General features: G+C 38.3%; 1 long non-coding RNA gene across 3 annotated transcripts; it reads right to left on the minus strand.

Moving 5' to 3' along the window:
• Window positions 1–19,979: 19,979 nt before the first annotated feature.
• Window positions 19,980–56,623, minus strand: LOC103348872 (uncharacterized). 3 transcript variants are annotated; one of them, XR_011387572.1, is made up of 8 exons: window positions 56,469–56,623; window positions 55,795–55,846; window positions 45,818–45,848; window positions 41,700–41,759; window positions 29,592–29,719; window positions 23,744–23,851; window positions 22,891–22,941; window positions 19,980–21,217 (listed from the first exon to the last, which is right to left on the minus strand). It is a non-coding gene; the product is annotated as an uncharacterized lncRNA (long non-coding RNA). The 3 variants fall into 3 exon arrangements; XR_007920581.2 differs by lacking the exon at window positions 45,818–45,848 and adding an exon at window positions 42,168–42,277 and having other exon boundaries at window positions 19,982–21,217; XR_011387571.1 differs by lacking the exon at window positions 45,818–45,848 and having other exon boundaries at window positions 19,982–21,217.
• Window positions 56,624–72,089: the final 15,466 nt, after the last annotated feature.

Consider the following 72,089-nt stretch of genomic DNA (forward strand, 5'->3'; position numbering starts at 1 on the left):
CCTTAAGACACATTTGTTTTCAAACTGACTCAACCACATACATGTAAATAAAGCAAGAGAATATTGTATATAAGGTAGCACCATTATTATTCAGTCCACCAGAAAACATTTAATAATTGTAGTAAACTAATAAAATGAATCAATAGTCCAAATCTTTGTTAATTGAAACAAATCAAAGAAGAACCAAATGAGCTTTATGTCAGATATAATTCCAACAATTTTTCTGCTAGGAAGTTTTTGCTAGGAAATTTCCATTTATAAATCTGAAAATATACTTTCTTTCCTTCTTCATCCATTTCATCTATCAACTACATTTCTTTACCTCTTCCTGTCAACAATTTCTGTGTGCATCTTCATGATGCTAAGTGAAGCAACAAAAAGTTTGAGCTCTATTTAAAAGCCTCTGACAAGTCGTTTAATACCCTAATATATTTCATATGTGGGAGATATTGCAGTCAAGCTGCCAAAAATATTGAAAGAAGGCAACACCTGACTTCAAAGTGACTTTCTAATGTGACCCTCCTCCAAAGAAACCAGACCATTTTCCACTATGAAATCATTACAACTGGAGCACAAGGTGTAATCAATCTATATCTTATTTATAAGAAATGAAAGGTTTTGACAAGAAGAAAAAAATTTTTCTCAATTAAATTTACTTCCACACCAAAAATACATGAAATCTAAAGTGTAACATTTTCCTACTTAAGAGTTGACCTTTGTTCATTGTTATATATAAGATCCTCCTCCCTCCTCGTATTTTAGAAATAATGAGTTTTGACAGGAAAGAAACAAAAGTTAATTAATGCCATGTAAAAGTATTGTCAATTGTGGGGAGCAACTCGGACTAGACTAAGTTACTGGAATTAAGACTTATTCTATGCATCTGCTCTCCCACAATATGGCACTGGGAGAGAAGAAAACAGCTTCTACACAGCTCCCTCCAGTTCAACCAATAAACAGCAGGACCTGCTCCTGATTGGAGGAGAGCAGCGTACTTGGCATGTGGGTAGCAGAGTTGGGATTGGTGGAAGAGGACTATAAAGGAGGAGAGAGACAACATGCACCAGGGAACATCTATCTGAAGGAACACCTGTGCAGCCCCCGAGAGAGCCGGCCGGCGGTGTGCCGCTCCCCCGCGGAAGTGGGGAAGGTGGCAGGGGGAACCGCCCTTCCACGGAGGTGGGAGGGACGGTAGCCAACCCGGGAAGAACCAGCAGCAAACCCGGGGAGGGCCGAGCAGACAAAGGAACAGCGCAGGGTCCTGTGTCGTTCCTCCACGAAAAGGGGGAGCGACATAATGGTGCCGTGACTCGGATATGAAGCCTAGGCAGGGTTTAGTGTCGTTCCTCCACGAAGAGGGGGAGCGACAGTCAATGAAATATTAAAGAATATATAATAAAATATTAAATCAAAATAATTCGATATATATTTAAGGGATAGCAAACCAGGAAATATTAGGAAATATTTCAGAAAACTAAATAATGTAAAACCCCAGCTATCTAGAACTCTGAATAATGTATAATTTTGGATAGTCAGATTTGACAGGCATAAGATATTTTACCTCTCAACATTGAAAAGTGAAACTTTGGTATGTGAATATTTCAGAAATGTATTTCACATTTCTCTGAATCCATTAATAGAGTTTTAGTGGGACTCTAAGTCTGCATCCAGATGACGGACAACATTAATTTCAACATATGTTATGTCACTATCCATCATTCAAAAGTATCTAAGATGGTTGGCCTTGTTCGAACGTCTCTGGAGCTTGTACTTTGTGATCATACTCATCTAGGGCTTTCAGGAAGAATGTGGTTTCCTCCATTGTAGATAAAGTGCTCTCTCTTGCATTTATGCCAGCTGTAATATCACTCTGGTTTATTTTGTTGCTTCTCGTCTGTAGGAACCCTGTTAGAATTGTGTGCAAAATAGTAACAAATATCTGTTGAAAGAAGACTAAATGAAATAAGGTGTCATTAAGGTAAATGGTATTGCTTTGGCAGGATTCTTCTTTGTGGCACAGGGAGGACTTCTATTCAGGGTAGATACTACTACTTTCCAGTGAATTCTAAAGGTGTAAAATGTGATGATTTGGGGTGTAATACAATTACCATCAGAAAAAAATAATATAATAATATATTTAGATTCATATTCTTTTTTTTTTCTTTTTTTTTATTTTTATTTTTTTGACAGGCAGAGTGGACAGTGAGAGAGAGAGACAGAGAGAAAGGTCTTCCCTTTTTGCCGTTGGTTCACCCTCCAATGGCCGCCGCGGCCGGCGCGCTGCGGCCGGCGCACCGCGCTGATCCGATGGCAGGAGCCAGGAGCCAGGTGCTTTTCCTGGTCTCCCATGGGGTGCAGGGCCCAAGCACCTGGGCCATCCTCCACTGCACTCCCTGGCCACAGCAGAGGGCTGGCCTGGAAGAGGGGCAACCGGGACAGAATCCGGCGCCCCGACCGGGACTAGAACCCGGTGTGCCGGCGCCGCTAGGCGGAGGATTAGCCTAGTGAGCCGCGGCGCCGGCTTAGATTCATATTCTTAATGAAAAACAATGTATATAACAAAAAGCGTTAATTTAAAGAACAAGTTATACTATGTATCAATGGCACTTAAAAGATTTACTGAAAGAAGAAATAACAGTAAAATGATCTTAGTTGCAATTGTCATATTTTGTTCACTTCCTACTGAGAGATCAAACACAAACAATAAAACTGTTCAAATAACTTTTTTAAACATATATTTGAAAACCTCAGAATCTTAGAATCATTTGGACCCATAAACCGTAAAGATGATCCTTTTGAATCCTTTCTTTTATAGACAGCAGCCTGGTGCATAGATCAATGTGTCAGTTCATGGCAGAGCAAAAAGAACTGGAAATCAATAAAATCCTATCTATGTCTTTGTTATTATTACTAATGTATGTATTTTTAATGCTCAAAGCAATAACTCTAATACATGCTAGCTGTCAGATTTTACAGAGAGATCTCCAAAAAGCTGTTGATCCCACAAAGCTGAGTACATTAAATTTACCTCATCAAAGGAGACTATCATGTTGACAGTCTCAGCATTAAAGCAAAGGGAGGGGCTAGAGAACATTTAGAGAGTTAGAGAGTCTCTTTTCCAGTGGCTTAAGAGGTCTTTCAAGAGATGAACTAGTTAGAATTGACACAGTTAATTTTCTAACATTAAAATGTGTGGAATAGAAGTTGTAAGTCTTGGTTTATTAATGCTCTGATAGGTGAGTTATTTGTTCACATGAACAAAATGTTACTCTGATTGGGGAAAGTTATTTTCACCAATGAGCAAATAGTTTTCCCAGAAAAATTGTTTTGCAAGAATTCTTTGAAGCAACCAAGGTGTTTATTGCTTTGGGGTCTGATTTAAAATGACCTGGCTGGAGGTAAAATAATGTTGACATAAATAGTCTCAGATTGTATTCTGATACTTGGTCTGACCTCAGAAAAATCACTTCATCAGTTAGTGTCTGGGTTTTCTCATTAGCAAAATGAAAGTAAAGTTCTTTCTAGCCAACAGAACATCTTGAACCCTTTATCACTCAGCTGTTACTACAAAAAGTGCTCTTACAAACCACTCCAAAACTCAGAGCAAGCAGGAAGATGCTCTTTCATGCATGTGAACAGATGAATCACTTAGGTTTAGCTGATCTGTCACACTCAGGGGGCCTTGACTCTCAAGTTTTGTACTCCAAGAGTTTTCCACGACTTTTATATTCCTTAGACAAGAGGCTACTCAAAGCACATTCTTCTTTGGCAAAAATCCAGACCACCATAGCTCAGCCAACCACTTAAGCTTGTTCTGTGCCTTTGCACAGGCCGTGTCTACGGATATGTCCATGGGCCTAACTAAAACGTAAAAGTCGCCACGGCGGCCATTGGAGGGTGAACCAACGGCAAAAAGGAAGACCTTTCTCTCTCTCTCACTATCCACTCTGCCTGTTAAAAAATAAAATAAAATAAAAAATTTTAAAAAACTCAAAAGTCAAGTCCAAAAGTCCACCTAAAATAAAGCCTTATAATCATGCCCAAACAGTCTCTGCCATGAGGCCATATAAAGGACTGAAGGACTGGGCCCAGTCATTCAATGTGTCGTTGTCTTTTGGAACATTCATTATTAAATTTAGGTTTCAGGGGCTGGCGCTGAGGCGCAGTAGGTTAATCCTCTGCCTGCAGTGCCGGCATCCCATATGGACACCAATTCTAGTCCTGGCTGCCCCTCTTCTAATCCAGCTCTCTGCTATGGCCTGGGAAAGCAGTAGAAGATGGCCCAAATCCTTGGGTCCCTGCACCCCCATGGGAGACTGGGAGGAAGCTCCTGGCTCCTGGCTTCAGATCTGCACAGCTCCGGCCGTTGCGGCCATTTGGGGAGTGAACCAACAGAGGGAAGACCTTTCTCTCTGTCTCTCCCTCTCACTGTCTGTAACTCTACCTCTAAAATAAATAAATAAAAATCTTTAAAAATAATAGGTTTCAACCAGCCTCATACAAAATATAAGATTGTCTAATGCAATATGTTTTGGCATGCGAGCACAGAAAAGCATTCAAATAACTAAAATGTACCATTTTCTCTCCACATCATTCATTATATCATTTCCCAATCAGTTTCTGGCCAGTTACAAGTAGAATATAATGAAAAGATTGGCATTGGTTCAGTCAAGAAAAACAGAAAATACTAAAATTCTGATTTCACATGAGATCATTTCTGTTCAATCACTTAATGTACCCAATAAATCTATCAGCTTCTAACATATAAGAATCTCACTATCTGTGAGATAAAACAACTCCAGTATCCCTTGATTATTAAAGCTGCCCACAAAGAGCTCTGACTGTTCACATTATATTGTTCCTTCTTTATCACCAAGCTTTCAATTGCTATTTCCAAAACTATGACCTTTTTCTCCCATGAGAACACACTATGTGTCTCATATAATTACCATGACAAATCCAATGTGTACAAGGAAAATTATAAATTGCAAACTAATTGCTTAAAATTCACTTTAAAGTAATTAGTAATTCAAGTCAAACTTATTGAAACAGTTATAATTTAATTTTTAAAAGAAAAATACTAAATCAAATTTGGCTGTAAGTCCAAATATCAGCCCCAAAATAATAAGTGTGTCAAATTATCATACTATAGCCTCCCTATAGACAAGGCACAGTACTAGTATAACTCATAACCTAGTGATAAGGTATGTTTCTGACTATTATGACAGTAATTTATTAACTTTATATAATGAATAAATAATAAGAATATATATAGGAATAAGGAATATTACTGAGGTGCAATCTCAGGAAATCATTCACAGGCTAGCATTGTCACATATGGGTTAAGCCCTGGCTGCTTCTGATGTAGCTTCCTGCTAATCCAGGAGGTAGCAGATGAGAGCCAAGTGCTTGGACTCCTTTCACGCATGTGGGAGGACCAGTTGGAATTCCTGGCTCTTGTCTTCAGCCTGACCCAGACCTATCAGCTCTGGCCATTTGGGAAGTAAATCAGAGGAGGGAAGATATCTCCCTCTTTTGCTCTACTTTTCCAGTAAATTATAAGTTTATAGATCAAAGATGGCTGAAGAGTGAAAAAATGCACCGACCCCTATAATTCTGACTACAGAATTATAGCTGAAAAACAAAGGAAGGACCACATTTCTAGGCTCTGGTTAAGAAAAAAATTTATGGACAACTGATAGAACAAAACAGAGATGCCAAGGGGCTGTAAAGAGAGAAGACAGATATGCCGACACCACCTGAGCAGCCAGCCACCCCTGCATCTACACAGCTTCCTCGTGACTGGGAAACACCATCATGCCAAGATAAGGTGAGAAGGAGCCATGCCCCTGCCACCAACAGCTTTAGCTGAGGAAGAATTCCATAGTCCCCACTGACTTCGAGTTCACCCTGGAGAGCTGGCGTAGGTCTGAGCGACTACTGTACTCTAGAGGGAAGCCACATTGCCTCTCCCTCCTCCTGTACCAAAGCACCAGACTCAGTTCCATGTGATATTTCTGCTGCTCAACTCTGTTCGCACTCAGAGCACAGCAAGTTAGTCCCACTGATACCAGAAGCCACAGGAGCCAGAGACAGGACAATTTACAGGACAGAAAGTGGACGCCCCGCACTCTGTGACTGGGAGTTCCAGGCTTTAGACTGAGAGCTAAGAAAATCCCAGATGGTGGCACTGTACCCATGTAGTCAGACAGACTGAGGAGACACAGAGCTCATTCACACTGGCAATGGATCTCACAGCGGTCAGGAGACAGACTAAGGAGTGTGGCAGTGCTCTGGATGGTGCACACACCTCTGTGAAGGAAGTACACTGGCACTGTGACCTCCCTGTAAGCTGTGAAACAGGTAGTACTCCCTGACACAGAGAAAAGCTGGGGCTTCAAACATACCACACTGCATCCACTGCCGGAAGTAACGAGAGCATTCCACCATGCCCATCTTGGGTGTTACTCTGGACTCTTGGTCCACGAACAAATGGTGACCAGAGATCCCAAGCCCCACCCAACACATATCCGTTAAGTTCAAATTTAACTCTTAGGCACTCCACCAAGCCCCAGAGGCACATTTCTAGGAATAAAGTCTTCAATCAAAAGAATCCATCATGAGAAAAGACATAAACAGCCGGCGCCGCGGCTCCCTAGGCTAATCCTCCGCCTTGCGCCGGCACACCGGGTTCTAGTCCTGGTCAGGGCGCCGGATTCTGTCCTGGTTGCCCCTCTTCCAGGCCAGCTCTCTGCTATGGCCCGGGAGTGCAGTGGAGGATGGCCCAAGTGCTTGGGCCCTGCATCCCATGGGAGACCAAGATAAGTACCTGGTTCCTGCCTTTGGATCAGCGTGGTATGCTGGCCACAGCACACTGGCCACAGCGGCCATTGGAGGGTGAACCAACAGCAAAGGAAGACCTTTCTCTCTGTCTCTCTCTCTCCCACTGTCCACTCTGCCTGTCAAAAAATAATAAAAAAAGAAAAGATATAAACAAGAAATTCCTCAGATGCACAAAAATCAATGTATAACATAGGAAACATGAACAAGGAAGGCAATGTGAATTCCCTAGAGGCACACAATAATACATTAATACCAGACAGTGAAGAAGGGGGGATTGACTAAATGCCTGACAAAGAATTCAGAACAATAGCTATAAGGAATCTAAAACAGGTAGTGAAAAAGTTAGATGAAATTAGGAAGTCAGTACATGACACAGAAACAAATGTAGCAACAAACAGTAATATTAGAAATGAGGTATTCAGTAAGTCAAATAAAAAACACAATGCAAAGCCTTAACAACAGACTTGGCAAGACAGAAGAAAGAATAGCCAACCTGGAAGACAGGTAATTTGAAATATCTGGGAAGGGAAAGGAAGGGAAGAGAAGAAAGGGAAGGAAAAAAGGGAAAGAAAAAGGAAGGAAGGAAGGAAGGAAGGAAGGAAGGAAGGAAGGAAGGAAGGAAGGAAGGAAGGAAGGGAGAGAGGGAGGGAGGGAGGGAGGGAAAGAAAAAGAAAAAGAAAAAGAAAAAGAAAAAGAAAAAGAAAAAGAAGGAAGGAAGGAAAAGAAAAAGAGAAAGAAGGAAGGAAGGAAGGAATAGAAAGAAGGAAAATAATGTTCAGGATCTATGGGATACCATCAAACAAGAAAATACATGAGTCTTGGGATTTCCTGAATTATGGAGGAAAAAAAGATTGGCTTAGAAAGTCTACTCAGTGAAATAATAGCAGAAAATTCCACTAATTTAGAAAAAGATATACTCATCCAATAGATATGATCAAAAAATATCCTCACCATGACACATAATAGGCAAACCTTCAAAATACTCTAAAATTTGCAAGATCGCAATGCCAGATTGCTTTTAAATGAACTCCCATCTGATTGACAGCAGATTTCTCAAGAGAAACCCTAGAGACAAGGAGATAATGGAGAGGTACAGTCCAAATTCTGAAAGAAGAGATTGCCAACCCAAAATCTTTATCCAGTGAAGTTCTTATTCATAAATGAAGGTGAAATAAAGGCCTTTCAAAGCTAGCAAAATTTGAAAACATGTCACACCTGACCAGGCTTATCAAAAAAATAAAGAGAGAGAGAAACACAATCAGAATCATGAAGAACATGAGGACAGAACCTCCTAGTAAGTGAAGAAAGAGATCCAAGACAAACAATTGGAATATTTATGGGAAAATGACAGGACCAAGTCATTACTTATCAATAATAACTGAGTATCAATGGATTAAATTCTCCAATTAAAAGATACAATCTGGCTGAATGGATAAAATAACAAGACCCATTTATATGCTACCTACAAGAAACACAATTCAAGACTAAAGAAAAAAAAACAGTCTGAAACTGAAAGGACAGAAAAAGATATTCTACACAAATGGAAATCAAAACTAAGCTGGAGTAGCTATACTCATATCAGACAAAATAGACTTTCATATATAAACTGTTAAAAAAGAAAAAGAAGACCAATATGTTAGGATTAAAGAACCAATTCAACAAGAAGATATGAATAGCATAAATATATATTCCCCAATACTAGGGCACACAGTTTTATAAAACAAATATTAATGGATCTAAATGGCGATATAAGTACATAAGCTCCATTACAATAATAATGAGGGAATTCAACAACCCATGCTTATCAATGGACAAATCAACCACACAAAAAATAGACAAAATACAACAGAGTTGATCTACAGTAAGGACCAAATGGATCAAATAGGTATTTACAGAAATTCCATCCCACAGCAACAGAATAAACATTCTTTTCATCATTGCATGGAGCAGTCTCTAGGGTAGACCATATACTAAGTTATAAAATAATTCTCAACAAAGTCAAAAGATTGAAATCTTATTATGTATCTTTCCTTACCATCATGGAATGAAGACAAAACACCAAAAGAGACTACAGAAAATGTAAAAACACAAGGAGTGTAAACAACATGCTCCTGAATGAACAGTGGATCATTGAAAAAAATCAAAAAGGAAAACAAAAAATTCCTATAAACGAATGAAAATGGAAATACAACATATAACACATATGGGATATAGCAAACACACTGTTAAGAGGAAACTCTATAACAGTGTGTTTATCAAAAAATGGAAAAGTATCAAATAAATGATCTTATAATGCAAAACAAGGACCTAGAAAAATAAGAATAAACCAAACCCAAAATTACAAAGAAAGAAACAACAAAAAAATCAGAGAAGATATAAACAAGATAAAAAATAAAACTATACAAAATATCAATGAAATGAAGAGTTGGTTTTTGAAAAAATAAACATAAATGATAAGCCATTGGCCCAACTAAGCAGAAAAAAGAAGCAAGACAACCCAAATTAATAAAATCAGAGATGAAAAGGGCAATGATACAACTGATACCATGGAGATAGAAAGAAACATTAGGAATTATTACAAACAGATATATGCCAAACAATTGGAAATTTTAGAAGAAATGGACAGATTTCTGTGCATATTTAATTTATCAAAATTAAGGCCAAAGACATAAAATCTGAACAGACCAACAACCAAGGCTGAGATTGAATCAGTAAAAACCTTGCCAACATAGAAAACATAGGACCAGATGGCTTCAGGACTGAATTACACCAAACTTTAGGAAGAACTAATCCCAGTATATCTTAAACTAGTCAAAACAATTGAAAGAGAGGGCACTCCTTCCAAACTCATTCTATGAACCCAGCATTACCTTAATTCCAAAAGCAGAGAAAGATATAACCAAAAAGAGAGCTATAAAACAATATTCATGATGAACACTGATGCAAAAATTCTCAGCAAAATACTAGCAAACTGAATCCAACAACACATCAAAAAGATCATCCACCCTGACCAAGTGAGATTTCTCCCAGGGATATGGGGCTAGCTCAGTGTATGCAAATTAATAAATGTGATACATCACATCAACAAAATGAAGGCTAAAAACCATGTGATTATCTCAATAGCTGTGGAGAACGCATTTGATAAAATACAACATCCTTTCATGACTAAGATGTTAAAAATGGATATAAAAGGAACATACTGCAACACAATCAAGAAATATATGACAGACTCAGAGCCAGCACCATACTGAGAAAAGCTGGAAGCACTGCCACTAATATCCAAATATCCAGAAACAGACAAGCATGCATACTCATAGCAGTATTATTCAATATAGTTCTGGAAGCTTTAGCCAGAGCCATTCAGCAAGAGAAAAAAATCAAAGGGATACAAATTGGGAAGGAGGAAGTCCAATTACCTCTGTAGATGACATGATCCGTTATATAGTGGAATGAACAGAGTACACTAAGAAACATAGTTTATAAGAGAATTTGGCAAAGTTGCAAGATATAAAATCAACACACAAAAATTAATAGCATTCCTACATTCCAACAAATTCTGGCTCAGAAAGAACTTAAAAGATCAATCAACAGCTTTAAAAAGAATTTAAACACCTTGGGGTAAATTTAACTAAGGGTATGAAAAATCTCTACAAGAAAAATTACAAAATGAAAGAAAAAGAAGAAGACACAAATATATGGAAAAATCTCCCATCTGAAAGGATTGGAAAAATTAATATCAGCAAAATGTCCATAGTATAAACAAACTTACAGATTCAGCATGATCCCAATCAACATTTCAAGGACATTATTTACAAATCTAAAAAAAATCCTGAAATTCATATGGAAAGACAAAAGAAGCCAACAGCCAAAGCAGTCTTAAACTATAAAAATGTGGGGCTGGCAGTGTGGCATAGCAGGTAAAGATGCCATCTGCAGTGCCAGTATCCCATATGAGTGCCAGTATGAGTCCTGGCTGCTCCACTTCTGATCCAACTTTCTGCTATGGCCTAGGAAAGCAGTAGAAGACTCCCAAAGTGCTTGGACCCCTGCATCTACATGGGATACCTGGAAGAAGATCCAGGCTCCTGGCTTCGGATAAGCCCGCTCCAGCTATTACAGCCATTTGGGGAGTGAACCAGTGGATGGGAGATATCTCTTTTTCTCTCTTCTGCTGCCATTCTGTTATTCTGCTTTTCAAATAATAAGTAAATAAATCTTTAAAAACCAGAAAAAAAAAAACAAAGCTGGAGGCATCCAATATGAGATTTCCAGAAGTACTGTAGGGCTGTTATAATCAAAACTGACAAAAAAAATTATATGTAGACAAATAGAACAGAATAGAAACCTCAAAAGTTAACACTCCCACCTGCAACCAACTAATCTTTGACAGACAAGCTGAAATCATTCACTGCAGAAACGACAGTCTGTTCAACAAATGATGTGGGAAAATTGGATTTCCACATGCAGAACTCCTTAACTTGCACCTTGTATACAAATCAACTCATAATGGATGAAGTTTCTAAACTTAAGGCCTGAAATCATCTAATTACTAGAGGAAAACATAGTGGAAACACTCGGAAGACATTGGTCTAGACAAAGACTTCTTGTGTAAGACCACAGAAGCATAGAAAATAAAACCAAAAATAGACAAATGAGATTAAATCAAGCTAAGAAGCTTCTGCACAGCAAAAGGAACAATTAACAAAATGAGACAACAGTCAAGAAGGGAGAAAATATTTGCAAATTACACATCTGAAAAAAATCCCAAATATATAAGGAGCTCAAGAAACTCAACAACAACAACAAAACTAAATACTCTGGTTAAGAAATGGATGAAGGATACAAATAGGCATTTTCCAAAGAATGAGATGCAAATGGCCAACTGACATATGAAAAAATGCTCAGTATCACCAGCCATCAGGGATATCCAAATAAAAGCCACACTAAAAAATCACCTCAATGATTCACCTAGAATGTCTATTATCCAAAAAATTAAAAAAAAAAACACATGCTGGCAAGGCTGTAGAGAAAAAGATACCCTAGTACATTGTTGGCACAAATGTAAATTGGTACAACCATTATGGATAACAGTATCTACAAAGTGGCATAGCCATATACAGAGAGATACTCCTGAATAACTGTCTTCCATGTGGAATCTATACAAAGTAACTTATTAAAAAATGAAAGGTTGAATGGTGACTGCCAGAGTTGGGAATATGAAAAATAGGGAGATGTGGTCCAAGAGCACACATTTTGAGTTGTAAGACCAGTAAGTTCTGGACCCAGAACATGCAGTATGGTGGCTCTACTTAATAATATTATATTTTATATCTGAAATTTACAAATAGAATGGATCTTAAGCACTCTCAACACACATAAGAAGAGATCACCTTCATTAATTTTTGGGGACAAGTTTGGCAAGATTGGAAGGATTATGACAGACATCTATGTGCACAACTCAGGGATGCTGCTGTAATTTGCAGACAGCTCTCTCACAAAGAAGCATCAAGTCCAAAACATAAACAGTGCCAGCGTTGAGAAATTCTGGCCCATAACTAAGAATACTGGAGAGAAGATAGAACTGCAATCATTGTATCAGCACTAATACAAGGAAGCAGCCATTCTGACATGGCTCAGTGGGAATCAAAATGAGCTGTGGACCACTCTAGACTGCAGAAGCAGGGTGATGGTGAGTAGCAGTTGGTCAGAATTAGGAAATCTATTTCCTTGGCATTTGTGGCTAAAATTTTCACAAACATTGTAGTGAGAAAAGAGCGATAGTTAATATTGAATTCACATCACCACCATGCCACTCAGTGAGTTGTTGTTGCTAGGTCTTAGTAATTCTAAATCCCTCCTGTATAAATGAAAACACTTCTTTGTGGAGTTATTATAAAGGTTTTAAACATTCTTACTGCCCATTTCTCATAGAGTTGCTTACCCTGTGTTAGAACTGGAGTGGCTAAGTGAGACATGACCTGAAGTGTCTCTTACTCCCACACCCATTGAAAGGCTAATGTGGCCACAGGAAGAGATGTCAATGGATAAAGGAGAACACCAGAACAAATTCTTAACTTCTAAGTAGTAAACAGCAAGTCTAGGTATAAAGTATTTAGAAGAATGAGGAAGGTATCTTCTTACGCTTTGCTTTTTGCTTTCCTGGTAGCTCAGAGATTTCAAGCAAGGAAGGGGGAAGAGAACCAAAAGGGAGGTGGTGAAAGAATGGCTCCTTTGAAAGGGAAGGTCTGGGTCTTGTTCTCTGTTAGGACAAGTGAGTGATGATTGAGCAAAAGTGATGATAGAGCATGAGGAGACTCCTCGGTAAGAGGCAAGAAGAATGACCACCTGTAGGTCTGGAAGTCCTACATACAGTGGCCTAACACAGGCTCCAGATGCCACAGAGCAGAATAGAGATGGATGCATGAGGTTCAGGGTAGAGTCAGACAACCTGAGTCAGCCCGAGAAACATTTCCATAGCCCCAGGATTTAAAATCAAATTCAAACAGAAGGAAAAGAGAGAAAAATCCCAAATTTAACTGAGTTCGAACCTTAAAGGCCTGAGAGAATTTTTAGTAAACACTAAAATGTCCTGAATGTAACAAGATCACATATTCTCAGGTTTAGTTTGATGTTTGCACACATGTATTTTTGCTTCTGAAAAATCACATATATTATATATATATATCTTTTCTATACTCTCAATATTTTATATTGTCTTGATGATGTCTCAAATTAAATTTAAATATAAGCCAGGCCGGCACCGTGGCTTGTTAGGCTAACCCTCCGCCTGTGGCACCAGCACTCCAGGTTCTAGTCCTGGTTGGGGCGCTGGTTCTGTCCTGTTTGCTCCTCTTCCAGTCCAGCTCTCTGCTGTGGCCTGGGAAGGCAGTGGAGGATGGCCCAAATCCTTGGGCCCTGCACCCACATGGGAGAACAGGAGGAGGCACCTGGCTCCTGGCTTCGGATAGGTGCACCTCTGGTCATTGCGGCCATCTGGGAAGTGAACCAGCAATTGAAAGACTTCTCTCTATATATATCTCTCTCTCTACCTCTCTCTGTAACTCTTTCAAATAAATAAAATAAATCTTTAAAAAAAAAGACAAACTGATTAGTTAGCCCCTGGCAGGTTAAACTTTGAAGAATGAATTGTCAGACTTATCAAGGGTCCAACTAACCTGTTTAAAGCTTTAATGAAATATTTGATGAGCCACACATAAACTTGGGTAGAACATGCAGCAATTCGTGGTGGGCAAAGATGCGGCTATTGTGGTGCAGCCAGTGAAGCTGTAGCTTGGGATACCCAAACCCCAAGTGGAGTGCCGAGCCCCCACTACTCTGCATTTCCCATCGAGCTTCCTGCTAATAAATCTGGGAGTCAGTGGATGATGGCCCCCAAGTACGTGGGTTCCTGCAACCCACGTAGGAAACCTCGGTGGAGTTCTTGGCTCCTGGCATAGCCCCACCTGTTGAGAACACTCAGGGAGTAACTGGAAGATGAAAGATTCTCTCTCTCTCTCTCTCTCTCTTTCTCTCTCTTTCTCTCTCTTTCTCTCTCCTTCTTTCTCCTTCCTTATAGATAAATGAATAAATCTCTATTAAAAATAACATTCCTTGACCCTGAGGAAAACACATAGGCCTATGTGATCTGACTTACAGTCAGACAGCTAACATTAAAACATTCACAGAGATAAGGTGTGCAATAGTTTTCTTTGTGCTTAGATTTTTGCATCCATATTAGCTCTTACATTTTAAGACTGTTGAAAATTAAAATTAATTATAAAGTATGGTACTGCAAAATATTTCAAGGTAATAGATCTGAAATCTACAAAAACAAACTGCCACCATTTTGTTTTATGTTACATCTGTTATTTCCCGAAACACTTTGTAATATTCACATGAAAATTGATGATAAACATTATGATTCATATGCAACATTACCAGAGAGAACAGTTAAACAAAGTAATGTTCAAAGTAATGTTTAAAATTTTCAGCAAGTAAAAGTTTTAAATTAACATACTTCCAAAAAAGGTCTTGTCTTACTTGGATTCTAATTTTAAAAAGAAAGAAAGAAAGAAAGAAAAGCCTTGAATCTGATTGACTCAAACCAAACAGAAACATAAATTAGAGATGATATGGTCTCAATAGCTATAATTAGCAATATGGCTGAAATATTCAGCACAAATTACAAGCTAATTGGCCTCTAAAACCAGTTGGACATTTGGTCCTGATTCAGCAATACCTACAGGGTAGTTGAGTCAAATGGTGACAGGCATATAAACAAAATGCACTGTTGGATTTCTTTGCTTTCATAAAATATGTTCCACCTGTATTTATACCATTACTGTCTAAATATGAAAATGGCAGATAGATCTATAATATTTAGCTTTTTCTCTTGGCTCTACTTGGTAGTACATAAGATACAATGAATAGAGGAGTTCTTTTTGTTTATTTGAGAGGCAGAAAGAGACAGGGAGAGACAGATAGAGACAGCAAGCTCACGTCTGCTGATTTTCACTCCAAATGCCTATATGGCCAGGGCTGGGCCAAGCTAAAGCTTGGAGCTGGGAACTCAATCCAGGTCTCCACGTTGTTGGCAGGAAGTCAATTACTTGAGTCATCACTATTGCCTTCCAGGGACTGCATTAGTGGGAAGCTGAAGTCAAAACCCAGAGTTGGAATAAAACCCAGGTACTCCAAGACGTGGGACATGGTAGTTCTAATTATTAGGCCAAAAGCCCACATAATGGTACACCATATATCCCTAAATTACTTGGAATAAATATCTTTGTAGCAAATGAATGAAACCCCAAGTATGCTGAAGAAAGTCACATAAGTATACACACAATCAAATATAATAATCAGCAATTTTCTGAGTTAGACAGAAGCATAACAGCAAACAAAACAGAAGAGATAATCTCCCGAGAGTTGTTTCCAAATTATATTTTATCAGTGCTTTACTTCACACCATCAATCACCTATGAAAATCCTAGGAAGGCAAACCAGATTCCTAAGACAAGCAAAATGAAAATTTTAAGCTGGCAAACCTTATCTTTTTGATTGGACCAAAATAAAAAAAAAAAATGGAAAGGATTGACAAGCTTCACTGCTCTTATGAAAGGAACATTAGCAAGTAGTTTTTTAGAAAAATGCTTAGAAATCCATTTGTGTCTTTCAATAACATCTACCTTTTCAAGCCACTAATCCATTAGTGACTAATGGCTGAATCTGTATTAAGTGGGACAATAGAAGTAGCACATCCTTTGCAGAGAAAAGTAATGAACCAAGGTTTACTTGTCCTTGCTAGTATTGTTTTGTTTGTTTTAGAATAACAGTACCAACAAGGGGATTTGGGACTGACAAAAGAGTTGATGAGAAGTAATTTAAACAATGTGTAGGAAAATATGAATACAGATCAGCTCCCCAAAGAAATTGGAGTTGACGCTAACCTTTATGATCAATCTCATGTTGCACATATAATGCTCTTGATGGATAATCAATATCAAACATGGACAGAGAGCCTTGTTACCCTTATCAGGAAGAGATACATTTTTCTCTGCTTCATTTATGTACGGAACAGACTTTGTTCTGTTGTACCAGCAGAAGCACTGAAATCATTTTACAACAGAACATTATACATGAAAGAATTCCAGACTCTTGGAAGATAGCAGTTAATAGCAAAGGTGGGAGAAACGTTTCTTCTTTTCAACCAAAGTGGGGGAAAAAAGCCTTGATGTCATTTCAAATTAATAAAGAGTTTCAAAATTGATTCTTGTGTGACAGTCCTTGTGTGATGGTCCTGCCTTGAATAAAACATGTGTACATCAACTGAGTTCAGCCCACTGACTCAGCACACCTGTAGAAAATGACAACAGTGACATCTACTGACGAAATGCGGTATCACTTATTTCAGAGTTCTAAATAGGTTTTCTTTTTCCAGTACTATGATAGAAATTTTAAAATTAGGTGATACGTATAATTGTATCTAAAATATTCAAGATGGAGAGACCCTACTTACTTAAGAAGTCCATCCTAAGCTTTTCTCACCACTTATTTTTGTGAGTACTTACCTATTATGCAAAGCACTATTGTAAAAAAAACACTATAAAAAATAAATTGAAAAGGCACCTTATATAATAGCAGTAAAGATTTCATGGATAATTTTGGGCTAATTGTCCCCTCTTCCTTCTTCCATTAGTTTCCAGACAGTTTTGTAAATCTAATTAGCAATGAATTTTTCCTTATTAAACTTGGAGAATTTGTTCTTGTAGACAACTGCACACAACAAGATAGTAAAAAATATATAGATGTGTTTGTAACCATACTGTATTGCTACTGAGCACTGCCAGTAATGACTTCCAAATGGTTATTGTGAATCTCTTAATATACTTTACATATTGACTGTCTTATAGAAGAGACAAAGTTTGAAGTCTCCTAATAAATACATTACACACACAGAATTATAATTCACAGGTATACAATTTAATTGCATTAGCTATGTAAATCATGAAGGCCTCATAGATGTGGATAAGAACAAAAATTAAATATGGTCTAGAAGGAAATAATAGGCTTTAGCCAAATGCCTCTTGAACATATACTAGGGTGGGTGTTAAGTGGATGCTTGTGATGCCCCCATGGGATCCAGCTTCCTGATGATGTACATCTGGGAGGCAGCAGGTGGTGGCCCAAATAATGGCTCCAGTTCCATGCTAATGCACGTGCAAGGGCAACAGAAGATGAACCAAGTGCTTAGGCCCCTGCCACTCATGTGGAGAACTTGATGGAGTTCCAGGCTCCTGGCTTTGGCCAGGCCAAACCCTGGCCATTGCATCTATTTGGGGAGAAAACCAGCAGATGGAAGATTTTTTCTCTCTTTCTTTCCCTCCCTCTCTGACATTCTGTCTTTTAAATACATAAAATAAATCTATTTTAAAAATCAAGTTGTATTAGTTCAAGACTGGATAATCAAGGTGGAGGACAGGTATTGTGTTGGTCTGGGAAGCATCCACACCCAACTGAGTGATTTCAAGTCAAGTTAAACAAGCATCCGTAGGACCCAATGAGCAGATGACAAAACAGGCTGGTGAAATCCGAGCACAGACTGCAAGACTCAGCTGTAAAGGGAAAGGGATCTAGGCACATAACCAAACTTATAGGACCCAAGAATGAGGGCAAGTGTCAGGCATTTGGCCTGATGTTAAAGACGCTAATTAGCATGCCTGTATCACACATTTGAGATCTGGCTCCAGCTCCTAATTCCAGCTTCCTGCTAAAACACTTCCTCCAGGGCAAGGGTGATGCTACCCACGTGGGAGAGCTGGACTGAATTCTTGCCTTGTGGTTTTGGCCCAGAATTTGTTGTAGGCATCTGGGGAGTGAACCAGCGGATGGGAGTTCTGTATCTCTTTCTTTTTTCTTCTGTGTCCCTCTGCTTCTCAGATAAATAAGCTGAAATGATAATAACGATGTTGATGAGATCAGGCAGCAAGAATCCGGAGCCTAGTTTAGGAGCCTGACAGTAGACTGAGCGACATTTATGCATCTAACTCTGCAAGAGGCAGAGGTCAGCAGCAGCCAGAAATTTCTGGTTTTATTACCAATTACATTCGGCCTCATCTCTGAAGCTTTTAACTATTTTTAATTTCTTGATCCACAGACCCATCTCAAAGTGAATGCAGCCTAGGTGTCATAAATAGAAATGCACATACATTTGTATGTGATAATAAATGGAAAACAATGAAATGGAGATGAATGGTACTACAAAGGATGCGTGCAGGGGAGGGTTTGAAGTCTCAGAGGCCTTTGAAGATCTTCCACGGGGAAGCAGTACCTCAGAGTTCTCTCTGATTCTGGTGCTCTGGACAACTGCAGGATTGAGGGATAGGAGGTTTTCCCAGGCTGAGCAGAAACTGTTCTTGGGATACTAAAAATCAAGGCTTCGTGGTTTGGCCCAAAGGCTTTGCTCTGCTCCTCTCACAATCACCTTTTACCAAAGAGCCAAATGTCCAGAAGGACCCGCATTAGAAACAAAACTCATGCTTGCTTTACAAACTTGCCTGTTGGGTAGAAATTCTGTTGCTCAGGCCAATACCGTGGCGTAATGGGTTAAGCCGTGGCCTGCAGCACCAGCATCCGTACGGGCAGCTGGTTCAAGTCCTGGCTGCTTCACTTCTGATTTAGCTCTCTGCAATGGTCTGGGAAAGCAGCGGAAGATGGCCCAAGTTCCTGGGCCCATGCACCTATGTGGGAGACCCAGAGGAGGCTCCTGGCTTCTGGATTCAGTCTGGCCTATTCCCGGTCATTGTGGCCATTGGGGAGTACACTAGGGGATAAAAGACCTCTCTCAGTCTCTCCTTCTCTCTCTGTAACTTCACCTTTCAAATAAATAAATATATTGATTTTAAAAGTCTGTTGCTCAAAAGGTAAGATGCTTTGACACTTTCCATATTGGAAAACCTTTCATCCTGTTAGATAAGAAGGAGGCACTGGGAGTAGGAAGAGCGAAGTAACAAGTCCCTTAATTTGCGCTGCAGCAATGCCTTTAAACTCACTAAATCTCGCGCTTCCTGCATAGGAATTATCCTTTCTTCACTATCTCTGATCTCCATTCCAGCTTCCTGCTAATGCACACCCTGGGAGGCAACAGGTGATGGTTCAGGTACTTGGGTCCCTGCTACCCATGTGAGAGGCCTGGATGCAGCTCCTTGTTCCCGCCTTGGCTTGGCCCAGCCCCAGCTGTGGCAGACAACTGAGGAGTGAACTAGCAGATTGAAGATCTCTCTTAGTCTCAGATTCTCTGTCTCTCTACCAATCAAATAAATAAATAATAAATAAGCAAAAGATACTCATAATGTTTATTTGGAGAAAATTCCAGATACTTTGTGTGTTTGTATTTTAGAATGCTCTTTCACTATAAAGTTAAAACTTCAAAAATGATTTACTATTTAAAATCCAAAACAAGTAAAGTGTTTTATCTCCTCAAATTTGGAAAGCCACCAAAAAATTTTAAATATTTTTTAACTCTGAGCATGTTTTGAGTTTCAGAAATTCAGGAAAAAAATGAATAAAATCATAATTCATAGTCACAGGAAAAATAAATTACTTTTTGATCTGGTGAAACTAATTTTTTATAGAAAATAAATTAGGCATTGAAAATTATTTTTATATTAGACATTGAAAAAATTATATCTACACAACTTATGATATGTTTAAATGATCAGTTTATGGCAACATTCAAGCACTTGAATTAGAAATTTTAAGTAACATATCCGCAAGAAAATATTTTCCAGAGAACTCCTAACTGTATTGTGGGCACACAGAAATTATTTTTAAGGCCTAGAAAGCAATCTATATTTCTGTCATTATAAAGTATAACCTTTTGTTTCTGGAGAAGAATTGCTGAAGCAAATTATTGCAACATGTACAAATATTTGATTGTCAATTTAATTTTTATTCTGAATTACACCACTTACATTCGCAGGTCATTAGCGCCGCCTTGTGGACATGTGTAAATATTTTTGATTTAAGGTGCTTGCATACCTGAAAGAGTACTTTTAGGATTTGAAGCATATTGTTTTAAACAGATTATCTTGGTTTTTTTAATTATTATTATTAATTTGAAAGACAGAGATACAGAGATAGACATACAGATAGTGGGCTCTCATCTGCTTGTTCATTCTCCATAATCCTGCAACAAACAGGGTTTGACCAGGCTGAAACCAAGAGGCCAGAACTCAATCTAGGTCTCACACTTGGGTGGCAGGGACCCAAGTACTTGAACTGTCATCTGCTGCCTCCCAAATGTGTGTGTTGTCAGGAATCTGGAACTGAAAGCAGTGCCAGGACTCCCACCCGGACAATGATACAGGATGCAGGCACCCCAAGCGGTGTCTTAACCACAGAGCAAACACCTGCCCTCTAAACAAATTATTTAAAACCAAATTGAAATAATAAATTTGTTTATATGTAAATAGAGGGTATAAATATGCATCCAAGGATGTGTGTATATATATAAAAACAAATATTTATATATATTACAGTTTATGTATATAAATAGATATCAAAGGATCATGTGATTCATAGGTTCATAAAATTCCTAGTCGTCTCAAGCACGGCTCCAGAGATATTTCCCCTCTCTTCCATCACCTGCAAAATTACGCAGTGGCATTTCCAGTCCCAACAGCTGTGATCTAGGAGTGCTTCTCAATCCCGACTGCATTTGGAATAGAGATATTAACAACAACAACAACACCACATCTGGGTGTGACCCAAAAGCATTGCATCACAATTCTGGGTATAGACCTGGGAATCTTAGAGTTTTGCAGTTGCATACAGTCTGGGCTTCACCTTTCCAGTCTAAAAGGTTTGCATCAGGATTCTTCAGGTGGAAGAGAATGCAAAAAATGGGGGGAAAAAATGAGGCCCCGTTATCTGCAAGTGTGAGAATGGCAAGATATAAATCGTATCATTCTGCATAGGAGCCATTATTGTAGACTTACAAGAAGGAAGACAAGTCTTTTCTTTTCTGGAGATTTCAAAATATTTTGCTAATTCACCAGGCTCACTCATAACAACATATTATGGCACAAAATAAAAAGAGTTGTAGAAGGACTAAGAGAGAAATCACTGTTTGATTTGTGCAAGATTTGTCATCATATTTTAATAATTCCCCGGGCATATATATGGACAGGATTTTTTTTTCTAAAGTAGTTAATCTGTAGTTTGAAACATTTGAAAGTAATCAACATTTATATCTTAGATGTTTAAAGGTGTTATGTGAACTTTTAGGCAATGGGTGTAAGCCAAGGCTTTTTAATGAAAAGACTGGTTTTACTGCCGGTAGACACCTAAAAACACTCTGTAGTTCATATTAATAAGACTGAAGGTAATTGAATGTCAGCAGATATGGTGATTTATAAAGTACTTCGTACCCTGTGTATAATGAAAACCCTTGGTTCTGAGTCCTAATATTTGATGAAACATGATGGTGGCTTTAATTCCAATGGCCAATTTGACTTAGAACCTTCCATCATTTTTATAGGGAACTACTTTACTCTGTTTCTACCTATGCCTCGGGTTTTCATCTTAAATTAAAGGGAAAATAGGAACAATTTGAATTTTAACTTTTTTCCTTCCTTCAGCTAACTGATACCCTTTAAGGTAATAAAATAAATATTTTAGCAAATATATTGAAATTAGAGATGTCAAAGTGAACATAAATTCGCTGGAAGCAGTCACCCGAGGAGACAGACGTTTACCTCGCTGATAAGGCTCTTGCCCCCAGTGTTTTTTGGAGTGCAATTTGGGAATTGCTTTCTGTGCTGGCAGAACATTCTTTGAATATCTGTTTCTATGACAAAAGTTTGCTTTAGAGGTGGATTTGAATTTTCTTGTTCAACATTAAAGCCATTTGCAACCAAGACTAATGAGTAATTGAGTTAAGTTGGATAATGAGTAAAATAAAATAAGATAAAATCAGGTATGTGTGATAGATGTAAAATAAATTTAAATTTCACCATTCAGGGGATGTGCATAAAGTCTCATATGATTTGTGTTCTAAGGGTTGTGGGTGTGCTCTGTTAATGTAAGTTTCTTCTGTAATTGAAATGCTTATTCAGGGGTTTATTAAGTGTTTTTATAATTGAATAAAAATTATAATTGAAATGTCTGATACATATGCACATAAACAAGTTTAGGGGTGTGTGTGTGTGTGTGTGTGTGTGTGTGTGTTTGTCCAGAGCATGCCACTCAATTAATTTTCAGAAACTGAAAATGCCCACATAACTAGTATGCACATCAAGAAAGGGCCAGCGCCAAGGCTCACTTGGCTAATCCTCTGCCTGCAGCGCCGGCACCCTGGGGTTCTAGTCCCGGTCGGGGCGCCGGATTCTGTCCAGGTTGTTCCTCTTCCAGTCCAGCTCTCTGCTGTGGCCCGGGGAAGGCAGTGGAGGATGGCCCAAGTGCTTGGACTGTACCCGCATGGGAGACCAGGAGAAGCACCTGGCTCCTGGCTTCAAAAAAAAAAAAGAAGAAGAAAAAAGAGAACATTACCCAGCTAGTAGGATTTTTAAAATCAATTCCAATGCTTTCTATTCACACATCCTGAAAAATAATGTGAAAGAAAACATGTCATCCAAAAACAAAACCTGAGAAGTAAGGCAATTACAATTTAAAAAGCAAGCTCATAGTTTATGTAAATACATTAAAAATTAAAACATTTTTGCATTACAATAAGACACTTAATGAGGTGCTTATACCTATTCATATTTCATAAATGCCTTGATAATTAAATATTTTACAAGAAGAAAATTGAGAGAGAACAAGTTTAAAAAAATTTGATAAGATTTTTAACAGGTTCCCATCATTTTAAACTGTAAAATTCAAACTTCAAGGGACATTCTCTAAGTAACTTTCATAATGTTTGTATATTTTATTCATGTTAATGTCAAGAAACAGTTTCCCTAAGTTTTTTTCCCCAAACATGATGGTGCACGCTACTTGGAGGGCAGTGGTGCAGATCTTACATCAGTCTGTCTAGGCTGGGGCCCAGGAGCCATTCCCCTGAGGATAATGGTAAGGTCTCAGTTCAGTATGTCTACACTGGGCCTCCGTAGTCTGCATTTCTAATAAAATCTCATTTGGTGCTGAGATTGCTAGTTCTAGAATCACATTCTTAGTAGCGAGGGTTTAGACTTCAACTTGGATACAGATAGCACTACATAATACTGTACACTTTTCTCTCTTGTTAGTTCAAATATTTTTTTTCCCAATTGTGGACATGACATGCATTTTATCCCCTGGGTGGTTAAAAACATATCAAAAAATTCCCATTACCATGCTTTGCCAGACTCCCTATTGACAGTGGTAGAAATTCACTCAAAAATTTCTCCCTGTTTCCGGTTACCTTGGCCTTTCTCCAAGTCCCCACACTTGCAGCCTCCTGTAGCCATGCTGATCTCAGCACTCAGTCTCTAGCTCCATTTAGTGTCCAGCTCACTTCTTCGGGGTGGTTCTGTGCAATACAACAAAACGGGAAATCAGTGTCCTGAGTCCATGAAGTCAAGAAAGCTCCATGAGTCAGCAGTTTAAAAAAGAATTCTGCATACAAACAAAATCCAGAGATACCCAAGGCAGCTGTGGTACAATAATGAATTCATTACTGAATACCAATATCCGATAAATTTCGTACAATTTTGAAATATTCCTTGCTTTTTTGTTTTGGTAACAGATTAGTTCATTTTATATCAACTGTGCAAGATTGAGATAAATAATTTCAAGGTAGACAAGAGGGGTTGATGCTAACTTTAAAGGTTATAAGGCTAAACCTAGAATATATAAACGCAATTATGACTAGATAGAATATTAATAACTTTGGATTCATGGTTAAATTTCAACTAATAGAAGAGATTATCCTGTATAAACTTTTAATTCAATACGTTTTAATTAAGGTATTGAAATAACAACAAAGTTTAAACCACTGCAAAGGAAATAAAAAAAAGAAAAAAATGAGTGGGTGCTATGGCACAGAGAATTCAGCCACCACCTCCCACGCCAGGCTCCCATCCATATCTGAGCACCCTTTTGAGTCTTGGCTCCCTAGCTCTGATCCAGTTTCCTGCTAATGCACTCTGGGAAGCAGTAGATGATGGCTCAAGTACTTGGGCCCCTGCCATGGATGTGGTGGCTCGGCTGGAGCTCTGGGTTGCTGACTTTGGCCTGGCCCAGGCCTGGCTGTTGCAAGTATTTGCATAACGAACCAGTGGATGGAATCTCTCTGTGTGTCTCCTTCTCTCTCGATCTCACTCTCACTGCCCTCTCTCCCTTCCTCTCTGCCTTTCAAATAAAATAAAAATACAGAAAAACATGTAAGTAAGATGGAAACATAGAAACATGTATTATTCAATAATATGCTTAGTGTGAAATTTTCTGATCAGAAAATACTATAATTGTTAATAACCCATAATGAATTCCTCTAAATCAACTCACAGAGATTATAAATAATAATCAGAAAAACCAATCAAGTTTGAGTCTTTCCAAGACAAATGTATGTATATTTTTACTAGATATGCCTATGAATTGCTTCAGTTTATTCCTCCAGTATTCTGACTCTTGTTATCAATTCTTTTCGTCATTATGAAGCCACAGTGGCAAATTAACATGTCAAAAACAATTAAGTCTATCTCTCTGCATTTCTGGTTCATTCGGACCATGGCATAAAGAGCCCTATTCTGAGAACTGAAATCCTGGGATCTAATTTTGGCCCCAGCACTAATTAGCTTGTGATCTTGAACAGGTCAACTAAATTCTGATTTCTGGCATCCAATTCTGGGACAAATCCTTGATGCCAGTCAGGAAGATTTTAAGAATCCCAGGAGAAAGCTCAGCACCAAGTCTCATCCTGACCTTACACCTCACTTCTAAAAACTAGGTTCTTGGCTTAACTCTTAAGATAGACGGCGGTGTGGCCGCTCTTGATCTCTGCCTTGCCTCTTGTGCTTCTGCTTGATTTTAGCACAGGCTCATAGCTGCTCTAGCCCTGAAAGACTTTCTGAGTTCCCCAACACTTTCCGAATACTCGAGTCTTTCTTCTAGACCCTGGCACCCATCTACCTTCCTGACTTCCACTCGCAGGCTGATCTAGGCTGCTCAGACTTCTGTCCCACGCTTCTTGCCCCAACCCTCTTGATTCTGAGATAGATCCTTCTGGCAAAGCAGCCCCTGCTGCAGGAACTCTGCTCCTCGTGGTGCCAAGCTTAGTTTTGCAGGGTTTCCAGGTCTCACCTAGGACCTAGCTTGTGAGAACAGGAAGGTGTTGAAGTAACACTGACCTGCTGTTTCAGGGGCTAGGCATGGTTGGCGGTCTGAGGGTGATAAACTGAAGACACGGTTGCAACAGGGCAAGCAGCTCAAGCGGAAAAGGAAAGGCAAGTGAGACTAGTGTGTTGCATCACTCGAGTAGAAGGTTTTCTTTATCAAATAGCATTGGCATAAAAGGTAGCAGATTAAGAAAACAAATACAGCTTGAGCAACTGCCTACTAATATCAGCCTTGAAATAGTGGGAAAGAGGAATTAATTTTTTAAGGGTCATTTAACATATGCTTCTCAGGGAAGGGGCAGTATTTGTAACCAATGTCTTTCTAAGAAGCTCTCACTTAGGGGCCAGAGCTGTGGCACAGTGGGTTAAAGCTCTGGCCCGCAGCACCTCCATTCCATATGGGTACCGGTTCAAGTCCTGGTTGCTCCACTTCTGATCCTGCTCCCTGCTAATGCACCTGGAAAAGCAGCAGAAGATGGTCCAAGTCCTTGGGCCCCTGAACCCGCAGGGGAGACCCAGAAGCAGCTCCTGGGTTTAGATCAGCTCAGTACTATAAATCCTAACGGTTAATAATTCCTCTGCTCAAATTACTTCTTTCATAGATCTCTGTTGTAAACTGTGTCCATATTTTACAAAAGCAAAAGCCAAAATGCAACACATATAAGAATAGAGCTAATATGAAAACAATAGGGCTGCCTCACATTGATACTCCTCATTTCAGCAAATCTACTTCTTTAGTTACTCACTGTTATTTCTGATGACTGATTTTTTAAAATACATACCTTATTATTTTAACACTAAGTTCCTAATAAATATGAACTTGTCTGTACATAAAAATATGGGTTCCTAAGTCCACAGAGTGAAAATTTCCAAGTGCAAACAGGAATTTGCATTCACAAAGTAACCAAGTCATTCTGGTGCTGCCTTTTTCACACTGGAGAATGACTGTTGTGTGTTCATTTTAATACAGGCCCCGTGCCTAAAATGTGAGGGAGACAAATGGTTTTGTTTGAAGAGCAAGATGTTTTTTTTTTTAATTTTTTTAATTTGACAGATAGAGTTAGACAGTGAGAGAGAGAACAGAGAGAAAGGTCTTCCTTCCGTTGGTTCACCCCCAAAATGGCCACCACAGCCGGCGCACTGCGCTGATCCGAAGCCAGGAGCCAGGTGCTTCCTCCTGGTCTCCCATACAGGTGCAGGTGCCCAAGCACTTGGGCCATCCTCCACTGACCTCCCAGGCCACAGCAGAGAGCTGAACTGGAAGAGAGCAACCGGGACTAGAACCTGACGCCCATGTGGGATGCCGGCACGACAGGCAGAGGATTAGCCAAGTGAGCCACCGCGCCGGCCAGAGCATGATGTTTTTAAAAATGAGGACAATTTAAATATGTGTATGAAGAGTGTGCTGACCTTGTTTCTCAAATCTACACCAACTCAGCAATGCCAGAGGTGACTTACATGCCTGGCCCCTGTTGCATTGGAATTTGCTACCCTTGACCTCAGTTATCGGAGGAAAATTCCCATTACCAATTGCAGAAACACATTAAACAAACAAGGTAGACAAGAAACTGTGCTAATTTATATTGCTTAGTCTAACTAAGCTTTCTTTTCCCTCTGTGCTGGAGAAATTAAAAAACTAGGAAGGACAACATCCAACATTATCTAAATCTAAGAACAAGACCACCTTTCAATTCAAGCGGTTTCTTTCTTTTTCTTTTTTTTTTCAAAGTCAGAGTTAGACAGTGAGAGAAAGAGACAGAGAGAAAGGTCTTCCTTCTGTTGGTTCACCCCCCAAATGGCCATTACTGCTGGCGAGCTGCACTGATCCGAAGCCAGGAGCCAGGTGCTTCCTCCTGGTCTCCCATGCAGGTGCAGGGCCCAAGCACTTGGGCCGTCCTCCACTGCCCTCCTGGGCCACAGCAGAGAGCTGGACTGGAAGAGGAGCAACCAGGACTAGAACCCGGGGTGCTGGCACAGCAGGCGGAGGATTAGCCAAGTGAGCCGGGGCACCGGTGGAAGTGGTTTCTTTTTAACTATAGATTGACTGAGCAACACTGTCACAATGGTTTTAAAATGAAGGTAACACAGAGAGCGGGTGTTGTGGCGTAGCCGGCTGCGCTGCTGCTTGGATCGTCAGCATCCTATATTCAAGTGTCTGAGATGGAGTTCCACCTCTGCTTCCAACGCAGCTTCCTGCTAATGCACCTGGGAGGCCGCAGAGGATGGCCCAAATACCTGGAGCCCTGCCACCCATGTGGGAAACTCAAACGGAGTTCCTGGTGCCTATGTTTAGCTTAGCCCAGCTCCAGCTGTTACAGGCATTTGGAGAGTGAACTAGTTGACTGGAGATATCTCTCTTTCACTCTCTGACACTCTGCCTTTCAAATAAATACATAAATAAATCTTTTGTTTTAAAGTATCCTGGTCTATGATATTTGAAAATAAATGAAATTACTCTCCAGTATTGGGCATTATTTTAAATATGTAATACTTAAGTAGTTTTGAAAATGCAACAAATTTTTATTGACTATTATTTTTAGATAATCAATAACAAAAATAGGGTAGCAACAAATTCAAATGAAAAACAGATATGATTTCTAATCTCACTTGGGTTAATGGGAGCATAAAATAAAAATGTGTGTGTACGTGTGTGTTTATAGAGATAGATATTCCCCTTTTAAATGACTTTTGCATGTCGGCCAACAAAAATTTTTCTAAGAGAAATATAAATGTTGGATAATGTCTTCACATTCTATGTGTGTATATAAGCAAGAGATTTACAAAAAAAAAATAAATAAATAAAGTAGAAATTCCCAAAAAGACACGGTTAGTGCTAAACCCTGCACTCTCAAAACAGAGAATGAGTTTTAGTTCTGAATACACAATTAAATTTTCAGTATTTTATAAAGATAAATGATGGCATTAAATCATAAAAATAGAGCCAACAACTAAGCATGGTTTTTAATTATCTCATTCTAAAACATTTAAATACTCCTGAATCAAGACTAAAGTACCACCAGTAACATGGTTCTGGTATACAAGTAAGCCTTCCTACATTTCCCAGTTTCTGAACATTTAGTATGGGAAATCCACCTTGCTTTGTTTTTGTTGTCTCTGAGGATTTGCATTTTTACAACTGTTTCTTTCATTTATTAGTCAAATGTATACTAGAAACATACGACTTTTTTTTTCCTCGATCTTTAAATGCATTTATTTTATTTCTTTAAAATTACGGAGACAGAGATCTTCCATCTCCTGGTTAATTCCCCAAATGCCTGCAGTAGCCAGGGCTGGCCCAGGCAGAAGTGAAGAGCTGGGATATCAGTCTGAGTCTCCCCTGTGGGTAGCAGACACTTAACTACTTGAGCCTATTGTTTCTCAGGGTACACATTAGAAAGAATTCTGGAATCCACAGCAAATGCATGAATCCACTCAAATGCATGTACTCCGATATGGGACATAGGCATCCTAATAGTGTCTTAACTGCTCCTTTGTTATCTGGAAAATTCTTTATAATTGGCAGCATAAAAATGACTGTCACATTTTGTCTCATGCCTTAATATTCTGAAATGCCTTTCATTTTTATAATGTGATTTATTTCAAGTTGTTCTTGTGTCAATATGAAAATCTTATTTTTAGAAAATAAGAAATGTTATTTTTAGAAAAATGGAAATTTGCAGTTTAAAATGGATCTGTCTCAGGAGAAGGAAAGGTTTGCCGCTTTTTTTGCAGCTCATGGGCACTGGATGTGGCTGAATCTGATAGCCCGGTCTTTTCATATTGTGCAGCTTACGCTTCACTCTCAGCATAGTTTTGGCAAGACCGAAAGCTCTAGTGCGAAGGGTGTTACACGTTTATGTGTTCGGATCCTAGGATGAGCAACAAAACTTCTTTTGTTCAAAGAATAACTAACAGATGAGTAATGAAGTCACTTACCCAAAGCCAGATTCCATTGTCAAGAAGAGGAGACTGGGATTGCACAGCTTCATCTAGCAACTATGTTGGAATTCGGCTTTTCCAGCACAACTCAGAAGGCAACTGTTGTTTCAGCCACGCTGTTTTTCCTAAGAACACACCAGCAATTCACGAAGTATTTTCATCTGTTCAGTGTTTTTTAGAAGGAGCCCTTGAGCTAGTGCTATTTTGTAAACTTAACTCCTGAAACAAATTGGGTGTTTTCCTGTTTGTCCTCAGTGGAAGCCTTTTGTTGTCCTTGTTGAGTAGAGATTTGGAAGCTGTGATAGCTTCTTGGTTTTTGTTTTACTTTCTCTCTAACTAGTGTGTAAGTGCTCATTTAGCAAGGGAGTCAAAGCAAACCTGGGAAGGCAATTCTTTAGAAAGCTTGTCTCATCTTAAGATTCCCGTTACCAATACTCTGATGTGTAAAGATTTTGCATGGTATGAATGGAATCAGGACACATCATCTGTCGAAGTGCAGAAATTAATCCTTATTGAGAAATAAGCCCCTATGGAGGTTTGCTGCCCAGGTACTCCATGTGTTTATTTATTTGTGTAATTTACAAGGCATCGTCACTCCTCAGGAATATGCCCGCTGCTTCAGAGGGGGACACTGATTTGAATTCCTGTGCAGCACCTTGAGCAGGTTCCTCCCAGTTCCACAAATGTAGTGCTTCTCCCAAATAGGAACAAGCTGTAAAATAAATGCATAAAATAGGTCTCTCCTTCTCTCATGGACACAGCTCCAACACTGCCCTTGTGCAAGCTGGCTGCAGACATACTTTTACTAGTTTTAGATTTGTGCAATTCTCAATCTGAGTTGTGACAGTGAATTAACAGCAGCCCAGCCATAAAATTATTTCCTTTCAGTAATGTCTTTTTGCAATTTTTAACAAAATCTTTGCCTAATTTTATCTGCATTTTTCTATTCTCTTTCCTGTCATTTTTATTTTTCTTTCCAGCAACCACTCTAATAAATTTTGACTCTCACATGATTATGTTAATTTTTGGTGTCATGTATCTATAAGGTCTCTTGTGTGTAAACTCCAGGATCCATGATAACCCACTGTATTCTCTCCAGTGCACACAGAATCATCTGCCAGCCTTGGTCTTAGATAAATGAACTTGAAGCGTAAATGGCCTTGTATTTTACATGTGTCTGTTCTGGACCATTTCTTTATAGTTCATACTCTATGATTGTTCCCAACTTTAGACCTTTTCCCATAACCCAGAGTCTGTCAAGAGATTATTTTTAGCTTTTAATGATGAAAGAACTCTAATGTCTTATTTACACAGTATGCAGTAATCAGGAAGCATTCAGAGCATGGCATTTTAGCACCAACGAGAAAATAATCCTATCTTAAATCTATAAACTTTTCCACGACCACTACAATAGAATAGTCACTAATAAAATTTATGTTGAGGGTCACAAATGGTGGATCAATGTATGAGTAAGAACATAGGCCTTTCTCTTTTTTCCTATAACCACGGCACAGTTAATCTAATAGTTTTTCACTTTTCTTTTAACCCTCAGGTAATGGCTATAGCTAAAGACAGGATATTAGCTCATCTAATTATCTGATTTATTGCTATATGTTCTACATGCTTATATTTTCAGACTTTTCACTATGATAGCAGAAAAATGTAAACCTGGAAGAGGCTGTAATAGAAGTTTTCTATAGCATTCATTAGATTTATCTAAGACCTAGACAAGATACTTTCTACGGTGGTCCCTCCGAAATTCATTGAAATTCAAGGTAATTAATTAAAGCCCTGTATTTGTGCATGGGTTCTGAGTAATTAGCTGAAGTGAAACACATGTATCTCTAATCTAGCATGCTGTGATTAAGATAGAAATGAAGACATCCATCAAACTAGATTACTTCATCATCAACAAGGCTCAGAAATATCTTTACAGCTGCTAGGCTCATTTTAATGATATCAGAGTGTCTCATATCATGGCGTTAAGTGAGGCACTATTTCTCTCCATTAAAAAAGAGAATATTAAACATGAGAGTATACTAATCAGCACGTGAAAGAAATCATAATGCCCTTAAAATTTCTTCACTTAGTAAAATTAGAATAGCTAAAGAAACAAAGGTATTTGTGTGTTTATGGATCGATTTTCACACTTAAATGCACAAAAACAGAGCTATGAAGACCAATCATTATTAAAGGAAACATTATCATATATCATATTTATCATTATTAAAGGAAACACATAAATCCCTCTGGTCATTGATAATGCATTTGAAAAAAGAACAAGGAATGGTGCTGTCTCTCCTACGTAAAATAATATATAAATACATACATATGTGTGTGTGTGTGTGTATATATATATGTATATAATTGATGGCCCACAAAAATGACACTTGTTACCTTTTCCTCCACTTAACATTCCTCTTTCCAAAAGGTTTTTGTTTTTACGGGCTTTGTAAGCACCTAATTATTCCAAAGATAAAAAGACTGACTGACTCTTCCAATTTTTCGTGAGTAATAATTGCCCCTAGTAATATAAACCTGGACTTTGGGGCACTCACCAGAACTGGGAAACAGCAGAATAAGACCAGAAGTTGTGTCGGGATAATGAATGATTTGACACAAAGTGATTTCTTAAAAGCCAAAGTTACCATTTCAGGAAATTCATTCTCCTGTGGTTCAGTGAGCCATGAGGGAGGTGAACAGAAGGGAATGAGGATAAATCAAAATTGGACATTGGGCAGATAGAGACCCTTTTCTCTGGATATCTCAAAATGCCGCAAGAAGTACCAATTCTCATCTCATGCGATTAATCTACTGAGGTTCACCATAAAAACTGGCTAAGTGACAAATGGGGAAGTTACACGATTTGAAGCTAAAAATATATCCATATTCATAGTAGCTTGAATCAGCAAAAATATAATCCTATTTATTTTTAATTACTTTAGCAATTGCTACACCAAAGAAATTTGTAGTTTTAATTAATATAATGTTTTACTCCATTTTGTTGTATATTTATGATTTTGTATGATTTGTATTCATTTTGATAGGACTTCACATTGAACATAAATAAAAGTGACTAAACTCTCAGACCTCAAAGGTCTATGGGTTGGACTGATTCACCTGAATGCAAAGAAAAACATGCAGATCTGTGGGGACAAAATTGCTGAATCCTACACTTCTCTTACGTTTATATTACAAGAAAGAAAGGAACTTGAGAAAGTATCAAATAGTGACATGAAAATGACATGTATTCAGTGAATAGAATTCCCATATGGAAGGAATATCTGTCTACATTACAACCTATGACTGCTAAATCAAATGGCAGTATTAATAATAGATGAATTGAAAAAGTATATGTATAGGAAGGAAAACTAAAAATAGTAAACTAGAGTGTCCTAACAAAACTAAAATAATGTTGTTAAAATACATTTTTGATGTAGAAAGATGCTTGTATAATACTAAATTTTAAAAGCAAGTTAAAATATTCTATATTCATATTATATAATATGTAAAAATAATCTATAAAATTAAAGTAATATCTATTTTTCTTTAACCTAAAAATCTTCCTAGAAGATTCTAGAAAATATGTAATAAACCTTAATCATAGCCATATAAAATATGCTCATGTACTTTAAAATATTTATATGTCTTCTAATTTTTCTAATATACACACATACTACTTGTGTCAAAAATTCTTTTTCATTCAATTCTAGAGTTTGGGTTCATTCAGGCGGTTGTTAACCATTTGTGACTCAGTATCCATGACTTTTCCTGTGAAATATTGTCTCCTCAAATATCCACGGAAACACAACAATGTAATTTCTCAACAGGATGGAACAAAAAAGAAACTATCAGCTAATGAACACCTGAAAACTCCAAATAACAAAGTCAGTGTTTTTAATTACAATTACCAAAGATAAAATGAGCCAAATGGCAACATCGATTACCAATAAATTGAAAGAAAAATATATTATTCATTCTGTTTATAGATTAATTGTTTCATTGTTTAACTAGTGGACTGATGTCTCTTGAATCAATGAAAGTGGCAAAATTGTTTTTATTACTTTTTTCCTAATCTCATTCATTTTTCAAGGTTTATGACTTATAATAATATTAGAATTTAGAAATAGAGCAAGAGCTAAATAAACAAAGTTAATAGCTAGCTAGAAGTACTTTCTCACCATGATCCTCCCTTCTTTTAGTAGCTATTTTGTAGCGGAATTTGATTTGTGTATACCACTAGTTTTTTTTTTTAAATACTTTAAAACTATAAAAGTAACTAGAAAAGTTTTCAATATCAAGTATTACATACAATGTGAACTTTAAAGTATTAATAGAAAATTAATTATTTCTAGTTGGTTTAAGGGTAAAAGCTGTGGGATCCCTTTTATTTATATGACTTTTGAGTTCTTCCTGAAATTCCTCCTATAAATAGTAATTCTACCTAAACTTTATTTGATAGAAAAATCAATGCTCTCAGCCAAGGACAACATCCTTTCAATTCATAGCAAATAGGAATTTAAGTGCTGCTAAATTCATTACCAGCTAAGGACAAGTATAGGTAAGGAAATGTTGACGTGAATCACTTTCCACTAACTAATGGAGAATATTTTTATTGAAAACAGGATAATCTTTTACTGATAATATAATATGCAAAGTCAGTATGCAATTATGTCATTATTATGTTTAACACCCTGTATCTTAGATTACTAAATATACCTCCTTATCTAGCAATCAGTGACCCATAAAGAAGATAAAATGCTTTTTCCATAAGACAGGTAGAAAAGCCAATTAGCCTAGGTTCTGCATCAAATAGCCTTTTATTTGATGCTTGATATTAATTGTTTTTAACTGTGTGAATGTTATGTTATTTAGTGTGTCGAAACCACAAATGGCTCCTGGCAAGACCTCATACCATTAACAATGAGACTAGCAGAGGAAAATTCAAAAACACTCACGGGGATTGTTTGTGCTGTTTTTGGTTGGGTACGTTTTTGCTCTGTGGGATAGAAGACAGTTTAAAACAGCACTGCATGAAAAAAGCAGCAACTGACCGCAGGTTGCAGTCTGCTTGCTTCAGTGAAGCCGAGGTTTCTACAGCTCCATCTCAGCAAAGGGAAGGTTTCTAACGGTCCCCTGCTGACTTCAAATGTGTTCACAGCCTGCACGCAGCAGCCACAGTGGAAACTTACCGGTGTGATAATAATCACTTAGAGTGAGGCTGTGGGGCAGACCCTCTTCCTCCAACCAGAAATCCCCTGAGTAAAAGCTTGATCCCCTGGAGAGACACAGAGCTACAAAGACATGAAAACAGGTGTGTTCCTTTCCCTGACATTCAGAGACACCGAGTGTGAACAGCTTTTCACCCTTGATATCCTCAGAGTCCAAAAATTAGCACAAGTTCCGTGGTGCCTCATTTTAGGCAACTAATTTAGAAGTGCCTGCAAACATTGGTTGAGATCATTTTTAATATGTAAAAGAGGATATTTTTTGTTAAAAAATATTAAGCTTCTGGTGAGGAAGAGACAGAGGCAGGGTGTGTTTGTGTATGTGTATCTCAGTGTTTATATACTATAAAAATATGGAATAACACACAATATGTTAATAATTATTGCCTCTGGTATGTGAGGTCCTGAATAGACTAGAAATCATTCCTTTTAGTTTTCACATTTCTGCGTTGCTTGCACTTGTCACAACATACTTTTATAATTATTTTCTAAACCTTTTTTATAGTTTGAATAATTTCCTCTGACGACCTATGTCTCTAATAAACCTGCTGTAACTTTTTGCAGAAGGTATGGTATGAGTTAATACACATAACCAAATGTTCTTGGAGAATCAATAATGTGCAGCTCATTAGGTTCAAGGTAATTTTTAATTAGATTAAACATTGGTATGCTTCTTTCTAAATTGCAAAGTGCTTTGTCCATTCATAACCACATTTTATACAACAATGGCTCCCCGAGGTAGATATTATGCTTGACATATTATAATACTTATATCAAGATATTACAGTAACATTATAGCTAGAGTAGAATAATAAAAGCAAACCTGAAAATAAAGTCAAAGAAAATATTCCATACAATAAAGATATTTGGCTACACTGAACTGAGATATTGTGGAATGCTGTCAAACCATTCTTCAGCAAGACTCCTAAATGCTAGTACTCTCCAGTACCAAACACTCACTCAGCAGTTGTAGAAATTCAGGGAGGGCTAGACCTGAGACAAGAGAACACTAAAGCAGCTCAAAGTTTGCCTTTGGATGGACTTGGGAATGGGCCCATGGAAATTTAGTTGTGTAATTCATTCTTTCATTCATCCTTATTTTCCACTTCAGCCAAACCAAATTTTTAACAAAACGTATGGGAAATCAATAGCCTGTTGGTTCTCCAGCTGTTCGCCAACGCCAGGGAAATTAACCTTACATTCAGATTTTGTCTGTGAAAGCAACCAGCTCAATCGGAGACATAACTTTGAACCACTCAAGGATATCTTAAAAATATAGCTACCAGGGTATGCTACACTGAACAGAATTTTTAGTGGTGAAACCATAACATGCATATGTACATTAAATATATGACTGTATTTAAACTTCCATCAGTAACTATGAAATACTTGTAGAACCACCCAGAAGAATACAAAGAAAGTAAGCGAATCTATTGGCAAAACAATTCAAAAGCTATTCCCCATTTATCTAATTCGAAAATTGAGAATTAATAGACCTGCCTTTGATAAATTTCGTGGAACAATCAATCTAATCTGTGTTCTTACACAATGTCAATCTAGCATCGTATCTACCTTAGCAGGGTGAAGCAAAGTGGGTATTTGCTAAATTTCTTCTGTCAGTGTGCAATGTTTTTTTTAAGATTTATTTATTTATTTGAAAGGCAGAGTTAGAGCGAGGCAGAGGCAGAGGCAGAGAGAGAGAAGTCTTCCATTCACTGGTTCACTCCCAGGATGCCTGCAATGGTCCAGAACTGTGCTGATCCAAAACCAGGATCCAGGCGCTTCTTCCAGGTCTCCCACGTGGGTGCAGGGGCCCAAGCACTTGGATCGTCTCCTGCTGGTTTCCCAGGCCAGAGCAGAGAGCTGCATTGGAAGTAGAGCAGCAGGGACTTGAATGGGGCCACATGTGGGATGTTGGTACTGCAGGCAGCAGCTTTTATCCACTACACTACAGTGCCGGCCCAATAATTTTAAATTTTATAAAAGTTAGTAATGGGGAAGGAGAAATGGGTAAAGGTTGATTAACAATACTAAAGTATAGTGAGACGAGAGAAAAAATTCTGCTGTTCTGTTGCACAAGAGGGTAACTTACAGATAATGAAAGTGTACTGTACATATATTGTTAAAGCTGGAAGAATGGATCTTGAATGTTTCACCATAACAAAATGATAAATGTTTGAGGAGACAGATGTGTTTACCCTGATTTGAACATTATGCAATGAATGTGTGTATGAAAACATCACATGGGAGCTCCCCAATTCTGTACAATTTCTTTGTATCAGTTACAAATAAATAAACCTCTAAATGGGAAAAAAGTTAAAACTCAGAAACTTTTTTCTCAAAAATTCAAAATTCATCAAGAATGTGAATTCCAACTAAATGAACACTGTTTCCCTTTTATAAGATGCATAGATAGAACTCCCCTTTGCCTGTCTCTAAACTGCTTTTTTAACCAAAGCAAATGTGACCTAACAGTGGAAGCCTCACTTGTACATATGGCTTCCGTCAAGAGAACAGGAGCGCATGGATGCCCAGTCGCCATCCCAAATTCCTGTCAGTGCAGAGGGAAGCATTTCATTCCATCGATATGTTGTATAAGAAATTGAGGCTTACACATATTAATAAGTTAACAGGAGTCTGTAGCTGGGCCAGGAATAGAATCCAGGTTACATATTTTTAGACTAGTGCCTCTTTGATTTTCACACGCAATCTGATACTTACCCATATGCTTTAAAAGGACACAGCTTTCAGCAAGGAGAGTAGCAGAAAAGAGAGAATCTGAACAACCCCAGGGCTGAACACAAATCTGCATGGCATGGGCTATGCGTGTTTGGCACCTTCTCTTTAACCCACTCAAGTTCTTTCCAATCTTTTTCTTCTCCCTCGAGTTCCCCACTTGTCCTTACTCTGAGGAAACCTAACTCTCAAGGCTGTAACCCCAATACTATTAGCAGCCACCTACCATATTGCAGGCACCATAGTTAGTACTTGACTCAAATTACTTAATTTAATGATCACAACAACCTCATGGAATAGGTGTTATTCCTGTTCTAAAGACAAGGAAATTGAGTCTCCACGATTTACCAGATAAAGACTTGAGTTCTTTGGACATATTGTTGGAGTAAAGAAAACCTAATAGTTCTGTTGATTTTTTTTTCCTGTTTGTCTTTAGGTTTATCTCAAGTTCCTTTAGGTTATCAGCCAGATAAAGAAATGGATGACTGGTGATTCTCGGTTACCTTGCTTATACACATGTTACAGAAAGAGCATGTTCAAGGATTTAGTAAGAGGCAATATAGTATACAAGTAAGTAATGTGGGATCACACTTTTAGGTTCAAATACTAGCTCTGCAATTTATTTTATGTTGGGCAAATTACTTGAAATTTTGTCACCATTTTCTATTCTTTAAAAATGAGGTCAGGTGCAGGTATTTGGTCTTGTGGTTAAGACACCCACATCTGGTATCAGAATGCCTGGATTCAAGGCCTGGCTCCACTTCTAATTCCATCTTTCTGCCAGTGCCAACCACGGAAGGCAGCAGGAAATGACTCAGGTAGCTGGGTCCCTGTCAGCCATACGGGAGATCTGGATTGAGTTCCCAGCTTTGGCCTGGCCTGTTGGAGGAATTTGGAGATTGAATAAGCAGATTGGGGACATTTCTCTCTACTCCCCCCATTCTCTCTCTTCCTCTCTCTCTCTCTCTCTCTGTGCCTTAAAATAAAAATATATTTTAAGTAATAATTATAGCAACTGTTCCTTTTTCACAGTAATGTTGTGAGGCTATAAAAAACATTCGTGCATGCTAATGCTTAGATTTTTGTATAGTGTGTAACCAGTGCTCAACACATACCAGCCATTGCTATTCCAGAAAGACTCACTGTCTGAGGCCTTGGTAAAGGGCCCAGTGCCATCGGTGTCAATTATTTTCTCTATTAGCTTCTCTAATCAGCTAATCACAGAATGGTCTCCAGTGTATCAAATTTCTTCAAACAGCATATAAACATTAAATGTTTTTGGGGAACTTTCTGCCATTTTGTTTAGGCCTAAATTGGTTGGAGTTGCTACAATACATAAAGTATGTTATGTTTATTGGTATTTATCATTATCCAGAGTCTAAATTTATTAATTTATTTAATTTTCAGAATAATACTATAAATAAATGTCATCATTAGAGATAGCAAATGGATAGACAGAGGATAATAAACTCACCATTTAATAAATAATAGATAAGAGGTAATGAGGCCACCAGATTCTGATAATCTGGCCATAGAGTGCATACTTTTAAGCATTTTATTATAGTGCTTCCCATTGTGCTGTGCATTTGATTATTTTATTCTCATCACTCTGATTCACTGAGGACATCAATAATGTCCTTTATTATTCCCCATTCTCAACGTTTTAAAGCCTTAGGTCCTTCTGTAATAGGGACAGGCATTGCCTAGGCTGAGTCATGGAAGAGGAGAAAGGAATATCTGATTTCTTATTAGCTGACAGGACCTTTGCTTTAGGATTATAGCTGTGCACTGCTCCACACCTGATCACACCATTTGCTGCTATGTGCTCCTTATGTCAAGTCAGCACATTACCAATGTCCTCTGAGTAGTAGAAATTGAAAAACAGTGCCCATAAAATTTGATACTGCTCATTAAATTAAATGTAAAATGAAAAATCTTACATAAATAAAATTTAGTGTTAACTCTTTTTAACATGAAAGGTAATATATTAAGAATAGTGTATTTTAACACAATAAAAGAATTTCAACATTAGAAGTCAGGCTCCTAGTTGGGTTCCATGCCAGCATCCTGATGATTTCATAGTGTAGATTCTTCATGAATGAGTTCTTCATATCTGTATGTTAATCCAAGTTTCCAGTCAATTACATTATGAAGAACAAGATTTGTTTCAAGACTCGCTATCTCATCTGCAGTTAGTTGATCACAGAAAATGAGGCTTTCTGTGAATAAAGATTAAAATAAGTGTGCTTCCTTCTAAAGCATACACATGCTTGCTCATACATGCACACCCAGAAAGAGAACTAGGGAAACTTACTTTCAGTGTATTCCTTATGTGACTATCTGGCCTTAGCCTATTTTTTTGTTCCTCAAGCTTAGAGATGTGTCTCAGCCCTGGCACAGCCAAGGGGAGCCTACAGTGACTAAAGGAGTCTCATCCATTCTCATCCATTTACTCCCCAGCACTGCATGTATATGGGCATTTTTAACATATGCTGTATATGTCAAGGTTGCGGAGTGTCAGCTAAGCTAGTATTCGTGATTCTAGTTTACTGTATAAACAGAGCCTACCTTATTCATGTGAGCACAGACATTTAATGAACAAATGGGATAGTTTATAATTAAGGTTTTACATGCACTATACATGTTGGTTTGTTGATGTAATTTCACCTTCTAAGTTATTCATTCTTGTTATCTGTCCATTATGGAGTCAGTGGGAAATGATCCTTTGACCTAGAGTAGGACTTGCTCCAGGTTACATCTGCCTCAATAAGTAGGAAGTTGAGTTTCTCTGGTCTCACACAGCGCTGCATTCTTCCTGTGTACTTATGTATATCAAAAGGGTCACACTTGATTTTATTCTCTCTGCACTCAAGCCACAGCTCAAATCTGTCCCTGTAAAGTTGGAGGAAACAAAGGTAACTTCTTGAAGGCAATCGCGCTAGAGTAGGCAGCCTCAATCCTGACAGGGTCACCAAATGCAAAGGGCTGGTATTTTGTATGAAATCTGGCTTATAAAAGACAGGTTTCCAAGGCCGGCGCCGCGGCTCACTAGGCTAATCCTCCACCTGTGGCACCGGTACTCCGGGTTCTAGTCCCGGTTGCTCCTCTTCCAGTCCAGCTCTTTGCTGTGGTCTGGGAAGGCAGTGGAGGATGGCCCAAGTGCTTGGGCCCCTTCAGCCACATGGGAGATCAGGAGGAAGCACCTGGCTCCTGGCTTCAGATCGGCGCAGAACACCGGCAGTAGCAGCCATTTGGGGAGTGAACCAACGGAAAAAGGAAGACCTTTCTCTCTGTCTCTCCCTCTCACTGTCTATGCCTATCTGCTGTAAAAAAAAAAAAAAAAAAAAAAAAAAAGACAGGTTTCCATTTGCTTCATGCAGCTAATGATAACACATTTTTTTTTTGCCTGTTGAAATGTTACCAGCCTTGCCGAAGATAAATGCCATTTCTGCCCATAATTTTGTGAAATCTTGACCATTAAAATTTTTTTCTCATTGTTCGCTGGCTTGCCAGTGTTTCAGTTACTGGCTTGCCTTACAGAGTCACCTTTACTCTTTCTTGGACCTTGGTCAAGGCCACCCCAGCTCACCTCAACAAATTTTAACAACTTTGAATCTCATGTAGAAGGAGTTTAGGATCTTGACCCCTTTTCTGCTAATAGCAACTGAGTTTGTCACCACTTCACCAGCAGGCTTCAAACTTTGCTCATTAATGGCCTTCATCAAAGAGTATGCTTCACATTTATTAATTCTGCTTCCCTTAAAACTCCTCTACATATTTTTAAATTTTTGTTAACCTTAACATTTTTCATAAATCACAGTTCATTTTAGACTGCAGCACCTCTGACATTATCCTGACAGTCAGATTCACCGAAATATTTAAGTATGTGGCCTTTCTTCTTATGTCTCACCAATTTAGAATCTGATCTTGCCAGCAGTGTCCTGGAAAGTTACACTGATTTCTTTCAATACTTTATTTGGTATTCTTTTCATCTAACCCATGTGCAACTGCATAGGTTGATAGGACCAATTTTCCTAATAACTTCCTTTACCTTTTACTGAATCAAACTATCACTGACAAAGACAAAAATCTATCAAATGCTCTATATTCAAAAAATGAGATTTTTCCATTGAATATGTACCTGAAGTATAGCTTTGTCATTTTTCCCACGGAGATACAATCTGCTCACTTTCACTCTCTCCTATGGTGATAATGAGAGTTAATATTTATTGAACACCTCCTTAATATTATGCTGGGAAATTAACGTTTAATCTTAGTTAATTCTCACAACAACCCTATGAGGTAGGTATTATCATCTTCTATATTCTACAGGTGACAAATTTGAATCCTAGAGAGATTAAATAAATTGTCTAAGGTCCCGAGACATAAGTGACACATTCGGGATAGGGGACCAGGCAATCCAACTTCAAACTTCAGCCTGATAAAGGATACACTGCCTAATTCTGTTTCTAACCTCATTTTAGCTTCACATGAATACTGTTCCCAATTCTACGGATTTTCCTATCTTTTTATCACACAGTTCTATTCCACCCTTCTTAATAACAACAGTTCTATTTCTTTTTAACCCAGCACTATCATATTTTCTCACAGTGCATTCCAGTAGTTTCTTCCCTCCTTGGTAGTCTCTCGATTTGTTTCCTTATATCACAAGTCTAGTTTCACTTTGATTATTAATCATGTTTTCAACTATTCTGGCCCCTAGATAATACAAATTAAACAGATGTTAGACTAGATTAATCTAAGGTACATCCCTCAAAAGTATGTAAGGTTTTGACACAAACAGGAACATGTTCCTATATTCTCATTACTTACCTTAGATAATTCTTTAAGTGAGAAATTAAAAGATGGATCATTTATAAGATTAAATAAATTTTGGAATCCATTTAATTCAATGCCTGTTTTTTCTTTGAAAAAAAATTATGCATGAATATGTTAAATGACCTCCCTATAGTGACAACAGCTAATTCCTTCAATTGTTTTTCTTCAGTAATTCTTTTGATAAGTACCCAGTAGTTAAAATGATATTTAGGTTTAAATGTTTTTATATCCACTTCATCATTATCCAACATCACTTGTTCCAATTTAATATGTAGTAAATTTTAAATATGTTCTTTTACTATGTTTTATGATGAGTTTCTAAGGCTATAGACAGTTCAGAAGGATTAAAAACACTAGGGATTTTGACATAAAGACTTACTTAAATTAGGCAACATATATTCTGGAAAATATGTGTGTTAGCAGTGTATACCAAAATATAAGGCATTTCTAATGAAGTTACTAAAAATATAAAGAGAAAGCAACAGGAGAGTAGTAAAAATAATGCACAGTTTCTAAAGTAACCTCAACAATAGGGAAACATTTTCTTGCTCGAAAAGCATACAGCCACTTTTTCCTCTTTGAGTATTAGTCTTGCATCCCTTCACACCCCCAGAAACATGACAGATTTCTTTTCTTGCTTTAGTAACACTGTACTTAATAAGAAAATGTACAGGTTACCTGTGATTGTTTGATTTATTATTTTCTCATAAGTGTTATTTATTGACACATTTTATTTTAAAATATTCTGGTTTTCAATGTAAAGATTAGCTTAATAAAAGAACAGAGCATTATGAAGAAAAGGTTTTTTCAAAATCTACAAAATTTGATGATAAAAATATGCCAAATGAGTCAAACTGAATATCCAGATGTCCAAGAAAATTAAAAATTGGAGGACAACTCTGAAGCATCAAATATGATATAGGTGCATAACTATAATTAAATTCATACCCTTTCAGACAGCTGCTCTTCATATTAACAATAAAATTCAAAGGTAATGTGGAAATAGAATTTCATTGCATATTATATGCTCCGTGAGAACACAAATTTGCAATCATAGGTTGTGGGATGGTGTAACAATAATATAATGAAAAGTACTGATCTCAACATAAAGGAGTCCATTTCTTCTCAGTTTTTTAACCCTGTGATTTGTTTCTTTCAGTAGTACTTGATCTCTCTAATGAGTGTCTCCTCCTTGTAAGTCCCTAAAGCAATGGCATTCACCTGTATTCACCTGTGTTGTGAGGGATTTTCCTCAGGAGGGAAGACTGGCAGCAAACTAAAGTGCTTCAACCTACTTGTAAGACCTATGGCTGCAAACTTGGACAGGAATCTGTTCCTGAATGTAAATTGTTTACCTTTCACATAAAAAAATGAAGATAATTAGTGTTCTGATCATTACAACCAACGTGGCTTAACAGACATCCTCAGAAAAGTGGGGAGAAGAGGGCTACAAAGGGTTGCATTGGGCCTCTAATAGCCTGAGGCCCCAGCTTGCAACTAAAATACTGCTAAGTGGAGGAAGATCATGTAACCAATCGGGTCTATAATTTTCTCACCTATAAAACTGAGATGACGCCAATAGTGGCACAGTCGTCATTTAGCATTTGTCTTAGTTTTGCTTATGCACTCATTCATATATCTCAAAAATGGTTGTAAGAGAGGTTCCAAAAGAAAGAGAAAATACTAGGTCAAAAATTAAGTAGGCAAATCAGAACTATGGAGAAAACAGGTATAAAATGGAGTCAAGGGAAGGGATGGTAGACAGATTGCATGACATATTATGAGGACACTTCCAAAAGTCTGTGGGAAAATGGAATTAAAAGATAAGCGAGGGGCTAGCAAGGGGCGCAGTAGTTTAATCCTCTGTCTATGGCACCGGTTCTAGTCCTGGCTGCTCCTGTTCCGATCTAGTTCTCTGCTGATGGCCTGGGAAAGCAGATGAAGATGGCCGAAGTGCTTGGGCCCCTGCACCTGCATGGGAGACACGGAGGAGGCTCCTGGCTCCTGGCTCCTGGCTCCTGGCTTCAGATTGGCCTAGTTAGGCCATCACAGCCATTTGGGGAGTGAACCAGCAAAGGAAGTCCTTTCTCTCCATTTCTCCTTCTTGCTATCTGTCACTCTACCTGTCAAATAAATAAATAAAATCTTAAAAAATAAGCTAGTTTGGTATAAAAAAAAGGTGAAATCAATGTATAGTTTTTTCATAATACACATTTTCCACAAACTTTCTGGAAACCTCTCACAGTAGTAGGTGTAAGCTTTTCTGCAGCCACTGGCTCTCAGTGAGAATTCAAGTCCTTCCTGTCAAAGAGCTACCTTTGATGGTGGGAAAGAGTAGAGGAAGCAGAAATCTCCCTACATGCCTCAAGGGCATAGGATAAGTAAAACATTCTTTAATTATTTCATAGTTTTACCTCCACTGATACATACCTGAAAAGAAAGAGCAAATTTCTAAAACTTGATATGCCCCAGTATTGTTTGGCCTTGACTCCATATCTAATAATCATTAACTCTTAAAATAAAAATATCATAATTCCGGAAGTTAAAAGATCTTTTCACTGATAGCTAACATAGAAAATAGCCCTAGAAAATACTTAGTTTTCTTAGACTACCGCCATTAAAAAATAAAGCATCTTCACGTACAACTAATACTTGCAAATATTTTCTTCAGTTTGTTTGCTACTCTCCTATTTTTTCTTTGCTTCTTCAGCCTCAAATTGTGGAAGCAGTTTCCAATGCCTTATAGTTGCATTTCCTTCCAATCCAAAATGAGCCTTAATAACATTAGTGTTAGATGCTGGTTCCATAGCAACTGTTATAGGAGCTTTTACATAGCACACGTTTCTGGAGAAATTATGTTTGTTACTCACACTAGTACAAAGAAACTTAGGCTAAAATTATCCTTTGACTCTGGTAGGAGAAACAAAGCTACTTCAAAGATCTGAAGGCTATTTCTTAAGAGCTCTCCCTTGGTCAATTAAGTTGAATTATTTTGCTATCACGTTCATGTTATTTTAAAGCAAGACTGAGCACCTAGAAGTGGCACTAGCCTCTTCCAGCAACATAATTTAAATGATCATGGTTTTCAAAATATGAAAAACTAGAATAATTTTCCCAGTACATTTTGTAATTTCCTTTCTTACATATAAAATAATTTTATTCCTCTAACAAAACCTGTCGAGTTAATATGGAAGACATTTCCACTACAGGTACTAAAAAATCAGTCACCCTTACACTTCATAGAAAGAAAATCAAATTCTATTTTAGTGAAGTTTTCATAACAGCCTTTTGGTAATAATGTTGAAGAATCATGATATATTTAAGAGATATTAATTCTAGTAATAGTCATTTATCTTTGATGTCAGAGAGATACAAAGGCTTGGGAAATAGAAGATTTACGATGACATATTATAGACTCACTTGGTAGATGTTAGATTTTTTTATTCTTCCTCTGAAACGACAGATAATGAAGCTTTATCAACTTCCTTTTATTAAGGCTAAAAATATATCCTATAATAGGATCATAAACATTTAATGAAACTCACAGCTGTACTGAATTTTAAAATTAGGTGAGGATAGGCAGGTAGTTCACAGAAAAGTAAATCAGCATAACTCATACATTATGAGTTTACAACCCAGCTTGTTTTAATTTAATATATTGCTAGGTCTGACCTCTTTCCTGAAGTCTGGACATAAATTACCAACTTCATAAATGAACCTGAATGTCCAGAATGAGTTGATTTTCTTCCCAAGCACATCTGAGATATGTCAGTAGAGAAAGCTTAGTCAAAAAGGTAGAACAGGATGACTGATCTTCCCTTCATTCTTACCAGTGCTTTTTTGGAGAAGATTAAAATCCTTATGATCTCTGCCTTAAATTGGGGTTCCTAGACACAGCCTCAAACATTAGTATTCATGTGTGCACACTTAGTGGAAAGTTTTCCCAGAAACACTGGAAGAAAAGTGAGAAGATAGGACTGCTAAGGTAAGGTAGCTAAGCAGGGGTATCTTACCCAGCAGTCTCATGGAGGGAACTTTTGGCTCTGTGAAACAGAGAATGTCTGAAGGCAGTACAGGTCACACCCCAGATTTCTCCTGATCAAGCCAAGACAGCTGAAACATTTAAATCTCTCACTCCTGTCAGTCATTGGTAAAGAATTGCACCTGGGGGATATAAGCCCCCAGGTTCTTCTGAAAAAGTAGATTCTAGCAGCCTGGGGCCAACTCTCCAACAAAAAGAGAGTGCTGGCAACTTAAGAGTGAAAAAACAAGGGAAGCCAGAGTGCCTGGGGATGTAGAAAACTGGAGCAAACACAGTGAGTGCATCACCACAATTTGTTTAGCTAGTGTGCCTCTTCTGCCTATTTCATATCCATGAAATTACATAATATCTGACTTTTGTATCGGCTTTCACTGAGCATAGCATTTTCATGTTTCATCCAATTAGTAGCAAGGCTAACACTTCATTTATTTTTATTGCTGAATAACAGTTTAACTTGTCTATGTTCTGTCTAGTTGTTCTATCCAACATTGAAATGGGAGATTGAAGTTTTTAACTACTATTTTTGAATTTTCTATTTCTTGCCTTAGCTCAGTCAATTTTGGAGCTCAAATGGTTATAATTATGATATCCTCCTGATGGATTGACCCTTTTTTAATCATTATTAAATGACTCTTTTTGTCCTTTGAAGTTTATTTTGTCTGATATTCTTGTACCCACACAAACTCTTTTATGGTTACACTTTGGTTGATGAGTCTGTTTTCCATCCTTTCACTTTCAGCCTATCTTCTATTTTTTCATCAATTTCAAGTGTATCACCTATAGACAACACAGAAATTGATCTTGTTTTTAATTCAGTCTATCAAATTTGATTGGATTGTTTAATAAAATTGCACTTAATAACCCTGCTAATTTGTTGAGATTTACATCTATAATTTTGCTTATTTCCTCTATATATTTTATTTCTTCCCATACATCTTGTTTATTGCCTTACTTAAAATTAAGTGGATATTTTTAGAAAGTTTTATTTAATGAATATAAATTTCATAGATAGAGCTGTAGGGATATAGTGGTTCTTCCCCTCATATCCACCCTCCCACCCCTACTCCCTTCGCACCTCCTACTTCCTCTCCCATCCCATTCTTCATTAAGATTCATTTTAATTATCTTTATATACAGAAGATCAACTCTAAAATAAGTAAAGATTTCAACAGTTTGCACCCAAACAGACACACAAAGTATAAAGTATTGTTTGAAGACTAATTTTACCATTAATTCTCATAGTACAACTCAGTAAGGACAGAGGTCCTACATGGAGAGCAAGTGTACAGTGACTCCTGTTGTTGATTTAACAATTGACACTCTTATTTATGACATCAGTGGTCACCCAAAGCTCTTGTCATCAGCTGATGAGGCTAGGGAAGCCCTTTGAGTCCACAAACTTTGTCAGTATGTAGACAGGGCCATAAGCAAAATAGAAGTTCTCTCCTCCCTTCAGAGAAATGTACCTCCTTCTTTGATGGCCTCTTTTTTCCACTGGATCTCACTCACAGAGATCCTTCATGTAGGACATTTTTTGCCACAGTGTCTTGGTTTTCCATGCCTGAAATGCTCTCATGGGCTTTTTAGCCAGATCCAAATGCCTTAAAGACTGATTCTGAGGCCAGAGTGCTGTTTAGGGCATTTTTCATTCTATGAGTCTTCTGTGTGGCCTGCTTAATTAAGTGCATATTTTCTAGTGTAGCAACTTTATTCTCTGAACAAAATGTGTAATTATATTTGTGTGTGTGTGTTTAAATGATTGCCATAAGACTAAAGAAATACCTCAAAAAGTTCATGGAAAATTCATATTATGGAAAATTATGCATGGAATTTTTAAAAAATTAGTAACATCTGCAAAGTCCCTTTGGCCATGTAAGGTGGTTTTCACAGGTTCCAGGAATCATGATGTGAACATCTTTATTGAGTCCACTATCTAGCCTGCTATCGTCTGCCCTCTAGCCTCCAAAAATTCATGTATAACCCAAATGCAAATCCATTCACCCCACTCCCAAATCCCTCAAAGTATCAACCCTTTAAGGCAACAATTTGAAGTTCAAAATCTCATCTGAATATCTCTAGCCCAAAACTTCCAATTTCATCATCTATGTCACATTAGTTAATACATCACAAAGTCACTAACTATTGCCCATTCCAAGACAAAACTCTCAATCTGTAAATATGGACCCATTATGTGTTATGCTTGCAAAACACAAAGGCAGAGCAAGAAGAGGGTAATGTTTATTGTCATTTTTATTGAAAAATAGAGACAATGGAAGAAATGAGTCCCCAGTCTCACGTAATTGTGATTCCATTTTCCTAAGTATGTACAGACTGGGTTACATGTACAACCTTTCTCATCACCAGAGTTGATTAGGATCCTAAGGAAGCTTTTCTGGGCATTCTCTTTCCCTGCTTCTCTGTATTAGTCTTCTGATTGCTCTTCAATTTTGCTTATATTAGTGCTACCCAGCTTCTCATAGATGCTGTCCACCAAAACCTCCGTTTATGACAACACCCTTAGGAATGGAGTTCTCCACTCATTCCAAGTAAGAGCAATCTAAGAAAGAGTTACAGAATTCTTCCTCTTTATGGCAAGTCCTACACACTGAACAGAACCTCTGTGTCACCATGTGAGAGCTGGAGTCTGAGGTCTGATTTTCCAGGAGTAATATTTCCACTCTACAACTGATTATGGAGGCAGGTGTTGGCAGGCCTTTGTCTTCTTGGCTTGACCTGTTGACACAGAACCTCAACCTATTGAGTAAGCCGGATGGACAAGTGTTATCTGTATTTAGGGCCTCCGTAGTCTATGTCTGATGTGCTTGGGTAGAGTTTCTGCCATACAAATTAAGCCTGCATGGAAAGAAGATTCTCAGTCCTCTTGGACATAACTGCTTCTGCAAGATGGAGTGAGGAGGATAAAAATTTCTGGCTGCCTACGCCTCATAGGAAGATATTGCTTCCCAGGTCAAAAGTTAGAGATACAAAGAGCCTCAGCTTGGCCCCACACACTGGAATAGAGCCACAATGCCAGGCCAGACACTGAGGCAAGTTGGGGTTCAAATACTATACTTACTTTTCTTATTCTTACCTAAACTTAGTACATTTTCTTGAATGAATATTTCTCCTTTTGCTATGTACCCATAGGACAATTTTCAGAGATACAAGTAAGAGCTTTTTTCTTTTAATCATTTTTACCAGCACAGATTTTTACCCCTGGGGATAGTGATAACTATCATCATAAAGTCCTGCTCTCTAACCTTCTTAAGCTTCATATTCATCATCTGTAACATAGAGATTATTATGATAGTAGCTGTATGATGATTAACTCAGATGACGCTGAAGGGGATGAAAATATGACACTTTACATAACAGTTGTTTTGGGCTGAAGGTGGCTGATAAATAGCAGATAACAGAAAGCTCTCTGAGCTTCCCCTCTTCCTAAAAGCAGGACATGCATTTCCCTACTCATACCAAGAAGGAAGAATTAATATGGCATCATTAGAGATGAAAAGAGTGTCGAGAGAACTCTATATATGCAAAACATGACCAAATAACTTTTATCTTCTGTTAGTTTCCTCTATGTACTTACCTCTCAATAATTTACTGCCCCTAGAAGCCCAAACAACTGTTCTGCTGTCTTGTCACTTCTCTATAATGCACTACCCTTTGTTAATATGGTATATATGCCCCCTCCTGATCATGTATAACCACATGATTTGGTCTTTATGTCTTTTCTTTAAGGGATCCTTGCACATAAAAATCAAGATACTGACATAAAAAGGTTGATATGCTTTTTATCCTGTTAATCAATATTTTGTCAGTGTAACTCATCAGACTCAGCTGTTGAACATATGAGAATAGAGAAAAAGGATTCTCTTCCTCCCCTCCACTGCACATTTTCATTGACAGGGACATTCTAAACACTCAGAAAATAGTTATCTATAGCTAGAAACATTACTCAACTGGCTTCTTGTATTTTACAAAAAACTAAGATTCCCTCAACATAGAAACAGTATCAATTTGTTTTAGAGTTAAAAAATAATTGGGAATCTTTTCCTTAAGCTACAGAGTATTTCATGTGTGTAGATATTTGAGTTCCAACTTAAATTAAATAATGGACTCAATGAAATTTTATATAATTTCCTGCACAAAATTGTTTCTTATTTGATCTTGTTCTTCACACTCAGAGCTTACAAAATGACTGAAAATGGAACCACCTCTAATGAAAAAACAATTTCCCAAAATATAAGAACTGTTTCCTTTATGTGTCATGTAAATAAACTATAGTCTTAAAATACATTCCTGTCGAGAAACACAGTTGTTGAATTATATGCATCAATATTTTTGACAGAAAGACAAAATATTATAAAACAAAGAGAGAGTTCCATCTTCCTTCTTGGAATGCTGAAACTCTATTTGACCCTGGAAAAAAACTAAAAGGAAAACAATCAGTTATTTCAAAAGAAGATTAGCAGTGTAGTTTCTGGTGACTCACTTAGCAGTTGGACTTGCCCAAACTGGTTCTGGCTGTTCATTTTTAAACATTAGCCAGTCAAATCCACAGTAAGCTGATCTTGATGTCTAGTACAGACTAAGCCTGGTAAGTTTATATATATATATATATATATATATACACACATACATATATATATATAATCTGTCTATATGGATTTGTACTCATTCATCCAAAATTTCTCCCAAAAACTATTCTGTGTACTTGTATGTAAAATTTCCTTAGTAGAGTGAGTTGGAAACAGACTATTAAAGCATTGTTAAATCAGTTTTATAGAGCCAGCCTCAAGTTAAAACAATTTTCATGATGTTTCTGAGAAAATCTTCTTTAAAATATTTACTCATTTCACTGTGCACAATGCCTATCATTCCATTAAAATGTATGTTTATCTAACTCTAAAATAGTTTATCTTGCTTCTATTCAAATAATCATTAAAGAACCATACTAAGTTATGTTGAATTGTGTACAATTTAGTTTATTGTATTCTTTCTAATTATACAGTTTAGTGAGATAAGTCTCTGATCAATGACAAAAGAGGTTGAGAGCAAAGGAAGTAGTGTGAAAATGACAGGTTTTTTTGTTTTTGTTTTTTTTTGTGTGTGTGGGTTTTTTTTGACAGGCAGAGTGGACAGTGAGAGAGAGAGAGAGAGAGAGAAAGGTCTTCCTTTACTGTTGGTTCACCCCCCCAATGGCAGCTGCGGCCGGCGCACCACACTGATCCGAAGCCAGGAGCCAGGTGCTTCTCCTGGTCTCCCATTCGGGTGCAGGGCCCAAGCACTTGGGCCACCCTCCACTGCACTCCCTGGCCACAGCAGAGAGCTGGCCTGGAAGAGGGGCAACTGGGACAAAATCCAGCGCCCTGAATGGGACTAGAACCCGGTGTGCCGGCGCCGCAGGTGGAGGATTAGCCTAGTGAGCCGTGGTGCCAGCCTGAGTTTTTCAATACTGGAAAAATGGCACTAGGGGACAGTGGGTAGACCCCCCCCCCAAAAAAAAAAAAATAAGAGTAGTAGTAATCTCAAAAAAGGAGGAAGAGGAAAAAGATGAGGCTTGGGGTTGGGGAGGAGGAAGAGAAGCAGAAGAAGGAAGGAAGGGATGGAAGTAGGGAAGGAGGAAGAGGGAAAAAAATGTTCACTAAGAACTTCTATAATGGGCCTTATAATCCACAAATTTCTAATGGAATACATTCATTGAAATTCAGTTCTAAATGTCATAGTTTTTATGATTATTTCTTCTTTGACCCAAAAATTGTTAAGAATTTAGTCTGCTGAGATAGGCCTGGGACCTTTGTTTCCTTTTCATTTTATAAAATTATATTATTTTGATTTTAAATGCAATCTACATGCTATTGATTTCTTATTATGTGTTCAAATTTCTTCTGAACCTATGAGATGAATTATTTTCAAAACAATCTGTAAGTATTTAAAAGAATGTACATTCTCTATTCATTCTGAGTGCCTACATTGAAACCAATGGACCAAATTCTCAAACATGTTACTTAAATTTTCTTTATCATTACACTTTAGCTTAGTTTAAATCTATTGACTTTTGAGGAAGGTGTTAATTATCCAGATATAATTTCTTCCTGAAAGTCTGGCCATTTTCACTTTACATATTTTGAAGCCTTTTGTTACATGCCTTCAGACTGAGAAGTGTTTTGTCTTTCTGAAGCATTGTAAGTTATTATGATTTCATAGCCTCTTAAACCTAAGAATTATTTTCTTAAGGTCTGTTTTCTCTGGTATGTATATAACTAATCCTGATTAATTTTGATTATTATATCCTGATATCTCTTTTCTATCCCCATAGATTCAATCATGTTTTCAATTGAAGTTCTGTGCAACAATGTTTAAGGTTTTGTGTATCACTTCTCGGCCTTTTGGTTAAGATCAAGTGTAGGTTTTGTGTAATGTGTCAGTGAATAGGTTAGAAACACCATAGATACTGCTGGCCTTTCAAAACACTTCAACTTGAGAATCTTTATGTTTTAATTGCAAAATATTGCTCACATGCGTTATGATGATGTTACATGATCTATTTGGATTTATTTTTACCATAAAATACCATAGAATTTCAACTTTCCGTTTACCATACATTTTCTTTTCTTCCTTTTTCCACCTTTCTTGCCTTCTAACGGGCTGATGGTTTTTTTCTTCCTTTTTTTCCATAAATGGTTTAGAAATATATTCTATGTTTTCCATAATTATCATTAATAAATAACATATGTACTTGCATTACAGTATTTAAAGGTGATCGTGGGGTGGGTATTGTGTCACAGCAGGTTAAGCAGTGCTTGGGATGTCCACATCCCGTATTTAAGCACCACTAGTTATCTGCTTTCAATCCAAATTCAGGTAATGTGCCTGGGATGGCAGCAGATGTTGACTCTGGAAGTACAGTTATAAAACCGTATCAGTTGGTTACCTCTGGAGAAAGCAAAGAGCTATTGAATAAGCATGACAAGGAGAACATTTTTTGTTAAATACCTTTTCTGCAGTTTGAATTTTGGTTATATGTACATATATATAAATATATAAATTTTAAAAAGCAGTAATTTTTTTTAAAGTTAGTCAACACTTCTCAAAATAATTCAAGGAACTGAGAAAGCTTGGATTCCTGCTGTTCATGTGGGGGACTTGCATGAACTTCCAGGCTCCTGGCTTCAGCCTTGCCCAGCCCCATCTGTGTGGGCATTTAGGGAGTGACCCAGCAGATGGAAGATTTCTCTCTCTGTCTCTGTCTCTCCCTCTCTTGTGTCACTCTCCCTTTCAAGTAAACACATAAACAAATCTTGCCTAAAAATTAAAGGTAATCATTATACAAATTGGACTGTTAAATAATTTGTTATTTCAAACAATAGGTTGTTAGGTAGTCCTATAAGTGCTAAATTTAGGCAGCCCTATATGTACAGAACAATCATCAACTATGCAATTTAATAAGAAAATGCAAAGAACATTTATGTGTGTGTAATGTTACTATTTTTGTATATACTTATATACTCATAAAATTGTATATGCAAATAAATTAATATGTACAAAATATCTCTGGAAGTATGCCTATCAAACTGTCACAGTTCATTGCCTCAGGAGAAAGGAAACCATGACTTATTGAACAAGTATGAGGAGGACAACACTTTTCAGTGAGTATCCTTTGTACAGTTTGAATTTTATACTATATATGCATATATATACATATATAACATTTTCATAAGACAATAGTAATTTTTTAAGAATTAGTCAACACTTCTCCAAAATAACTCGAAAAACTTAGGAAGTTTTAAACCTAATTTTGTGGGCTTTTACATCCTTATTGATATCAAATGCTTCAGTTAGCTATTTCTGCTCAACTGACAACCAAAAACTCCCAGCAGCATTCGACAGTAAGCAGTCATCTCTCACACGTGTCTTTCGCTCGGCTATCCACATCTGGCAAGCAAGACCTGGCTGGACTGAACACCGGGTCCAAACTGTGCATTGTGTCCCTACCCGCTCTTGCTGTCTCCCATCTTCCCTGACCCAGTGGCTACCCAAAACGTACTCATCTCATTGCAAAAAGCAGGAAATCAGGAGCTAATGACACAGTTATGTACATTTCTCTATTAGCATCCCTTTGGCCAAAGCAAGTTACAAGTTCAAGTCCAACTTCCGTAAGTTAGAGAAGTATACTCGCATGAATATGGAGAGTACAGAGTGAGTGAATATTACTGAATAATGACAAGCCTGTATCATCTAGTGCTTTAGCTATTCTTTCCTTTGAAATGTTCTTCAAATTAGTCTCTTTGTAATACCTGGTATTTACTTTGAGTTGATAAGACTTCACCTTCTTTTGCCCAAATGTTGCTCCTTGCATTCCATTCTTTTTTATTTAGTTCAACTTCCCTCTTAGTAAAATAATTCTGTTAATGCATGATTATTTCCACAAGGGTCACGGGATGGTAAACACAGTTTCTAGAAATGAATCTTAAATGATAATTTAGCTAACTATAGAGTAGAAATGGATGAGATTTAGATACAACAAATGAATAGTTATTAGTATTAAAATAACTTGAATTTATAATCCACCAAGTCCTTTATACAAAGAATTAGGGAATGAATGGGCCCTAAAACATGACACTCTGATCAACTGTGTGGACATAGAAAATTTCTGAAAAGTATGAATTCTAACAATGGCAAAAAGTAGAACTGAATACAATATTGGACTAGGCCAAAGTTATCCATATGATATACTTGTCAGAAATTTTAAATTTCATATACGAGCTCTATTGTTTGAAACTTAGCTACAACTCAGACTCAGTAATGGACTATGGATGATGAGAGTGAGATTCCAGAAGTTCCTTTGCATATTGTAGAGAAAATAATTGAAAAGTTTAGGAAAACAGGAATGTCAAAAACACACATGGCATGTTTGCACTGCCATCTCCTATTGTGTCTCCCAGGAGGATCCAGAGTACTCTCTCCTTTTAAGACATAGAGAAATGCAAAAGAGAAAGCCACTAGCATCTTTAAATTCCTCTCAAAATATAAACTTTGTAGCCTGAAAAAAAAGGGGGAGAAATGCTATATCAGGCCTTCCTGATTTTAAAAGGTATGATGGGATCTTAAAGTGCCAAAGTCAAGTAGGAAAAATCACCTAACAGATAATAAAGATATAAATTAGCTCGTCAACACCAAACATTTGTATCTCATATTCTACTTTAAGTGGGGTTTTTAAAACAAAATAATGTCCCTGCTGCAACTACAATATACCCATCCATATGCACAGACAAAAATAACATTCTTGATCCTACCATGGATGTGCAAAATATATGAAAGGATATAGGAAGACAATTTGATGACTTACAACAGGAACTTAACTGGGACCTCTCTGTCACCCCAGAACTGGTCACTAAGACCTGAAATTCAAGAAAAAGACATTTTAAATAGCTTCACCAAATATAGTGGCAAATAACTGAATAGTTAGTGGTAAAGATAGTAGTAATAGTTGAGTGATCTATAGGAGCTAGATGCCCTGGGCAGTTGAACCAGCAAACCTCTCCTTCCAAACAGGCATCCCAGATGCACCATACCTCAACAGAAAACACAAGAGGAGTCAAGTATTGTCTCCCTCACCCTCTTAGGTAGAAAAAGACAATGGGACTGGAGGGACTCTACTCTTCTAAGACCAATAAGAGAAGACATCTCGGGAAAATCACTCATAAAAAGTAGAAGTACCTGACAGGAGGAAACAGTGGCATCTCATTCAGTTAAGCCAGTGGATTTGCTTTCTCCCCAGAGACAAGAAAAATAAAATTGGAAAATTCTAGTGGGACAAAGGGAGGCAGTGTGTCAGCCAACTCTTCCACCATTTATCATAAGACATGACTAAACATTCTGAAAGCCAAGAAACACAAATAGAAGACAGCCAGGTTTGAACTATCTTACCAGCACACAAGAAAACCTGCCTGGTGAGGGGAACATGAACAGAGAGTAGCCTTGGGATATAACCACAGGAGTTAAAGAGCAGTGGAAAAATACCTGTCCAAGATCTGTGCAGGGAGCTCCAAAAGAATGGAATCTTCTCCTAATGTTACTTAAGGATGGTAACGTTTTGACTGTTGATTGAAAGCCGCGATCCAAGAAAAAGAAAGTCTATTTAAATTAGTTTTTGTTTAGTTCCAAAGGTTCAGTTACTAGGTTACAAGTCCATAGAACGTTGAAAGTGGGTGAGTCAAGGAAGAAATAACTTCTGAAGGCTTGGAAAATGGTGACTTTCCAGGCCAAAGAAAGGAAGGGGGAGGACTAGCTTGGAGGAGGTTGGGAAAACTGGCGGGTTTAGTCTCAGACCCAGTGACTTTCAGGGGGTGCTGGGATTTCCAAATGTAAAGATCCAGAAAGTAACTGAAAATACAAGCAGGAAAAGGCAAAAAGGAGGGAAAGAGGGCAGGTACAGCCCTCCTCCGGCCCTCCTTCCGAACGATGATCCCCCAGTCCTGGATCCGAAAGGGAATTAATCCTCCACAGAGAGGGCACGCATTAAGAGCGCTCAGACCTCATCCAAGTCACAGTACAGGGTTCCTTTGTCCTTGAGGACACAGGAGAAAATTAAAATGTTTGAAGGTCACGTTAAAGTAATGATGGGATGATCAAAATAGGGTGGCCCCTGCTTGTTAGCTATTCTTATTACTTCATTAACAAAACAGTAAACTTTTACATTTGACGATAGGTGGTTTAAGTCCCTTCTACTTTCTATGAAAAGGACATGCCTTTCTTTTCAAGAAAGCCAGACTTTGTTGAAAGGTTCTGTCACTTAATAACTCCAGCTTTGCTATTTAAACAGCCTGGATTTGTCCTTAATGACCAGACAAGTGTCTGTCACTGTAAAATTGGGCAAGTCAAACTTTTAACTTTGGCAAAGTAAAAGTTAACTTTCTGAAAACCGTGCTTCACAAGAATGAGGGGGACAAAATGTAAAAGGGCCTAATTTCCTACACATATAATCTTTCTCAACCAAAAATAAATGTTATATTTATTTTCTTCTCTAAATTTGAGTCCTAGCACTTAAACTTCATTCATAAAAACTAAACAAGATGGGGCTGTTCATTTCAAACAGGACAAATGTGTATATCTGGATGTTCATGGTGCTTAATAAAGCATATCCTAATATGAATAAAGGAAAAAAAACACCTTTAGTCTGAAAGCAAGGGTGTTTCCCCCCGTGGCACTTTATGACATTTGGCAGCTCATTATCACACTTCACAGAGTCTTGTGTCAGCATGTCAGATTTCTCTAAATTTTGACAGAATTAAAGTAGTGCCATTTGATATAATTGATATTGTACAGTTAATCAGGCAGTGGCTCCATCACAGAGTAACACTCTCAAAAGGCTTAATTACTGAACTGTGAAGATTTACTGCCATCTGGAAGTTCCTTCCCAAAGTTCTGTTCCTGAATTTTATGTAGGGTTCACAAAAATAACTTGGTCCATTTAGAAATCATGCCCTCAATTTGGAAATTAAAATTGTTATTTTTGGAATCTCATTTGGCCTAGAGATCATAGAAACCTTATGAAAAATAAAGGAGCAATGGCAAACGAGAAAACGGGAAATAAAAGTGGAAGTTCTGGAAATTATTTTCTTTATATAACGTTTGAAAGTATAGGCTCTGGAGCCAGATGGCTGGATTTCAAACCCCAGTTCCGCCACTTACTAATCATCTGACCTTGGGCAGATTATATAAACTCTCTGTGCCTCGGTTGCTGCATTTGTAAAATGGGGGTACTATTAACACCTCCATTATAGGGTTAGAGTGAAGATTAAATGTGCTGGCAATTGAAAAGTGTTAAGAACTGTCCCTGACACGTGGTATGGGAATGATGTGCTGCTGTTATTATTACCAAGCTTTTGAAATTACTTTGTCCCCAGGATTACTGTCACCGTAAGAAACAAATATACCGTTTGCAAAGCTACTTCTGGGAAATGAGCTTCCCATGTCTAACGATGAAGGTAAATACAAAGTAGCACCGTCGGTGCCCAGGAATCCAGCGCTGAGATTCCCTTTGACTTAAAGGTTGGATTGCATTTCTTTGATGTTGCTTTTTTTTTTTTTAAGATTTGTTTATTTATTTGAAAGTCAGTGTTACACAGAGAGAGAAGGAGAGGCAGAGAGAGACAGAGAGAGAGAGAGAGAGGTCTTCCATCCGCTGGTTCACTCCCCAAGTGTCCACAACGGCCAGAGTTGTGCTGATCTGAAGTCAGGAGCCAGGAGTTTCTTCCTGGTCTCCCACATGGGTGCAGAGGCCCAAGGACCTGGACCATCTTCCACTGCTTTTCCAGGCCAAAGCAGAGAGCTGGGTTGGAAATGGAGCAGCTGGGACTTGAACTGTGCCAATATGGGATGCTGACACCACAGGTGGCGTCTTCACCTGCTACGCCACAGCGTCGGCCCCATCTTCTATGTTTCTAAAAGTCTACGATCTTAAACACTCTTTACAATCAATTATAATAAGGATGTAGCTGGCAGGAAATTTCTGAAATAAGGGATTTGACCAAGAAGAAACATTAATTCATCATCTTCTATACTGGTAATGCAATATCTAGGAGAAGAAAGGAACAAACAGAGCAGTAGAAGGAGTGAGGAGAGCAGAGGGAAGAGGATGGGAAGAAGAGTCAGTACTGGAAGAGGAGATCTCTATTAGTAGGATGTTAAAAATAATTCCTTGAGTGAGTACTTCCATCGAGCTGACTAGAACCCCAGGAAGCTATAGCAAAATATAAAGGAAAAGGAGAAAAGAAAACAAAAACATGTAAAAGTTTAGTCATGCTCCAAAATGAGAAATGTGTTCATTTATACAAAAAAGAATTGATTTCATAAAAATCATCATATATTGCCAATGTAACGCAGATTTTCCAATCTAAAGCTTTGTTGTGAATATTTTTAATTGTTACATATTCTTCTATTATTGTATATATTTTGCAGATTCACAGTGTCTCATTGAAAATCATACCACAATTTATTTGACAAATCCTGACTTGATGAACATTTATATTGTTGTCACTAATTTGATGATATGGTAATGTGATCGTGCCCATAACATTGGACACCTCTTAAGCATTCCTTTAGATCTTCTTGATCTCACTGTCTCTTGCAGACACCGCTGTCACAACTAATATTGCACAGACTCTGACCAGCACTACCCAGATGTAGCCAGATAGCATGTTGACTCAAGCACCTGTGATGAGGTGCAGGAATTTTCCACTGACTAAGATGGTAAATGCCAAGGAACGACTTGTTGTGTATAGCCCATGAGGCGAATTCTGACGAGTGGGAATGAAAGTGGTGCACATATGCTTGTCGCTTTTCTCTCTGGGTGAACAGATATGATACACATTGTGGAAGGTTTCTCAGATGACCCATAGGAGTTAGCAAACAGCTGTGATTTTCCTCTTTCTTTGCTTTTGTTTCCTTGTCCCTCACTTCTGCTTCTCCAAATAAAGCATGTGCATAAAAGGTTCTGTCTTAGGCTATGTTCTCTGGGGGAAATCCTTTATGAAAGATGGCATCAGAATGACCTGGAAAGAAGACCTTCAGAATAGGATTTGGGGACTGGATTACTTAATGATCAGACCTTAATAAGGAATTCCCTTCCACCCCCAACTGGTGGTAAGAATTCTTATTATGCAAATGACACCTCAATCAGTAAGGTTTTGTCTTTTGATTGACTGAGATGAGGTATAGGTAGAAAGTAAAGCATCTGGATGGTATGATGCAAATATAATTATGTATATTATAATTTTAAGGATTTTTATATAGCCTAGCTTCTGTTTACTGTGTTGAAAACTTTTAAAAATGAAGTCCATTAAAGCTAATTGTTAAGGCCAGCACACTGAATAGGACCTCTATGGTAAATTTGAAGGAAAAACTCATCTCCTTCCACCACTAGGCAGACTGCGCTAAAGATCAGTTTCTGGTTGTAACTGTAAGGATGGCAGAGCTTAAATAAGATTATGAGGCACCATCTGAATTGATCTTCAAGACCAGAGGCTGGGCCCACTTAGGTACATGGTTGGACCTGAGAGCTGAAATGAGGACATTTGGCTGGAAGAGCCTGAGAATCACAAACTCTCACACTCTCCTAAACATGCCATTGTGCCCTTTCAGGCCCTTTGCCTGAAAAAAAGGTGTTTTCCCTTGCATAGATAACTTGCAGTGACTTCACTTAAGACTGGTGAGGCCATGCCCTTGAAATTCATCATTGCCTTCAGTCCCATGACCAGGGTCATCTGAATGGCTACTAAGTGAAAACTGTTCCTGGAAGAAAGAGCTGAAATACCAAGGAGCTAAAGGACCTAGCTAGTATGTACTAGCAGGATTCAGGAGACCCAGCACGATTGTGCTCTAGGTGTAGGTAACATGGGTGTTGAAATTGAAGTCTGGAAGGGGGGAATTGTTGGACATGATCTTTATCACAGGATTCAATGTCCTGCCAGGAATATGCTGGAGGTGGGCCTAATGCTCTCTCGGGATGGCTTTTTGAAACTTGACCTAAATAAATTAAATGATTGCAGATACTACAACTTCCTTGGAATGGTATTGAAAAAATGGTCGAAAGGCTCATGGAGATAGAAATGTAAGAATGAATTTACTATATTAGTCTAGAGAATACATGTGATGATTATCTTTTAGAAAGATGACCAAAACATCATCTCTTATCACATATATTACTCTAGAAACTTACCACATTTCCACCTAAAGATAGTGTCAACTGGCACCGCGGCTCACTAGGCTAATCTTCCACCTTGCGGCGCCGGCACACTGGGTTCTAGTCCTGGTCAGAGCGCCGGATTCTGTCCCGGTTGCCTCTCTTCCAGGCCAGCTCTCTGCTGTGGCCCGGGAGTGCAGTGGAGGATGGCCCAAGTGCTTGGGCCCTGCACCCCATGGGAGACCAGGATAAGTACCTGGCTCCTGCCATCGGATCAGCGCGTTGCGCTGGCCGTGGTGGCCATTGGAGGGTGAACCAACGGCAAAAGGAAGACCTTTCTCTCTGTCTCTCTCTCTTTCACTGTCCACTCTGCCTGTCAAAAAAAAAAAAAAAAAAAAAGATAGTGTTTGATTGTCCTCCCATTGAATCTGGGCAGGCTTAGGAATATGTCTATGAATGGAATGCAGTAAATGACACTGCAAGATTCCCTGAATCTAGGTTACTAGGTGATATACCATATAGATGACATCACACTAATTGGCTTTTTTGGGTGACATATGGCAAGTGTCCTGGATTCTTTAAAAAGACCCATGAATGTCAAAGGTTGGATTACAAATCCCCCCAAAATTCAGAAGCCTGACACATCTGTGAAGTTTCAAGGAGCCCATTGATCTAAGCATGGTGAGGCATCTTGAAGTAAAAATATGAACATATAGCCCAGACACTCATGTTAGTCAGGAGATAAGACGGGCAGTTCTGAGAAGGTTGATTACAATGGATCCCCTCTACCTTGGGGGTCAAGTGCTGGCCAAGGGTGAGGGAAATGATTATTGGTGAAGAGGAATATGAAAAGTACTAATTTAAATCTCAGGACCAGCTCAACTGTGGAGACACAGGGAATTTGTTTTGTGATAATGTGTCTGGTTTTCACTCAGCTTCTTATACTAAGTCTTGGCAGAGACTGTGGCTATCCTCACCTTTGTGGAGTCTCTGCCACATCTGAGATCTTTCCTCCTGCAGAGAAGAAGGGAGGGCCACCTATTCTCGCAAACAATAAAGGCCCCATAACATAGTAGGGAAGACTGTATTATACAGGACACAAGCAGATCTAAGGATTGCAAGGGGTGGACTTTGTTGGATATCTGTGTCACTTCACATCCCCTTAGCTTCAAATTTCAGATATTTCCAGAGCAATGATCAACGTTAGACACGTGCAAATTGACAGCCCCAGACAAAATGAACCTCAAAGCAGAGACCTGGGATTATGTGGTTAGGGGACGATGAGGAGCTATTCATGTGTAACCTGTGAATGTGGCAGAGTTAACTCCCTGGGCCATGAAATTTTGCCCCTTGAGAGGTGGGAACAAGTATTTAACACACACATTTCTCCCGCAGATGAAAAGCCCGAGACATATCTCATGTGCCTTCTCAAATAACCCTGCAGTGATCCGTGACCTCTTGCCCACAATGGCTACTGAAACAATCGTGCATCATGTTTCCGGCGCCCCCTCTTTCCTCACTTGGCTCCCCAGTCTTCACCCTTACTACCTGACAACAACAAAGGACTCACCTATAAGGGTTTTTTGTTTTTGTTTGTTTGTTTTTTTTTTTTTTTTTTTTTTTTTTTTTTTGACAGGCAGAGTGGACAGTGAGAGAGAGAGACAGAGAGAAAGGTCTTCCATTGCCGTTGGCTCACCATCCACTGCGGCCAGCACGCTGCGGCTGGCACACTGCGCTGATCCGAAGGCAGGAGCCAGGTGCTTCTCCTGGTCTCCCATGGGGTGCAGGGCCCAAGCACTTTGGGCCATCCTCCACTGCACTCCCGGGCCATAGCAGAGAGCTGGCCTGGAAGAGGGGCAACCGGGACAGAATCCGGCGCCCCGTCCGGGACTAGAACCCGGTGTGCCAGTGCCACAAGGTGGAGGATTAGCCTGTTGAGCCGCGGCGCCAGGCCCACCTATAAGATTTTAATCTAGGATCTGCTTTTAGGGAATGCAGACTAAGACTCTAAATTTCTTCATAAATTTATGCTTCCTTAGGAAAATTCCTAGATCTGAAATTGCTGAATCGAAGCACATTTTTTTAAGTCTTTGATACATGTTGCCAAAATTGCTCTCACAAAGATTGTGTAGTCACTTTCATGGGTTCACTCTCGTAAAGATTATAAAAAGTGACCATTTCTCTACATACCCATTAATGTTTGGCATCTTTTGTAACTATTCTATAATTCAATATGTATGTTAAAATGGCAATCCTTTTTAACATGTATTTATTTTCATCTACTTGAAAGGCAAAGCAACAGAAAGAAAAAGAGACAGAGAAATACGGAAGAGAGAGTTTCAATCCACTAGTTCACCCCCCAAATACCTGAGCCAGGCCAAAGGCAGGAGCCTGGAACTCTATTCAGGTCTTCCATGTGGATGGCAGTGATCCAATAGCAGGAAACAAAATTGGAAGCAGAATAACTGGGACTCAAAGTAGGAATCAAACTTGAACTCTGATATGGAATACAAATGTCCCAAGTAACAACTTAATCTGCTGCCCCACAATGCCCACCCTGGCATTCCTTGTTTTAATTTTCACTTTTCTGTATAAGAATAAATTTGGAATTAATTTAATATCATATACATATTACTCACTTGTATATATTTGGAGAAGTTAATATGCTCTTTGTCACCACAATATCCATTTTTATGTAATTTCTAGATACCTTTTTTATTTTTTTAAGATTTATTTATTTGAAAGGCAGAGTTACAGAGAGGCAGAGGCAGAGGCAGAGAGAGAAAGAGAGGTCTTCCATCTGCTGGTTCACTCCCCAAATGGCCACAAGGGCCGGAACTTGTCTGATCCGAAGCCAGGAGTCAAGAGCTTCCTCCTGGTCTCCCACAAGGGTGCAGGGGCCCAAGGACTTGGGCCATCTTCTACTGCTTTCCCAGGCCATGGCAGAGAGCTGGATCAGAAGTGGAAAAACTGGGACTCGAACCGACGCCCATATGGGATGCCAGCACTGCAGGTGGTGGCTTTACCTGCTATGACACAGTGCCGGCCCTTCAAGGTACCTTTATTCATTACGAGTAAACTCATTCTCTTCTTACAAGTTGAATGCATTTTTTCCATTTTTTCTTTGCTCTTTCTTTGTATGTTTTTGGACATATAAATGTTTATTTTTGTTTTGGAGGCCTCTCCCCCATTATGCCGGCTTGTTCCATATCAGAATCAGATTGTCTTATTATGACAGTTTTATGCTTTTAAATATAATCTTAAATTTCCATTTTTTGTTCATTTAAAAATATTCTTGGCTATTCTTAAGCAGTTAGTCTTTCCCAAATCCCATTGGTGTATTGTGGCATTTTAACAAATGACAGTGGGCATCGGATCTAGATGTTCACTTGTCTTTTTCATTTTGAATTGTTGACATTGTGAAGTATAGCAATATAATCCCAAATTAAACAATTTTTAAATGTCTTGAATAAACCCAAGTGGTCTCTTTATTTCAGTTCCTGCTGATGCTTTCCTGATAACCTTGCCATTCCGCATGTGGAGTAATATAATGGCCTCCCTAAAACACCTCCTACTTCTTCTACAACCTTCCCTCTTCTCCAAACCATTCCAATAGTTTTCTTGAAATCAAATCTGAGGAGTCTCCCTGGTCCTCGATGCCCCGCAGTGTGAAGGCTATCCAGCATGGCCTGCAAGGCCCTTCATAATCCAACCTTGGGACACCTCTGCCCCTCACCCACTACCACTTACGATGCTCTTTCCCACCGCGGTCTCCAGCGGACCTCTACATTCCTTTAGTTGTTCCCAGCGTGGGAGACGTACTCAGCGCCAGGTGCCTCTGTCCAGGATTGTCTGCAAAAGTCATCTCATCTTTTTACTGCCTCCCTTCGCCTGGCTGTGAATTTGTTCTCTTTCCTCTGTACATTTTCCACGTACTCTGATCTGTATGATACTCATACTCTGTGGTCATTGTTACTAAATCTTTGACGTTAAGGATGATGTTCAATTATTTTTCTATTTTCAGTCTGGTATACAAAAGTCAGTGAATTTATATGGTAGTAGATGAAATGAATAAATCAGTTTTTATGTATTAAAAATGAGGATAATATTCAAACTGAACAACTTTATACAGTGGCAAAATTACATATTGAGAGGGTAACACTGTAAGTTAGCTTACAAATATAAAGGGAAGATCAAAGATGTAAAGTTATATCACCAAACAACTGGAGTGACAGAGTTGTTACTTCATAGATTAAAGAAGAAAACATAGCTATTTACACATTGATATTTGTTTAATTCAGTGATTCTCAGGAATAATTTTGAGTTTTCAAACATTTTCTTTGGGACTCTTTTTTATCAGCACTTAAAAGTGTCTTTATGATACTTATCATAGCTATTTTTGTCTAACCTTTACATTTTATGACATTCTCAGGTTTGAAAACTTTCCCTTGTCAAAATGTTATATTTTGCAATTTTTTTTACAAAGCAGTTTCATCAATTGTTTCAAAAGAAGAAACTATAATTTTTTTCAGAGTCTAAAGAAAGTGGCTATCCATGTTCATTTGGGAATGTATTTAAAAGGTAAGTATGCATTCTAAATAACAAGTTACATATATTAAATGAGTACAGGAAAAGTTGAGAAGACTTATCATAACTAAAGTTGTTGACATTTTTACCACATTACCAAAAAAAAAAAAAAAGAGCATGCAGTGGAAAATGTTTTTTACACGTCCTGTTAAAAAAGCAATTTATAAATGGATTCAGAAACAGTGATCTCCTAAAACTTTAAGAAACAGAATTAGATACAAATTTTGACATCAACAAATGAACCAAAGTAATCTATAAAAGTCAGTCAACTTTGCTGAAAGTTTTCAAATATTTTTCTTTAAAAATATATTGCTTGTTTTAATAAAATATAAATTTGATTAGGTAATTCTTTCCTAGGTTTTTTTTTTTTTTTGACAGGCAGAGTGGACAGTGAGAGAGAGAGAAAGGTCTTCCTTTACTGTTGGTTCACCCTCCAATGGCCGCTGCGGCTGGCGTGCTGCGGCCGGCCCACCGCGCTGATCTGATGGCAGGAGCCAGGTACTTATCCTGGTCTCCCATGGGGTACAGGGCCCAAGGTCTTGGGCCATCCTCCACTGCACTCCCGGGCCACAGCAGAAAGCTGGCCTGGAAGAGGGGCAACCGGGACAGAATCCGGCGCCCCGACCGGGACTAGAACCTGGTGTGCTGGTGCCGCAAGGCGGAGGATTAGCCTAGTGAGCCGCGGCGCTGGCCTCCTAGTTATTTTAATACATCATAGTTGTGATAGATTTATTGGGGGCAATGTTTGCTGAAACACTTGTATGTAACTGAAGGAACTAGAGGAGTAACTTGATTTCTATGCTCATTTAACTCATTTATTTACTGACTAAGCAAGCATATACCCAAAATATGCAGAAATTTTTCATAAGAACTAATCATTTCCAATTTTTAAAGATGGTATTCTAAAAATGTACACTACTCATACTAAATTTTAATTTGGATTGCTCAAATTAATTCTGTGTTTTCTTTATTCTTTTTAATTTCATAAGATCTTAACTGGCATTGCTTTGATTTATCTTTTGCTTAGATCTATATAAAATGTATTGAAGGAATTTTTTATGTTTCTTTAAAGTCGTTTATACAGGTAAGTAATGGACATTGTTGATGCAGTGCTTGACCCACAGTGTCAGGAATTCTGATGAGACTTCCTCAGGGAGAGGCATTTCTGTTGGATGGAGTTAGGGGAAAGACTGATTTCCCGGCTGGCGCCGCGGCTCACTAGGTTAATCCTCTGCCTTGCAGCGCCAGCACACCGGGTTCTAGTCCCGGTCGGGGCGCCGGATTCTGTCCTGGTTGCCCCTCTTCCAGGCCAGCTCTCTGCTATGGCCCGGGAGTGCAGTGGAGGATGGCCCAAGTACTTGGGCCCTGCACCCCATGGAAGACCAGGAGAAGTACCTGGCTCCTGCCATCGGATCAGCACAGCGCGCTGGCCGCGGTGGCCATTGGAGGATGAACCAATGGCAAAGGAAGACCTTTCTCTCTGTCTCTCTCTCTCACTGTCCACTCTGCCTTTCAAAAACAATAAAAATAAAAAAGACTGATTTCCTTTAAGAAGCTCCCAAATCTTGAATTTCTTTGCAGTTACCACTTCTTACCCTTAAAACTCTTTCGCTTGCTTTCATTTATCTTTCTGCCTTCCAGGAGGTCCTCCACAGAGCCTCTGTCTTCATTTGGCTTCATTACCAGCCTTTGCTTGCTACATCCTTACTGTCGACACACTTCATCCAATAGATACGAAAGCAAACTTGACGTTGTGGCTGTGTCTCTGAACATAACTCTTTTGTAAAGGAAAACAGAGAAAGTAGGATGGTGGAAGTATGTTGTATAATCAGAACCCAATAACCACTCCTTTCTTGTTGATAGCCTTTTGAAACCCTAAACTCAGAAGTCATATATGTTAGTACTTAATGGGCTCTTGATAAATAAAAATCTATTTTCTCATCATTTGGCACTAGGCTTGTTGAAAGTAGTTCAGTATGCTGTTTCACTTGCATTTGAAATGCCAGCCTGGAATTTTTAGCATCATGGATATGTTGTGGGATCGACACAACAGACTGAGTATTGAGTCCGTAAAAAGTGAACTTTGCATATTTTTAAATATCCTTTTAGCTTGTTAGTAAGGAAAAAGAAAAGAAGTAAGAAATAAAGCTGATAACATTCACATAAAATTAGTTATAACACAGATTATTAACAAAGAACTTACCATATCATGTATATAACAAAGTATGCATATATTTGATCTTTTAAAATATATCCATTAAAAATCTTTTAATTAAATGTTTACTTTTTAAAACACTAGACACATTAAGATCATTACCTCATGTAATAAGCAAATAATATTTCATTTATTATGGAAAAAAGAAAGTTCTTAAAATTTTCTTTAATCTTTTCAGCTGTATTATCAATTTTGAAAATCTAAAGCATGCCTGTCCATGTTAGGGATGGCTCTCCACTTGAAGAAATACACTTGGGGACAAACACTTGGTCGGTGGCAGGGTGCCTCTCTTCCACTGCCCAACTGTGCTTCTCAAACTGTGCTATCAAGTGTGAAGGGGCCCGTCTCAGTTACAACGCTATCTTCAGACAGCATGAAACTTACAGGAAAGCTCTAAGTCTGTATTTCCCATTTTAAACCCATAGACATGATAAGAGAATTTTCCTCCTTTTGGAGGTTCCTTGTTAAGCCAGAGTATTTTATATATTTTTATTTTCTGTTTTTTTTAAATATGTTTTTCAGTATGTGGAATATGCTTTCCGTTTCTGAAATGGATTTATTTTTTACTTCTCTAATTAACAAAATATTGTCTACTCAATGTATATAATTCAAAACATATATAGCCACTTTTCATCATATGTGTTTCTATTTATATTTGATGCATAAATGGGAACTGAATATAACCCAATTTTTTTCACTTAACATGACATCAAGATTCTGTGTCTGTATCCAGAAAGCTAATCTGCTGTATATTGTATATTTCTTAATGACTAAAGAATACTCCACTATATAACTGAAATCTAAATTGGTTCATCCAATCCCCTGTTTATTAACATCCAATTTGTTTCCTATCTTCATTCTCTGAAACAATCTTAACTTTTCTATATACATTTTTTTCTTACCTGTTGGTTTATGCCTGTAGGACAAAATCTAAGAAATGGAGAAGTGGGGCACTGTGGGTAGTGGGTAAAACTGCTGCCTGCAGTGCTGGCATCTCATGTGGGCACCAGTTCAAGTCCCAGCTGTTCTACTTCAGATCCAGCTCTCTGCTATGGCCTGGGAAAGCAGTAGAAGATGGCCCAAGTGCTTGGGTCCCTGTACCTGTGTGGGAGACCCAGAGGAAGCTCCAAGCTCCTGACTTCAGATGGGCTCAGCTCTGGCTATTGTGGCCATCTGGAGAGTGACCCAGAGGATGGAAGACCTCTCTTTTTCTCTCTGTCTCTACCTCTGCCTCTTTGTAATTATGCTTTTCCAATAAATAAATCATTAAAAATAAATAGATAAATAAGAAATTGAGAGGATTAGCCATTATTTTAATATACTACAAGTAGTTAAATTTCCCTGTATGGTATTCACATCACGGATCTTCCACCAACAGTGTAGAAGCATACTTAAACAGAACTTGTATTCCCATTTTGTCACCAAGGCCGGAACTAACCATTTCTTTAAATCACATCAATGAACAATAATATTTTTATTTCATATGAATTCTTTCTATGACCACTGAAATTGATAACTTTTCTACTGTTGGAGTTATATTTACGAATTACTTCTGGTCATAGACTAAATTGTATCCCCCCAAATTTCATGTTGACACCCTAACCCAATATGGCTGTACTTGGGTATGGGACTTTTAAAGTGGTAATTAAGGTTAAATTATGTCATTAGGGTGGGACATTGATCCAACATTACTGATGTCTTCATAGGAAGAGATACCAGGTATATGCATGCGCAGGGGAAGCCACATGAAGCTACAGTGAGGAGGGGGCCTCAGGAGAAATCTACTCTGCCTGCACCTTGACCTTGCACTTTTAGTCTCCAGAACTGAGAAAATAAATTTCCGTTTTCAGCCACAGCTATTTTGACAAACTAGGCACCTTGTCATCTTGAGATTATAACATTATTCATCCACCTTTTTTCTCATACTTGATAATCTTATTTTTTTCCATTGAAGGAGTTAATTTAAAATTTTGAAATGTTAGTAAGTGGGAGATAAGCTTCGAACCTTACGTTTTTGCAAACTCTAGTTATTTGCTCCAAAACATTTGGGGGTGGTGGTGGAGGATCTGTTCAGCACATCAATTTGAAATGTCACCTATAGTGCTTGCTAGCTTCCCAGGGTTTTTACTGTTGGGTTAGTTCTGGCTCTTGAGTCTCCTCCATTGTCCTGCTTGCGTATTCCAATGCTGGTATCATAGAGTAACATATGGTTTGCACTGCCACAAGTTAACACTACGGTTAAATACTTCAATGGTACCCTTCTACTCATGACTTTTATATTCAGGATGTTTCTAGATATTCCTGTGTATTTAATCTCCCAAATAAGTGAGGCTTATGCTGGCATTTTCCAAAAATGTTATTTGTACAAAAGAATTTGTAGAAAATTCGTATAAATTTATCCTCCTGTTAAGGCCATGGAGTGCCTCTCCACTCATTCTGATATTCTTTCATGGCCTTTGTTTGGTTAGTTCACTGGTGTTTTCTCTTCATACAGCTTCTGTCTATATCCTGTTAAACTTATTCTCCTTATTCTTTGTACTGGGCCTAGATTTTGCAAGCCAAGATAAGATGTCCTGCTGTGTTGGTTTGAGTCTGAAACTTACCTTCCTTTCTCAGGACTAGCTTATTGCTAAAATCACCATTCTCGAAGATCTGTGACGGGCTCCCAGTCAATTTTATTCTCAAGAACTCTGGGCTTAAAAAGCAGAACCAGAAATCTTGACATGAGAGGCTTCTTGCATCGCTACATCCACCTTGTCACTGCTACTCAATGGCTGCAAACGTGACCTGAGAAAGCTTTGGTCGCTTAGCAACAAATGGGACTAGCTCCTCCCCTCCCCATTCTTCTAGAAATAAAGGCTTAAGCCTCAGGGCTCTGAAGGGAAACATCAGTTTGAACTCAGGGAAAACAGCCTTTCTTCCTTAAGCTGCCTTTGCTTATTTCCAAAAGCCCACGCTGCATTCCAAGCTTGGGTCGCAGGGGGGATTTGTAAGGGGTGTCTCAGCACACGTGGGAGGGGCTCGCACGAGAAAGTGCCTCCAAGAGGCCAGGGTCCCAAACATCCCCAGCTCCCCATTCCTCCAGGATAGGTTTTTGTGCCGGTCAGAATCACGACCTTACCCAGAGAAACAGAGCTTAGCAGGAGACTCACAGCGGTCATGTGGTGCTCCCCGAGCAGGACCCGGAGTGCAGCCTGCCTGCTGCAGGAATCCACACTTCGCTCTCCCTCTCTGTTTCCACCTGGCAACTCAGGACAGGCTGTGTGATGCAAGTGTTCCTTTTCCTGCTGAAGGCACTTCCCTCCAGCTCATTCAACATCACATTTCCATTCAGCTCATTTATTTAATTTCCCCAAATATAAAAATAATCTGATCCTCTCCCAGGCTGTTCTCAGGCAGAACACACAACACAAGGCCCTGGACAGACCATGGCTTGTTTGTCCCTAGCCAGGCATCTGTGCCTGGCCAGTCAGCTGTAACCAACAGTGGACTACAGTCAACGATACAGATACGGCCTTGACCCCTGGGATTGGGTTACTGTTACAAGGAGGGAATGTGGGTGGGCAACAGCGATTATTGGCTTGTCTGGCTTTCTGTTCTTTGCTTTTAACATTTGCCTCATTTGGTTTCTGTTGTCTCTTTTTCACACCATATAGACTTTTTCACCCAACTTAAAAGTTTTCTGTTACATAAGTGAGTTTAGTCCCTTCTTGTTTCAATTTAATAATAGCAATATTTAACTTACTGATTTAGCTATGGACATTAAATCATTTAACTTAACAAACGCCTTCAGCATTTATGGGGTGCCCCGTGTGTTCGAGGGGCTATCATAATACCTGCTTCCATAAATACCAGTTTATCACATAGTCTTCATATGTAGAAGACTTATTATTCCCATTTTATAGATGACGAAACTGAGACACACGCAGGTTCAAAAGTCTCTCAGCAGCACATACTGGCAGTCAGCGAACCAGGGTCAGAGCGCAGGTTTACCGACTGCGAAGCGGAAGCTTTCACTTCCCATCTCAGTCAAGTTTCCATGCTCTATGCTGCTGCCTCAATATTGTCTTCTCTACCTCCTCTGATGCCTTTATTTTCCTTCTTCCTCCACAGAAGACCTCGCTTCTTGAAATGAGAGGGTCTCTTTCTTCCTCGG

This window comes from Oryctolagus cuniculus, chromosome 3 (genome assembly GCF_964237555.1).
Source record: "Oryctolagus cuniculus chromosome 3, mOryCun1.1, whole genome shotgun sequence".
In the NCBI taxonomy this organism is placed as follows: domain Eukaryota; kingdom Metazoa; phylum Chordata; class Mammalia; order Lagomorpha; family Leporidae; genus Oryctolagus; species Oryctolagus cuniculus.